General features: G+C 33.8%; 3 protein-coding genes and 1 non-coding gene across 4 annotated transcripts; 3 read left to right on the top strand and 1 right to left on the bottom strand.

Moving 5' to 3' along the window:
* Positions 1–24,176: 24,176 nt before the first annotated feature.
* LOC107958671 (sucrose nonfermenting 4-like protein) lies at positions 24,177–30,736 on the top strand. Its single transcript, XM_016894502.2, has 13 exons — positions 24,177–25,193; positions 25,317–25,404; positions 26,240–26,419; positions 26,540–26,647; positions 26,746–26,805; positions 27,157–27,246; positions 27,899–28,033; positions 28,661–28,805; positions 28,898–29,071; positions 29,561–29,624; positions 29,740–29,809; positions 29,938–30,043; positions 30,168–30,736. The coding sequence occupies exons 1-13, from the start codon at positions 25,069–25,071 to the stop codon at positions 30,260–30,262; spliced, it is 1,440 nt and encodes a 479-aa protein (XP_016749991.2). The 5' UTR covers positions 24,177–25,068; the 3' UTR covers positions 30,263–30,736.
* A 1,173-nt stretch (positions 30,737–31,909) lies between these two features.
* LOC107958670 (40S ribosomal protein S27-2) lies at positions 31,910–32,902 on the top strand. The gene is made up of 4 exons (XM_016894501.2): positions 31,910–32,120; positions 32,234–32,335; positions 32,434–32,462; positions 32,566–32,902. Exons 1-4 carry the CDS (start codon positions 32,118–32,120, stop codon positions 32,690–32,692), a joined length of 261 nt encoding a protein of 86 aa, XP_016749990.1. The 5' UTR covers positions 31,910–32,117; the 3' UTR covers positions 32,693–32,902.
* Positions 32,903–35,547: 2,645 nt separating this feature from the next.
* Positions 35,548–35,620, top strand: TRNAA-AGC (transfer RNA alanine (anticodon AGC)). The gene has a single exon. It is a non-coding gene; the product is annotated as a tRNA-Ala (tRNA).
* A 13,875-nt stretch (positions 35,621–49,495) lies between these two features.
* LOC107958669 (uncharacterized) lies at positions 49,496–53,605 on the bottom strand. The gene is made up of 5 exons (XM_016894500.2): positions 52,603–53,605; positions 51,862–51,979; positions 51,302–51,654; positions 51,075–51,173; positions 49,496–50,870 (listed from the first exon to the last, which is right to left on the bottom strand). Exons 1-5 carry the CDS (start codon positions 53,421–53,423, stop codon positions 49,619–49,621), a joined length of 2,643 nt encoding a protein of 880 aa, XP_016749989.1. The 5' UTR covers positions 53,424–53,605; the 3' UTR covers positions 49,496–49,618.
* Positions 53,606–55,166: the final 1,561 nt, after the last annotated feature.

The raw sequence follows: 55,166 nt of genomic DNA, 5'->3' as shown, positions 1-55,166 counted from the left end.
TCTTGCATTCTCGACTCTCTTTCAGGCCGTCATACCTGGGGGGGGTCTACTCGAGCTTTTACCGAGTAATCGACGTTTTCTCAGATATCACCCTTTTGCCCTTGGTATAAACTTTGTTACTTGTCCTTAGTTGAAGATCTTGCACTTATGCAATTCCTTATCGCGGGGTAAGTGCCTTGACATTTCTTTTGGTTTAGGAGTATTGTCGATTTCACTATTTTCATTAAGATAAACACATAATCGGAAATGCCATGAAAATGGTCAGGTAGGGAACAAAAAGATGATATCATCATATTCTTTTATAGTTCAAATGTGGGCCAAACAAAAGAAAGTATAACCAATCGAGAGGTAAAATATCAAAAAAAGAAAAGGTGTATTACGGATACAAATACTCTAGATATTCAACATGAACTTTCCACGTTCCTCAATCATAATTTTTCGAGCATGGCTTCTTGGTAGAAATTTGAGCTTTCAGAAGTGTTCAAATATTGTAGTCTCACTCTTGACTATCGTTCGACCGCCAGGTTTGTTCATTAGGCGCCTCTGGGTTTTCATCCTAATTTTTTTGTACTAATCAGACCCCTTTTCGGGTTTGTGATCCCTTTTTTTTAGGATGTCCTTTTCGGTTTTCATCTTAAGCATAATATTTCTTCACCGCATCTGAATTCACCGGATTCGGTAATCCTTCCCATCATCTCGGTAGGATTAAAGCTCCTCCTTGAGATGCCTTTTTTACAACGTATGGTCTTCCCAATTTGGTGCCCATTTTCCTCGCAGGTTTTTTGTATTGGGAGAATCTTGCTCAGAACGAGTTCTCCTTCATGGCTCTCTGTGTACTTTTGTCTGGTGCGATCATTCTTTTTGGATTGCCTGACAAATTGTAATTTTCTTCAATGGTTCAACTGATCATATCGAGCTCGAACCATTTGTTTTCTAACTTGATTCCATCAATACTCGCAGAGAGGGATCTCACCTCGATAGTAGCACAGCTTCCATTCCATAGACTAGAGAGAAAGGAGTTGCTCCCATAGATGTTCGCACAGATGTGCGATATGCAAACAAAGCAAATGGAGTTTCTCGTGCCATCTTTATATGTCTCAGTCATTTTCCCAATGATCCTCTTAATGTTCTTGTTAGCTGCTTCAACAGCCCCGTTCATCTTTGGGCGATAGGGCGAGGAATTATGATGCTTTATTTGGAACTGCTCGCACACTTCTTTCATCATCTTATTGTTCAGATTCGTGGCATTATCTGAGATGATTCTTTCAGGCAAACCATATCGGCAAATGATTTCATTTTTCAAAAACTTGCACACTGCAGTCTTCGTCACATTGGCAAACGAAGCGGTTCAATCCATTTGTGAAGTAATCGATAACCAAAAATGAATCGATGTCCATTTGAAGCTTTTGGAGAAATTGGCCCTATGACATCCATGCCCCACATAGAAAAAGGCCACGGAGAAGTCATGACATGAAAGGGTGAAGGGGCTACATGAATTTTATCGCCGTAGATTTGACATTTGTGGCATTTTCTGGCAAAATTGATGCAGTCACTTTCCATTGTCAGCCAATAATAACCGGTCTCATGATCTTTCTGGCCATATTGAAACCATTGGCATGCATTCCGCAAATTCCCTCATGGACCTCTTCAAGTATTTTTTGGCTTTAACATCATCCACACATCTCAAAAGCATCTGATCCTTTCCTCTTTTATACAGGATATCCCCATCAAGAACAAATCCCGCTGCCATTCTTCTAATTGTTCTTTTATCGTTCTCATTCGCTTGTTCGGGATACCTTGATTCTTGATATATTCTAAGATATCATGGAACCAAGGCCGTCCGTCTACTTCTTTCTCAATGCTACAACAGTGTGCAGGGACTCGTATATGCTCATTTTGAGGGGCATTATTTCTGCTTCTCTACTTGCTTTGAACATTGAAGCCAAAGTGGCTAGGGCATCAGCCAGTTGGTTCTCTTCTCGTGGGAAGTAATGAAAGTTATTTCTTTGAATTCCTTGATCAATCCAGCTACTAAATCGCTGTACTTAATCAATTTTGAGTCCCTCACTTCCCATTCTCCAGGGATTTGGTAAATCACTAGGGCTGAGTCCCCGTACACCTCCAAGATCTCGATGTTTCGTTCGATAGCTGCACGAAGCCCCATGATATAGGCCTCATATTCTGCGATATTATTGGTACAGAAGAAGTTCAGTCTTGCAGTGAACGGATAATGATTCCGTCTGGTGATACCAGGATTGCTCCAATTCCATGCCCTAAAGCATTTGACGCACCATCAAAGAATCTTCCTGACTTCTCTTTTGATGATCGGATTCTATTTTGTGATGCACATTAGTCTTCGTCTGGAAATCGAATCTTAAAGGCTCATATTCCTCTGTCGTCGAGTTGCTAAGAAGTACTATTGCGCTCCTTTTATTGATTTGACTTACATAGGAATATATATTGAAGGAGAGCTCTGTGCATTTTCTGATTGCGATTCCATCATGTTTTTATTGGTCCAGCTTGAATTAGCCATGTCTGTGATACAACATATATTGTCTGAATCTCGAGCTACCAACCAGAGCGACAATATTCTCATAGACGAATATTTTGCCTCATATTCAGTGAACTTTTTGCTGAGGTAGTAGATCGCTTTTTTTCTTTCCTGACTCGTCATGTTGTCCAGTACCAACCCATTGAATTTTCGAACACTGTCAGATACAAAATTCATGGTCTTCCCGAAGTTGGCAGTACTAGCACTGGAGGACTGGACAAATATTGTTTTATCTTATCAAAGGTCACTTGGCATTCCTCGTTCCATTCTCCCAGGTTATGTTTTCGAAGAAGCCGAAAGATTGGGTCGCATTGGTTGGTAAGTTGAGTGATAAATCGAGCGATGTAGTTTAATCTCCCTAAAAATCCTCTAACTTCCTTTTGCGTGCGCGGAGGTGGTAATTCTTGGATGGCTTTTATTTTATCTGGATCAACTTCGATACCTCTTTCACTGACAATGAAGCCTAGCAACTTTCCCGAGGTACCCCCGAATGTACATTTGGCTGGATTAAGCTTTAGTTGAAACTTTCTCAGCCTTTCGAACAACTTCTTGAGGTTCATTACATACTCTTCTTCTCCTCGAGATTTAGCAATCATATCATCGACGTAGACCTCTATTTCCTTATGCATCATGTCATGGAATAATGTCACCATAGCCCTCTGATATGTTGCCCTAGCATTCTTTAACCCGAATGGCATCACCTTGTAGTAGAACGTTCCCCACATTGTTATGAAGGTAGTTTTCTCCATATCCTCAGGGCCATCTTGATCTGATTATACCCCGAGAATCCATCCATGAAAGAAAACAATGAATGTTTTGCTGTCTTGTCCACCAACGTGTCAATATGTGGCAAGGGAAAATTATCTTTTGGGCTTGCTCGATTCAGGTCACGGTAATCCACGCACATTCGTACTTTTCCATCTTTCTTTGGTACCGGGACTATGTTAGCCACCCATTCTGGATATTTGGAGGCTTGTAGGAAGCCAGCGTCAAATTGCTTCTTGACTTCCTCTTTTATTTTCAACAGCATTTCGGGCCTCATCCGTCTTAATTTTTGCTGGATGGGCTTGCATTCTGGCTTTAATGGGAGCTTATGGACCACTAAATCTTCATCTAGCCCTGGCATGTCCTGGTATGACCACGCGAAAACATCTTTGTATTCGCGGAGTAAAGTGATCAAACTATGCCTGGTACTTTCTGAAATAGAAGTCCCAATCTTCACTTCTTGTTTCCTCTCTTCAGTGCCCAAATTTATTGTTTCCACAGATTCTTCATGAGGCAGAACCTGTTTATCCTCTTGTTATGTCATGGCAATGAGGCAAATGTAAGGATAGGCTATGAAATGAGAAAATGATTACGAAATTAGTGATAATGCGAAAAATCGTGACAAAATGCATCTTCATTGATATTCACGTAAATGATAAAGAGCGAATGCAAGCTCCTACAAAATAATTCCATTATATCTAAGGACACAATAGAAGGTTGATGTTTAGCATTACTCTGAAGGCTTATAAACTACAAGAAGCTCCTCAGCAATCCAATTGTTCAATATGAAACCAGGAGGGCAAAGGCGTATCCTCGAGACATCTTTACTTGCACCAGCTTCTTTGTCAATGACATTTATACTGACATTCTGAAAATCCCTTTCAATTAATCCCAACATGTTTCGTGGATCATCTTGTCCAGGGTACATCATTCCCGCAGATGTAAATGTTTTTGACAAAGGAGGGTACTCTATTGGTTCCCATTCTGGTTATCGGCCCAAAGTTCTTACAATTCTTCTCTCTTGATCCTTCTTCCACTGTCTTCTTCTTTGGCGCATGTCAGGCTGGAACCCCAAACCGTATCAGGCCTTGTGGTGCACTGGCTTTAAAGCCCTCACTATTTCTTGCAGATGTCTCCCTAAACCTCTTCTCGCACGAGCTCCCCTTCCTACGATCAACTTGACACCTATTCTGGTATTACTCGACAGTTTTGGCATCGGAATTCTATTTCCCTCAGCGACGAAAGTGGCATTGATGAATTCAAGGGATCGAAAGGAACATTCCACTGCGTCCTTGCTTACTTCCAGGTATGGCGCATCAGCAGAGATAGATGCGACGATGTCTTCTTCGCCCTCGACTGTGACCAAACAGCCATCCATGATGAATTTCACCTTTTGATGGAGGGATGATGGGACTGCTCCAGCAGAATGAATCCAAGGTCTTCCCAAAAGGCAGTTATAAGAGGGTGTAATGTCCATGACTTTGAATTCGACCTCATAGATGTAGGGGCCCACTTCCAAAGGGATTTCGATCTTTCCCATGACTTCGCGCTTCGTCCCGTCGAATGCCCTTACCATGGAATGACAGAGCTTTAAGTAGGACAAATCCATCGGTATTCTGGAAAGCGTAGCCAATGGCATAACATTTAACGCTGACCCATTATCGATGAGTACGTTCGGTATTATGTAGCCCTTGCAGCGGGCCGTGATATGCAGCGCTTTCACCGAACCTCTACCATTTAGCGGTATCTCATCATCACTAAAAGAGATGAAGTTGTCCGCATTCAGATTGTTTACCCACCTATCAAGCTTTTCGACAGATATGTTGTTGGCCACGTAAGCTTGATTTAACACCTTCAATAAAGCGTTCCGGTGTGGCTCTGAATTTAACAGTAGAGATAGAACTGAGATTCGTGCTGGCTGCTTACTCAATTGTTCCACCACACTATATTCGCTGTGCTTAATAAATTTCAAGAATTCTTGAGCTTCTTCTTCATTCACAGGCTTTTTAGTTTCTTGCACGGGTGGAATTTCTTGCTCGACTTCGACCTCGTGCATCACTGCTTTCCCTTTTTGCTTCGAGTCGCTACTTTTCTTTACCGGTTCAACTTCTTTAGAATAGCATCGTCCACTTCGAGTAAAATGACCTACCTCCCCAACATCTTCAATTATGGCTTTGGACTTTTCAACTTCCGGTGTAACGATATTAACATCATATCTCCACGGTACTGTTTTGTTGTCCTTATACGGGAAAGGAGATGGTACTTCAATTACCATCTGTGGTTTCAATGGCTCTCTCATCGCGTCGTAATAAATTTCCAACGGTCGATCAGCACTATAAGGGGGCCCTGATGATTGGTTATCAGAGACGCATACTTCTCTTTCGTTGGCATCTTCACTCTTGTTAAGGACCTTGATCTCCTTATTATCCATCCGGTCTTGAAGTAACCTTTTAAAGTCCTCACATGACTGAATGTCATGTCCAACAATCCCATGAAAATTGCAAAAACTTTGACCTTCTTCTCCAAAAATTCTATCAGAGTGACAGAGCAATCCTTTCTTAACCAATACCTCCCAGATTTTCTGCAGAGGCGTCCTTATTTCTGATACACATCTTCTGACCTTCCATTCATCCTCTTTCCCCACTGTGCTCACATTCCCTTCGGTATGGTTAGGGAACGGGTTCCCCGTGGCGTTACTAGCACTATCGAATTGTAGGATACCCGCGTCAATGAGTCCTTGAACTCTCCTTTTGAAAGTGAAACAGTTCTCAGTAGAGTGCCCTTGGTTCCCTGCGTGGTATGCACAACTAGCATTTGGATCGTACCACTTTGGGTATGGAGGTTTAAGGGGTGCCATGTAATGGGGAGAAATTAGCTGTTTTTCTAAAAGTTTTGGGTATAATTCCCCATACGACACAGGAATGGGGGTAAATTGCGGTCTCTCGGGATTATGCCTTGCTGGTCTTGGTTCGTTTCTGGGTTGGCTTTGGGCGGGTACCGTGTTTTGTGGGAAAGTGGTGACGAGTCTTTGGTTGTTCGTGGCGTATACGGGGCAGGACGGATGTGGTGCTTGGCAGTAAGGGGTTTGAGGGGGATAATAGAAATTCGAAGGTGGATAATTTTGAGGTCGGGGTTGGTTAGGATACGAATTGAGAATGTAACGACTCCCAGTTCCCATCATGTGGGCTTCTGGCTCTTTCTTCCTTAAGGGTGCTGCTTTTCTTGAGCCTTCTGATCCTTCCATTCTACCGCTCTTGACGGCATTCTCTATGAGTTCACCAGATATTACAATATCTGCAAACTCTTTCGTGGCACTTCCCACTAATTTGTCATAAAACGGCGCCTTTAAAGTATTGATAAAGAGAACGGTTATCTCCGTTTTTGTTAATGGGGGTTCCACTTGAGCTGAGACGTCTCTCCATCTCTGCGCATACTGTCTAAAAGTCTCTGATGGCTTTTTCTCCATCATTTGCAAGGTCATACGGTCTGGCACCATATCCGATACATGCTTGTACTGATCGCAAAATGCTGACGCCAAGTCCTTCCAGGATCGAATCTTTTCTCTACTAAGTTGATTGTACCACGGAAGAGCTGACCCTGTTAGACTATCTTGAAAGCAATGTATGAGTAGTTTATCCTCGTTCACATAACCGGTCATTTTTCGACAGAACATAATGAGATGTACTTTTGGGCACCTTGTCCCATCATACTTCTCAAAATCAGGCACTTTGAACTTCGGAGGCAAAATTAGATCAAGTACCAAACTGAGTTCCTTGGCACCTAGTGCGGAGAAGACTTCAGTGCCTTCTATTGCGTTGAGTCTTTCCTCTAGACTCCTATATTTTGCGTCATGGTTATACAATTTCAACTTGGCTACCTCTGTTGGGTCATCCAGATCTGGAACTAGTGGATCAGCAGGACTAGCCCCTGGGTTCGACGCTAATATTCCTTGCCCCAAATTAGTGGGTGGAGCAGGTGGCATAGGTCGATGTTCCAAGCCAGTGGGTTCCTCTTGAGTATACCCTCTTTGTGTTGTATATGCGGGCGGTGGAGTGAATCCCGGGGGATAGAGTGGATCCTGATCGTGGTGAATTCTTGATTGAGGTTCCATAACATCGGGGTTCTGCATTTCTCCTTTGACCAAAGTTGTCATCATCTCCATCATTTTAGCCATCTGATCTCTTTGCTCGAGTGATTCCTCTCGAGATCTCACCATTAGGTCTCTCGTCTCTTATTGCGATTTGGCCAGTTGCTCTTGTAATTCCTTTTGAGCCCTTTCCATCCTTTCAATTCTCTCATTGAACTCATTCTCCATTACTCTAGCTTGTTGGCGCGTTTTATACGGATGACGTGGTTCTAGTCTTGAAGTCTTGCAACTGCGAATTGTACGTTTTAACCTCAGCGAACGAGTATGGGATATGCAATGAATGAATTGATGTATGAATGAATGCATGAATGTCAAATGAATGTCAATTATGAATGAAATGAAAGAAATTGGTGTTGATTTCAAGATAGCCCCATATTTAGGCATTTCATTTATCAACATAGTCTATTACACAAAGTTCTCATTTTTCCAACAGTTACACAAATTTCCTAGCCACATTGCCTTGTTTCTTCACTTGTTCTAAAAACTCTGATATGCTCGATCTTTGGCTCGGAGGGAATTGGCAACTGAGAACTTCGGCTTCATCTGATAATTGAACAACTTGCAATGCCGCTTTACGAATTTCATTGATCAAGAAGTCAAGTTGCATTTCTTTTTCTTTGAGAGTTCCTTCATACACGTGAATGTCCCTATCGTACTGCTCACTCTTTTCTTCTAGAGCCTTCAAGAGGTTATCTAATTGTTGTTGACGAGATTGCAGCATATTTTCTAGATCTCGTGCTTTCCTTTTTAATTCTTGATGTTCAGACTGACTATTCGCCAATTCTGCAGTCACTATTTCATACTCGGCGTTCTTCCTTCTTAACTCTATCACAGCGCGCGCAGCCTTTTCCTCCTCTTTCTTTGCTTTTCCCTTCCAAAACTCCATTCCTCCCTTGATATTGCTAATTTCTTCCTTCCATTCTGCTGTCGACTTGCCCAACCCGCTATTCTTTATAGTGTTTCTTAATTTCTTGTTTTCCAAATGAAGGTCCCTTAAGTCGTTTCTCACAATCTCGGCTTCTCTTTGTACTTTTTCAGTCCTGGACCTTTCAACCTGAACTTCAATCTTCAGTTGATAGTTTTCTTCTTGAAGGGCACAAGGTCCCGAGACATCTTGGCCTTTTCTCGTTCGAATTCTTGTCTTGCCATTTCTAGCTCAGACGGCGTTTCCTCCGAGAAAGGATTCTGGATGGTGTAGTTTGTTGATGAGATTTGCTGACTATTTACCCGTTGCTTCCTCCATATGTCGTAATCTTGGGTAAGGGTATTAACATACAAAGCTAATTCCATGAAATGAATTTCCTTCCAATACTTTGCAGTGTCTCGGACTCTCTTCATATATCCTTCACCCGCGAAAGCGAACTCGAACTGTGCTAATCCTCCAGTTGCGGGGAGGAATTGTCGCTAAGAAAATTGCCTTTGGACTAATAGCGGAGCATATCCAACTCCTCCCCATAACCCGAGTAAAGGTACCCAATCTTGGCTTCCACATTTGTATAGCAGAACTGAAGGACGGATCCAGGGTGCTCTCCATGTTATATTCTCGGCGCGAAGATTCTGAAAAACTGATACCCAATGTTGCTCGGTGACTTCCTTCAGCCATTCTTTATTGAGGTAAGCTTCTAGCGGGGAGAATGTTTTAGAAAACATATGGAACAGAGTGCGCTCTACTTTCCAGAAGTGACTCAAAATCCAAACATTGAGCAACTGCGCGCATCCGATAAATCGTCCCTCCCCTTTTCTTCGACAACTACTCAGGGACCTGAAGGTCTCGGCTAGGATGGTCGGGACAGGGTTGATTCCTTGTTTTAACCTTTCGAAGAAATCAACTACTGCAACTTCGAGATGTCCGAGAACTTTTGGGAAAATGACCAAACCGTAAATGGCCAAAGCGAATAGATTTACCCTTTTCAGCATGTTGGGATGGTCTAGAGCCAAATCTCGTAGGGAGGACCATGGAATGCAAATGGTTTCATTCTTCTTCTTTATCTGTTTTTCGGCCCATACATCAGTCATGTTTGTCAGTCTCACTAACTTTTTCTTGAAGGTCATCGGCTTAGGCTCCTTCACATATATTTTGCCGAATTGTACATTGTCGATGCGGAGTAAAGTAGCATACTCTTCTATGGTTGGAGTCATGTCTTCTTGATTGAAGGTGAAACACTGATAAGCTGGGTCCCAGAACCGAACCATGGCTTGAATCAACTGTTCGTCTACACGGATGGTGATCAGGTGAGCTATATCTCCATACCTCTCAGTGAAAATGTCTCTAGTGTCTGAATCCCACTGATTCCAAATTCGAACCAAATCCTCAAAGTTATTTTGGCGAACATTTACAGTTATATGGTCGGGCAAATTGGCGACACACCCTTCCACTAGACTATCCCCCTTTTCTCTCTGAATTTTAAGAGACCAGTCCCGAATCACGACATTCTTCTCGGTTATTTGTGTAATTGACTCCTCCATCAGAAACCCGTTTTTTTGGCAACCAACTTTTAATCAACACCTTCCTAATATGATGCCTATGATGCATGATGAAAATAAAAGTAAAAACAAACAAACTTGGTTAGTAAACACAACAAATATAATTTGAAAAACAAATTAAACTACCCAATCCAATTATTTTGCATAAATAGTGTAAATGAAAGGCAAAAGGCATTTTCCCCGTGTACTTATTTTGATGACTATAAGCGGACAGAGGTTCGGCATGGCTCTAATTGGATAACTCGTATGGTTCGTTATATGCAGTCTCGGTTCTAGACAGGTACTCGAATTGCTCGTACTATCATCCGCTAAGATCAGCACGAAGCCTCGGTCATAACCTATCACAGGCTCACGAGTTCAATTCGAGGGATTACATTTACTTATGCCTATGCGAAGGGACAAGTTAACTCACGAAAGCATAAGTCATATGTAACCCGAAAGTATTCACTAGCCTGTGCGGAGGGACGAGTTAACTCACGAAGGCGTAGCGTTTACTTTCACTTAAACGGACGGAGCCCGGGTAGAGAGCTCATGTTATGCGAAAATGCAAGTACACGGTGTGTGGGGAACAACTCATAAACCTTTACGTTTCACTTAAAGAAACTAAACCAAAATTAAAACCATAAAAATTGAAACACTGAAAAACAACCAAATAAGCAAGTTAGAAGAAATATTTACAGCACGATACAAATGCATGAATTTTGAAAACGAGATTTTTGGATCATGACCAAATATTTACTTTGAACAAGGAAATTTGAAAATTTTGACAAAATGTGTTTAATTCCAAACACGGCTCTCAACAAGGCTATCCCCAGTGGAGTCGCCAGCTGTAGCGACGTAAAAATTTTGTGGATTCGGGTCGCTAAATTGTGGCGATTTATTAGGAAATTGGAAATTGAAATTTGGTTTTAAAATAAACCGGGAGTCGCCACCGATCCTTTTTCTAGGTGTGATCGGACACCTATTATATTTTTCTTTAAAAACGAGGAAAAGGCCGAGTTAAGGTCTACGTTAAAAGTCAGAGAAAAATTAGGGTTCGGGAGTCGGTTACGCGCGAGGAAGGTATTAGCACCCTCGCGACGCCCAAAAATTGGTATCTCCTAAACACGTGTTGTCTTGACTTTTAAAAATACGAGTTCAATATTAAAATTTAGTCGTGATCCAATTAAAAGAGGACGAGAGATTTTAGTTTATTCTGGTTTTTTGAGAAGGATATACCGTTTTAACACGAGTCAATTGACGTTCACCCAACATAGCGATAAACTCGATGACTTAATGTTAAATCGGTACATTTCCTTGTTTATTGAAATTAATTAGCAAAACAAGTATATGATTTTCGAAATAATGCAAAGTAAATTGATATGAAATAAAAATAAATAAATGATAGGGCTAGGCATATATTGAAACAAATAACCAATGTGACAATAATATTAAAATGATAAAGATCTATACGACATTTAGCGCAATACTAGAATTAAACACGAAATAGAAACAATGAATATATACATAAGATGGTATAAAATATGTACATGGAAATGTATAAGAACTATATATAACTAGTAATATTAAAAATATATATAACATATATAGAACATATACAATACGTACATACCTTAGAAATGATAATAATAATAAGAAAACTATTTCGTACACTACACACATACTTATACATATATATAAATAATAGTATTAGAAATCATATAGTATAAAGATATATAACTGATAATATTAAAATATATACATGATATTACATATAAACTATCCATATAATATATATTTAGAAAAAAATTGACTATTAATACGTACTAAAAAATATATACGGGGGTAAGAGGCATACACTAATAAATATAATAATAATAACCATGTAATACAATACAAAAAAGTAAATATAATAAAATGATATTAAAATAAAGTCATTAAAAACAGTAATATATGTATATATACATCTAATAAGAATATATAGTAATGTTAATGATAATAATAAAAATAATAATAATATTGAAATACAAAAGCTATTATAATAAAAAATATTAAAATAAAGTAATAAAAACATTACTACATATATATATACATACATGAAGATATACACTAATGTACAATAATAATAATAATAATATTGAAATACAAAAAATGTAATATTTAATAAAGAAACAAAAACAAATAAAAAAGGACTAAAATTGAACTAATAACAAAGTTTTGGGGCAAATGTGAAAGGAAATAAAGAGAAAAGGGCTTATTTGAGCGCGCACAAAACATAGGGGGACCGAAACAACAATTATTCCTTTCCATTAAAACGCAGCACATTAGCGGGGACTAAATCGAAAAGCGCGAGAAATTATGGGGCCAAATTGGAAACAAGAAAAATGACTTAATTGCAAAACCCTGAAAAAGCGGAAGGACCGCGTACATAAATAACCCATTCAAACAAAACACGCGGATCCTCCTGGCGGGTCGGGTCGGATGGGTCGGGCATGGTCAAAACGACGTCGTTTTAGGGCTTAAGTGTAGCCCCCAAAACGACGTCGTTTTGGAGGGCTATATAAGGCCTAAAATAACCAAAAAAAATCATTTGGGGAGAGGGAAAGAAAAAAAAGAAGAGAGAGGGAAGAGAGAAGGGAGAGAGAAGGGAGGGGGGAAGGGGAATCCGGCCAGGGGGTCGGTCACCGGACGGCCACCGGAGGCTCGCCGGTGCCGGCCACCGCACGCGGTGGCCGGAAAAGGTAAAAATTTATATTTTTATATTTTTTATTTTTTTGTATTTTCTTTTATGTTTTAATATATGTATAGGTTAAAAAAAACTTAAAACCGAATTTAAAATAGAAAGAAAAAAAAGAAATCACCTTAGGGTTTTTTAAGCTTTTAATCCTTTGATCTTGGTGTTTTGATAATATTCAATACTGATCTATTGTTGCTCCTGAAAACTAATCTGTATTCTCTGCTTCTTTGTTTTTAAACTGCCGAAAATAAGAAAAAGAAAAAAAACAGAAAAAAAGACCCCCCCTTTTTACAACCTTTCATTCGGGTTTTATAACCCTTTACATTTTATTTTTATATGATTTCTGTCTTGTCTGATTGCAGGAGATGGGCAAACGGTGGAGGTGACTTCAGACGGCATGGGCAATGGCCAAGTTGTCAGAGGCGTGCGTAGCAGAGTATGGGGCTAGGGTTTTTTTATTTTTTTGTTTCTTTTGATGTTGGGTTACTTTAGTTATTGGGCTTGTGGTATTTTGGGTTTGACGGGCTTTAGTGTGAATGGGTCATGTTGGGTTTGTGGGTTGTTTGGTTTAGGGCCCAAAATTGGCCTGTACAGCATGTATAGGACTACCCTTTTTGTAGTGGGTCATGGACCCTTTGGATTTGTATAATTTTGGATAGCCATGCGAAAATGGCTTATATATGTTTGAGCATAATGTTATAATCATTTGGTATGGATATGGTTATTGAGAGGTGTGGATATGCTTAACAAGGATTGGCCATGGGAATGGTTAATCACTATCATAATTTGTGCTATTTATGCTAAAAGGGCTAGTTGAATCATGGAAACTATGAAATAGGTGAAGTCTACCTTAAAGGCAGATGCTGACAGCAGCAGTAATGTAGATTTGGAAAATCACTAAAAATAGTAGGAATAGAATTAAATAGTGAATAAATTATTTAAATGAACCTTGATGAATCCACTTTCATATGGAAGAAACGAAACGATCATATGAGTGGTATGTTAAGAGATAATTAGGTTTTCGTGAGATAGGGCCAGAACGGTTTCTGGATTCCCTGTTCCGACTTTGGAAATTCATTATAAATTAACAAGAGATAATTAGGAGTCATGCCATATATGTATAGATTCCTCTATAAGTCTAGTTTCTATAGAAACAAACGGCATCAGTATTGAAGCCCTGTACAGGGAGATATCCAAATTGTAATGCATGAAGGTCAGTGTAGTCGCACCCTGTAACAGGGGAGACTTTAACTAATAAACTGTACTAATTGGCCCGACCAAAAATTCTAGAAAAAAATATGTAGATGGACATAGGAGTCTAGTTTCAGGTAAAAATCACGAAACTGATTTTCGAGTTGTGAAACTCAAGATATGATTTTTAAGGTGACAGCGACACAGTTAGCCAGCTGTCTGGAAAAATTTAAAATGGACTGCGATAGTAAGCGAATTTAGTCTGTGAACCCCTCGTGTCTGACTCCGGCAACGGTCTCGGGTACGGGGTGTTACATGTGCAAGCATTGCTCGCAATTCAATCGCTGCTTTTCTACTCAACGCAATAGCTACAACATTAGCTTTACCAGGGTGGTAATCAATTACACAATCAAAATCTTTCAGAAGTTCTACCAAATGATGTTGTATCAAGTACAACTTCTTTTGAGATAGAAGATATTTGAAACTCTTATGATCAGTATAAATATAACACTTTTAGCTGTACAGATAGTGTCTCCATATTTTTAGAGCAAAAACCACAGCAGTTAACTCTAAATCGTGTGTTGGATAATTGCATTCATGCGCTTTCAACTGACGAGACGCATAAGCAATCACTTTTTCATCTTGCATCAAAACACAACCAAGACTGCTCAAAGAAGCATCATTATACATAACAAAATCCTTTCCCGATTCTGGTAAAGTCAAAACCGGCGCTTCAGTCAACATCTGCTTCAATTTCTCAAAACTTTCTTGACACTGATCATCCCAGACGAACTGAGCATTCTTATGCAATAGCTTTGTCATCGGCAAGGCTATCTTCGAAAATCTATTTACAAATCTTCAGGAATAACCTGCTAGTCCAAGAAAACTACGAACCTCTGACACATTCCTCGATGCTTTTCACTGAACAATTGCCTTGATCTTTTTTCAGATCAACTCTAATTCTATCTGCTGAGATAACATGACCCAAAAATACAACCTCTGATAACCAAAATTCACGCTTACTAAGTTTCTCGTATAACTGCTTCTCTTGTAACACTTGCAAAACAATTTTGAGGTGTTGTTCATGCTCGGATTCAGATTTTGAATAGACCAAAATATCATCAGTACAAACTACCACAAATTGATCCAAATACAGTTGGAAAATACAGTTCATGAGATCCATAAATATTGCCGAAGCATTTGTCAATCCAAAAGGCATCACTAAAAATTCATAATGACCATACCTTGTTCGAAATGTTATCTTCAGTATATCACTTTCTTTCACTTTCAACTGATAGTAACCCGATATCAAATCAATCTTTAAAAAGATAGAAGCTCCTTTTAGCTGATTAAATAAGTTATCAATACGGGGTAGAGGATATTGATTCTTAATTGTCAACTTATTCAATTATCGATAATCAATACAAAGCCAAATCGAACCATCTTTCTTTTTAACAAAAAGCATTAAAGCTCCCCAATGCGATACACCAGGGCATATAAAACCACAATCCAATAAGTCTTGCAATTGTACTTTTAATTCTTTCAACTCCGTAGGTGACATACGATAGGGGGCATTGACACCGGAGCTGTACCAGGAAACATTTCAATTGCAAACTCAATCTCTCGATCCGGTGGCAATCTCAGTAATTCCTCGGGAAACACATCAGGAAATTCACAAACAGTTTGAATTTTACTGTTGAGTCCGCACAACATAAGCTCGAGCTGGCATTCTAGTCTCTAACTGGTGAGTAACAGTATCATTTCCCTTTCTAGCACCACCTCTAAAAAATGAACCACTTCGACTCGACCCGCGACCTCTAGAAGTAGGCATAGATCTCTGAGAAGTAACATGTGTAGCATTTTCATTTTTCGGACAATCTATAACAAAATGTTATGTAGATCCACAATGAAAACAGCCTCGAGTTAACTCCCAACATTCACCACGATGCTTTTTCCCGTAATGTTCATAATTCAGAATATCAGTATCTCGGGATGGACCTCGCACACTACCCGTAGACACAGTTGGTTGTTTATCATGATTTCTATCAGTTCTATCAGACTTAAAATTTGATCTCCAGCTACCACGAAATTCTTTTGATCTTTTCAGTTGTGGATTTGAACTAGCAGCTCTAGGACACTTTCCAACAGTACGAGTATTCTTAGTCTTTTTATCAAAACCCAGAACTTGTTCTACCATTATTGCTCATTCAACTAAATCTGTAAACTCAGTAATTTTGTGTTATACCAATTGTACTCGCAACTCATCGCGTAAACCATGCAGAAATCACTTACAACTGTCAATTTAAGTCGGCATAAATTCAACAGCATACCTACTAAGTCGCGAAAATTCTTGTCCATAATCAACCACAGAAATTTCACATTGTTTCAACATCAAAAACTCTTGTTTTCTGTCTTCAATATACAATTCACCCACATATTTCTTTTGAAATTCCTTTTGGAAAAATTCTCAATTTACCTAGTCTGCGGGTACATGACGTGTCACTGACTACCACCAGGTATATGCTTCTCCTTGTAGTAGAGAAACAGCACATATTAAACTTTCACGCGGATTATATTCAAGTTGTTGCAAAATTCTTTTAATGGATTCAATCCAAATTTCAGCTGCAGAAGGATCAACTCCTTTCAATCCTAAGAATTCTGTTGCACCATATTTACGCAATTCTTTTATCAGAGCTCGACAAACAGTAGGGGTAGTCGTCATAGCGGATGTGATTCCTACCACACGCTAAAGAGCATCAATGATAGCTCTAAGTAACTTGAATCATCTTTTTCCCCAATATTACCTTATTCAACATTAGGTTGTTGAGTACTAACTGGATTAACACTTGGTGTTGCCGATTCGGTTTCATTTAACTCATTTGAGACATCATCTCTGGTATACATTTCTTGATCAACATCATCATTATAATCATCCGACATTTTCAACTATAAAACAAAAACAAATAAATATATCAGCATCTAAATCCCGACTCAATTTGACTCAATTATGGCATGTGCCTCTAGACTCAATTCTGAGTTTGATTTAGTCCGAGAATTGGCTAAACTTGTAAAGCTCTGATACCACTAAATTGTAACACCCCTAACCCATATTCGTTGCCAAAATAGGGTTTCAGAGCATTATCGAAACCTAATTAACCACACAACTAGCTTCGTAAATATTTTTAATAAATATTTACGGGTTTGATTTATGGTAACGAAGTCTCGAAAATGTATTTTTCGATACCCGCGACTATCGGCTCATTACATTAACAATAATAATTTAGTTTACCCTAAAATTTAAAAGCTCATGGTATTGATGAAACAATATGTTGATATAAGATATTTTATTAAAAAATTTTAAATTAACATCCATTTAAAATATGATTAAAAGTCTCTATATTTTTCACAAAATAATTTTAATAGCGTTAATAATTGAACTTGAATTTTAAAATCTAAAAAATAAATGGACTAAATTTCAAATTTACAAAAAGTACGTAATATACAAATAGTAATAGTAAAACTGTCAATATATATAAGATCTATACTGACGAATAAATTTGATCTGTCATTATAGATACTCCTATACCGACAATAATAGAATGTGTTGGTATAGGTTCATGATATATTGATGGATGAGTAATCCGTTGATATAGAGCTACTTATACTTATGGAATTGGATCGTTAGCAAAAGTAAGTGTTGGTATATGACAAATTATTTATAGTGTATGTATCAAATTACACATTGAATAAAAATTTATGTGTATTTTTAACATTTATTCAAAATAAAAATAAAATTATGATTGAATCATATAACTGTGATTTTTTAACTTATATTTTAAAAACTATTCAAATATCTCGGGTCAATTTTTTTTTAGTTTTTCGATTTTTCTTGTTTATCCCTACATGAAAGAGAGTTTTAATTATTATTATGAATCAGACAAAATCAACAGTATATACAATACACTGTCATTTATGATTGATTAAATGATATAAATTCAAAAATTATAATATCTAAAATAGAAGGATTTAGATAAAATTATAAAATTTTTGTGTTTATAAGTTATAAGTTGAATTATTAAATTTTTTAAGAAATAAATAACTAAATATTTTCATTGAGATTAATAAAATAAAATAAAATATTATTTTTAAAAAATTGTAATTTTTCCATTTACCACTAAAACCGCAATACCTCTAAAAAATAAACAGCGTTAGAAACCAAGTATCGGCTATTATCAGATCTGTCAATGTACAAATGACTGAATTCTGAAGAGACAAAAATGGGGGCCAACTGTCATGAATTTTGACCAAAAGAAAAAGACAATGCCATTACATGCATATTTCATACTTCATAGCCCCACTCTTTGAATTTGAAAAAAAAAAAAAAGTCTTTTTCATGATTTTCCCATTGCCAAATCAAGTTTGTCAACTAAGACACTCTTTATATTTTCAAAGTACAAAATAGTAAAAAAAAAATGAGATCTTGATTTAACTAATTAATAAGGTTCGGTTCTTATAATTAATAGTTAGCAATCAATCAAATCGAGTAAAAAAATTTCAATTTAAACAAATTGATAAGTCCTATTTTATCATTTTAATTCGATTTAAAAAATTTCAAATCGAATTGAATTGAGTAAAATTATTCGAGTTAAATTAAAAAAATTAAACGTGTCAAATTAAAATTTTGTTATAATATAACCAATTCCATATTAGAATACATGAATTTAAAACTATATATATTTGAAACTCTTTCAAAGCAAAATAAGAGGAAAAAAATATTGAAATTTACTTATTAAGGTCCTCAAAATTATTATTTTATTTATTTATTTTTTGGTGAATTACAATAACAGAGTAAAACCTGAACAACCAACGCAAATAGTACGACTCGAATTCAGGCCACACCTAAGGCGGTGAACACTCTTGGACATCAGACTATCACATGAAATTCTTTATTTTATAAGTTTATTTATATACTCTTTAGAATTTTTTTAGAGTGCCTAATTTTTATTTTCTTATTAAAAATATTGGAATTTTTATAAATATTTTTAAAATTAAAAATTATTTTAATTTTTTCATAAAAGTTGTGAGAGAGACCAATTTGTTCATTTTCAAAATTAACAAGGACCAAAGGGGTATTTATACTTATATGTTATCTGAGTTATTTGAACTATTCAAGTTATTCGAATTGTAAAATTCAATTTGACTCGAACTCGAAACTCGAATTACTTATTTGAATTGACTCGAAATACAAAATAACTCAATTCGATTAACTCAAAATTCAAAAAAATTTCGATTTTTTCTAGTCGAATCAAGTTTTGCTCATCCCTACTCATAGTACATAAATATGTTGATTATTTATTTTAGTTAGTTAGTTAGATTTAAGTTAATTATTCACTTTAGTATTTGTAATAATTAATAATATTCAAATTGTTGTTGTAACTTTTTAAAATAAAAAATATTTGACATCTTAAATTTTAAAATCCCAAATTCTGAGTCACATCATTTTTTTTCAAATATATGCGGACTTTATTTAGATATATTCTCGATGTTATTCTAAAATGATTAAGTTTTTTTATAATTATTTAAATGTATTATTTATAATTACCCAACAACTTCTTCAAAAATAAATAAAGATTCTAAGCTTTTAGCAAAACCTTTTTTTTCTCATTTACATGAATATTTTGTATAAATTGTTTGAACTTTGAATAAAAATATTTTATTTAAAAAATCTCAATCATTTGACTAAGTTTGATCTTAATTAAAAATTTGTAGTCTTAACAATTTAAAATATGATTGCTGATGCAGATTGTTTTGTATTAAACTAATAAAGTTTAGTGTTGTTTGAAGGCTATAAGAAAACAAAAATATATGAAATTGAAGAAAGAAAGCATAAGTTTGATCTTACTCCCTCCAAATTTGGGATTAATCCATTATACTTTACTTTTTGGATAAATTCCACACATGGTCATCTAATTATTAGAGTAGTTCTATTTTAGTCTTCCAATTATATTAATAATTTTAGTGAAATATTAATATGTCATTTTTTATTAGCATAAAAATAAATTTAGCTCTCAATATTTACATATTCTATCAAGTTCAATCATAATCTTAAAAATTAAAAAAGTTTAGCTCTCAATATTTGCACATTTTGAAAAATTCAAACCGCTTTTTCATTAATTTTAATTAATTTATATATATTTTTAACTTCCTTCTAATATAAAAATAAATATTTATATATAAATAAGCAAAAAAAACTTTGAAAAGCATTTTTTTAATATTTTTTAAAAACAGATTAACTAACCCAATCCAAATTGATGAAATTCAATTTAGTTAGTTACTTTTGATATTCAATTTAATTTTTTTTAAAACCATAATACTCCAAGGCAACTACAGTTCTTTTTTTTTTCTTTTTTACAATATTACTTTGAAAGTAAAGGTAAGTAAGACCTTAGTCCTCTAAAATGGAAAATTAGATTTTAATCTCCTTTAAAATTTATAAAATTATAAATAATATACAATAAAATTAATAATATTATGAAAATAAAAAAATTAATAATATAAAATTAAATAAATCAAAATTATGATTTCACCAAAATGTAAAAAAGAAAAGTGAGATTTTCAGTTTTATTTAGCTGTGGCCCCCACCTATTATTGGCACAATGATCTCATGTGGGTCCTACATTTCTAACCTGAATGTCACTTCATCACCGCTCAATCAAATCATCTCACAATACCATACTATTCACTAATTAAATTTGTTGAATAACTTTAGTTTTAATAAAATATGTTTTATTTGACTCTTATATGATGTGATGGCATAACAATTAAGGGTATTCATTTTTTCAAATGTGATTTAGGTTAAAATAATGCTAATCACATTTATTATTCGAATTTTATTTTATTATTATAATTCGCAAAAGTAATGTTTTATTTAACCTAAGATGTTTGGTTCAATTTGAAGATATATAAAAGTAAATCAACTGAGTTGAAATCACATTTGATTTATATCACTAAATTTAGAGTATTTTTGTATTTATAAATCATTTTAAGTTTATTTTTGTATTTTTAATCAATCAAAATTGTTTAAATTTTAATTTTTATAATTTTTTTTGGGAAAACAACAAATTTTTGACATTTATTCACATTAATAAAAGCATTCAAGTGACTACCAAATTTATGCACACAAAACAATAATATTTTTTTTATAAAAATAAAGGCAAATTAAAAAAAAATTGAAAGATAAATTTAAAAAATTAGATGTTAAAAATTAATATAACAACCCGATAGTCACGGGTATTGAAAAGTGTATTTTCGGGTCTCCGTTTTCGTAAAACAGATTCGTAAATATTTATTAGGTTAATTAAGAGATTAGTTGCGTAAAAATATTTACGAAATTAGTTGTGTGGTTAATTAGGTTTTGATTAGGTGAATTTGTTTAAATTAAGAGTAATTAGGTATAATGACTAGATTGCATATAAGGAGAAAGTTGAATTATAGATTAGAAGAAAGGTGAAGGGACTAAATAAGCAATTAAGCCATAAATTGACAAGTGGGTGGTGTTGGTAAATACATGTGTAATAATAATAAATATATGTATTTAATAATAAAATATGTATTACTTATTAATTAAGTGTATAATTATAATTAAAACAAAACAAATAAAAGAAAAGAAAAATGAATTGAAAAAGAAACAGAGAATAGAATGAAGAAAGAAAAAGAGGAAAGAAAAAGAGGAAGAAAGAAGGAGAAAAGTTAGGGTTTCAAGGGTTCAAAGTTCAATTGGTTAGTTAATTTAGTCCCTTTTCTTATAATTTTTATGTTTTTGAAACCCTAGTATTCAATACTACTTAACCTATGCTGAAATTTTAGAAATTATTGGATTTTTAGATATTGTCTATGTTGAATAATTTGAGTATTAGGGATTAAATTGATAGATTTTTAAGATAGAATTGAGAAAGGGATTAAATTATGGAATAAATTATAAGTTTTGAGTAATAGGGACTAAATTATAAAAAATTTAAAATTTAGGGATTTATGTGAAAATAGAGAGTTGAATTTAGTCTAAAATGGAATTTGCATGAAAATAAAGAACTAAATGTGAAGAATAAAAGTTAGTCTTAGTTTAGGGACTAAATTGAAATTTAGGCAATATTTGAGTAAAAATTGAAATATTAAATATGAAATTGAATTGTATTATATTGATGAATTTTAATTGTTTTAATTCTGTAGCTAATGTCGTACCGAAATCATCGACTAAAAAGGGAAAAGAAACAGGCGATGTCGAATAGCTCAGAATTTCCGGTTTGTATTTCTATAATCCGAAACTAGTTATTAATTGTTGAATTTTTAATTTAATGTATATGGTAAGTGTTGAGGTGAGAATTATTGTGTTTTGCAATTGAAATGGATTGATTTAATATGTGATGAATTTATTGAATTTATATTGATTGAATTGGTATATATATATTAAATATATTGATTATTTGAATTGAAATGAATATTGGTTGTATTTGAAAAGTGAATTGGAACCCTATTAACTGTATCGGGTTGAGTCGAATATAGATGGCATGCCATAGGATTGAAAGAGTTTAGGGATTTCTTTGACTTTGAGTCGATGAGACATTGGGTGTCAATTTATTACTTCGGATTAACTCGATGAGGCATTGGGTGTCAATTTACTTCGGTTTAGACGATGAGACACTAAGTGTCAAATTATTACTTCGAATTATCCGATGAGGCACTGGGTGCCAAACTGGTGTGTTTTAGTTGGGTCTGTGTATCCGTCCGAGCCCGAGTCGTGTTAATAGGGGTAAACATATAATAAAGTTTTATAATTGATATTTAAATGGCATGGTATGATAAATGAAATTGATATAGTGAATTGAAAATAGAATGTGAAATATGTTATAAATACATGGAATACATGAGTTAAATACTAATGAATTGAATATGAAATGGATAGTGCCATTGTTTAAATGATATGTGAACAAATTATGGAAAGCTATTATATAGCAAGTGATGAAATTGAGTATAGTATATAATGATGTATTCATGAATTGAGCATTGCATGACTAATGCCATTGTACGAAAAAATATAGTTTGATATGTGAATAACCATTTATATAGCAATTGTGCGAATAGGATATTGTTTAATAAAAAAATCGATAGTCATGATACTAGACATTAATATGTCCTTATAATTTAATTGTGCTTATTATATTATCATGTCTTTAAATATTCAGATTATAGAAATACCACTGAGTTTTATTTAGCGTACGATTTTGTTTTCTATGCGCATATTAGGTACAGTGATTTTGAGGAGTTGTAATTGAGGTTGTGAGCATCTATCTCATCATATCTCCAAGTGTCAAGAGGATATGTTTCAAAATTTTGAATAGAAAGACATGTACTTGGGAAGATCAAGTGTATTACAAAGTAGTAGAGACAAAAATATAATTTATGAAAAATTAATTTTTTTAAAAATGCTTAAATATATTAGTAATTAGCCAAAATCACTTTGGCACCAAATGTAATATTCCTATATCAAGTTCCTTGGATCGAACTGGGTATAAGGGTGTTACAGTTAATCATTATTTTTTTATAAAATTTTATAAATAATGTATCTATATTATAAACTTGTTAGATATATTAGTAAAATTAACTACCCAATATAATTACCTTATTGATAATAATAAATATTGGTTTTTCAAATTTTATTTTATAAATTTAATATTATTAATATAATATGTTATATTATGTGAGATAATTTTCAATAAAAGTTAAATATTTTAATTTTAACAAAAATAAATATAATTTATTTAGAAGTAAACCTCAATTTGACATGTTCAACTTTACACACTTGTCTTGATGAGCATATTTTTTAAAATTTTATAATAATTTTTTCAAATTCAGTTATTAAATATATTTAAAAAATTAAATGTTGATTCAATTAAAATATAAAATGCTATAAAATATTATGAATATTAAAAAGCAAACTTAATTTTGTAAATTTAATGTTTATTTAATTTTACAAAAATCAACTACTAAAAGTTATTAATGAGTCATTTATCTAAGTTTAATTAAGTTGACATTCAATTATTAATTTCTTATTTTGGTATTTTAGGCTAAAATGATTTTTATTAAATTAAAAAAAACAATTGAGAACCATATTTTTAAAGAAATTATAATATTTTATTAAACAATAAAATTTAAATGCTTAAATTCATGGGGATCAAATCTTAATTCAATGGGATAGACATTAATATTATTAATTCGAGTAAGTTGAAATTATCTTATTTATAAGTTGAGAAAGAAATAGATTTGGAGGTATAAAATAAGTCTAAAATATTTCGTTATCATAAAGTTTCTTACTGCAATTATTATAAATTTATTTACTATTTGTATTGTTCGTTTCCTTCTTCTTATAAACTTTTTATTTATTAATTTACATAAAAAAATATTTTAAAATTCATAGTCAGATTCTTCACTGAGAGGTCACAAATTCTCTTGAAGATCCAACCAATGCCAACTCTCTGATATTTCTCTATCAAAGCTAGGTTTTCTTCCTTTCAAGCTCCCTTTTTAATCCTCGAAAATTTCCGCTTTCTATAGTCGTTTACTCAAAAAACCCACTCTGTCAGCTTCCTCTAGTTCTACAATTTAGGGTTTCGGATTTGATTCAGTGTCGAATTCTTGCTTTTAATGTCAGATCAGAGTTCTAATTTTGGGTGCTTGATGGTCCTTTAATTTTTTTCCAGCTGAGAGTTTGATGGGTTTGTTCATAACAGTTTTGATTTGTGGACTTTTGGGATTGAACTTGTTGATTTTCGGGAGGTTTTGATTGGGGTTTGGGTGGTGCTGCATGTAAAAGGATTATCGAATCCAGGGTTGAATTTTAGAGGTTCTGATTTGGAGATTTTAGGGTTTCATTTTGAGGTATTAATTAGAAAAGGAAAAAGAGGTAATCTTTTTTGAGTATGGGTTTGAATCGTAGCTTTAATGTGTAACCATTACGGGGTCCTCTGCCCCCTATTGTAGAGGATCCCTATTGAAAAACCCGAAAATTTTATGATATTTACCAATCTTGATAAGCTCGGTGAAGCTTGCTTGGATATTAGTGTTATCCTGGATAAAAAAGACGAAAAATCAAGTGGGAAGTCTGTTGAATTTTAGTTTTGGTGGATTCATAATTTTGTATTTGTGTAAATTGTGGAGGAAATGTTTGCTTCTGGTCCAGAAACTGGCCATGAAAACAGGGGAGTTTCGAGGCCACTTTTGGTTCCAATGCGCTTCATCTGGCCTTATGGGGGAAGTAGAGTGTTTCTAACTGGTTCTTTTACTAGGTGAGAGCTGAAGAAGATCAAATTTGATTTTTCCTAGACTTATTTGTTAAGTTTATTATACCTTAAGGACTTCTCGCGAATTTAGGTTGGAAATAGCAATTGATTGTATTGGCATGTGCGCAGGTGGTCAGAGCATATACCTATGTCTCCAATGGAGGGTTGCCCCACTGTATTTCAAGTAATTTGTAGCTTGAGTCCTGGATATCATCAGGTTAATCAGCTTCTATGATCACTATCTGTAGTTCAGATGGAAAAAGCCATATTTAGAACTGACTTCTAATTTGCAATGTAATGTAGTGTTCTTGATTTTGCTAAATGGTTTTGTAGATTTTCATATTAAAATCATGGTCAATTCTGATTTTTTTTATCTGATCCTTAAATTTTGTTGAATCTGTTAATAATGAAAACACACTGGTCATATATCTTCCATTGCTGCTTTTGAAGGAGGGGAAGAGATAGTAAACAAATATGTCACCAAATTAGTTGCTTGCCAAGTCACTAAAGTGCAAGAAGTATGGCACTCAGCACACCCTCAACAGTTTTATGATACCTGTTCTAGATTAGAAGAGTTGGACCTATATAAGCAACATATTTAATCCTATTCTTCTGTAAGGTGCATACGATACTGAATTTTTAGTCCTTCCTCTCCAATCGAGATAATTGTGGAAATGATACTGATAAATCATTGGAAGTAAATGGTGCAACCTTTATCTTCTATTAATAAGATCCTAGTTGAGTTCTTAAGTTCTGCATCCTGGAGATCATCCTGTTAATGGTAAACTAAGCTCATTAAGCTATAACTCCAAAATAACTTGTGTTGCTTCACGATTCATGTTGAGATTTTGTCATCATATAGATTGACCACTTTGCAACTGTTTTTCGCTTTTAATCCATGTTGTGTACTAACCTTGAGTAGGGGAATGCATGAATCAAAGCACCTATCTTTAATCATTTGTATGTGGTATGCATTGTAGTCCTAACTCTGAAATGCACATCTATTCTCAACTTGAAACTGATATTCAGGTTTCATTTCTGTTTCCTGGCAGTTTAAGTTTTTTGTTGATGGTGAATGGCGGCATGATGATCGGCAACCCTTTGTAAATGGTAATTATGGTGTGGTTAACACTGTCTTTATAGCTAGGGAACTGGATGCGGTTTCTCCAAGTGTTAGTCCTGAGGCCCCAAGTAGATCCCACATGGATGTTGATGATGTTTTTATTTGTTCGGTATGCTTTTTAAAAACTTAATCTTATTTTGTGTTTACATTAGTCGTTTATTAAGTTATCATGATATGTTAGATTTTAGATGTATAAGCACTTATGTCAGTTTTTGGGGGTAACTTGTAGGAACCAGTTCCAACTATATCAGATGCAGATTTAGAAGTCTCTCGGCAGCGCGCAGCCACTTTCTTGTCAAGACATACCGCGTATGAGTTGCTTCCGGACTCGAGCAAGGTTTGAATGAATTACCTTTCTCTGGGAGCTCTTTATGTGGTAACTTATTAGGGTAGTGGCTTCAGGCCTGGTCTACCTGAATGATTTCATTGTTGCAGGTTATTGCCTTGGATGTCAATATAGCTGTGAAGCAAGCATTCCATATTCTGCATGAACAGGTGAATCTCTTTTATGAACTCAAAAAACATGCTGCAGTGAAAAGACTTGCACAGGCACTACCCCTAAAGGTTCCACTAATGTTTCCTGGTTTTCATCTAGAGAGAAGATAACCTCATGGTGCATGTGATTGTTCTTTCTATTGCTAGTTTCCTTTTCTCTCTCCCTTTTTGTTTCACTTTCCACTTCTTCGTTGAAGAAATTTTTCCTTCACTAGTTTCTTTGTTATAAATCATCTGCATTTTGTTTAGGTTTTTACCCTTTACTACTGTGTGCAATTTGTATGGGCTTTACTTTTAACCCTGCTGATTGTAAGCTCGGTTATTATCTTTGTTGATTTATGCTATGTTCAGGGAATCCCCATGGCTCCTCTCTGGGATTCTTTCAAGGGCCAGTTTGTTGGAGTTCTTAGTGCACTGGACTTTATTCTTATCCTAAGAGAGGTGAGTTTGGGAGCAAAAGTTCAGTTTTTCATTCACATGTCAAATCCAAACTGTGATAAAATTTCAGAAAACTTTATTTGCAATTGGAATACAAGTTAGCAACTTTATTAAGAGAAATGTACATGAAATAGATGAGTTGCTGTTACTTTTAATGGGATTCTAGCATGAAATTAACCATGCTTCTTTCTTATTATGCTGAACTTAGCGGGTGACCAAGATTGGCAAGAGATAGGAACAGAAAACTGGAGAGCCACCTAACTGCAACATGCAAATCACCATACGAGCCTCCTTACATAATACACCTAACAATGATGGACTAAATGTTACCCAAATCTGATAGATAATGGTTTGAGAATCAATTAAAGTTTTTCATTCTAAAAATATTGGTGAGATTTTAAATGTCTAAAGTTTTTTAACCTTGAATACATGTTTCTATCGGACTATCAGTATTTTTAAAAATTTTTTTTCTGTGTCTAACTGTATGTTTCAAATAACTGTAATTCAATAGTTAAGGTAACATATATTTTAGGAGCATTCATGAGTTTTTAAGCTTTCTGATACATACTAGTTGAAATGTGGAAATACATGGTATTTTTCCCTAACTTGTAATAAGCTTGAGTACATTTAACATTTATAACTCTTTGAGGGACAGTTGGGGAATCATGGTTCGAATTTGACAGAGGAAGAATTAGAGACACACACAATATCAGCTTGGAAAGAGGGAAAGGTGCATCTCAGCAGACAAATTGATGGCAATGCAAGTTCATACCCTAGATGTCTTGTTCATGTAAGTGCTTCATTTCCAGTATTATCTAGCATCTCTAAATCATTTGGGTTTGCTTTTGATTTATTTTACATTTTACATTTTTTTTTTTGGACATGAAGGTGGAAAAGTTGCCTCATTAATACTTAATTCGCTGCTCATATGTTAAATGAAACACCTGCTTTTGGTTAGAAAGATGAGTTGTTAACTGTTGAAATTATTAGGATGAGCTGTTTTTGACTGTGCAATCTTTACCTATTGCTTTTCTATATTAGACTATTCTGGCATCTATCGTGAAAAAGAGAGTGATTTCTTAGGGTGCAATTCCAGATTTTGAATGATATTATTTGGATTCATGATACTGAGGTCACTAAATCTTGATGTTTCTCCCAGAATTTATTATAGAATGAATTACCTATTTTTAAGCTCTTGGGTCCTTTATAGCCCACGTTTCCAAAGAATCTTCATTGTACTTTTATTTATCATATATCAACTCGTACCTGTTTGTTTAAGGTAATATTTGTTGTAGCTAGAATGCTTCTTTTGCTAATATTTGCCAGAACAATGGTCTTCACTGAAGTTAGAGCCAGCTTTTAGAAGGTTAGGTTACTTTTGTATCGCTATGATAACATTTTGTACCATCGTATGCAGGCTGGGCCTTATGATTCGTTGAAGGATGTTGTGCTGAAGATTTTAAGAAGTAAGGTGGCAATGGTTCCCATCATTCATTCTGCTTCACAGGATGGTTCATTTCCACAACTGCTAAATCTTGCCACCTTGTCGGAAGTACTAAAATGTGTGTTTTTTGTTGTTGGCTGATGGTACTTGATCTTTTACTTTGTTTGTTTAGGGGGAATGAATTCTTTCTAACTGGAGCCTAATTTTCAGGTATATTGAGACATTTTAAACATTCATCTAGTTCCTTGCCCATTCTTCAACAACCAATTTGTTCAATTCCCTTGGGTACTTGGGTACCGGAAATTGGGGAATTAAATGGTCAGTCGTTGGCAATGCTGCGACCAAATGCCTCTCTTGGTGCTGCCTTATCACTGTTAGTTCAAGGTAACCTGAAGCCTTTATGCTTAAGGCTTCAAGCCGCTGCTGCTGTCTCTACAATAAGATAGAAATTATAACATCGTGGACAAATGGAAAAGAATAGAATTTTTAAGCATGCTATCTTATAATGTTGAATAAGTAATGTTACTTTTTGCACCTACATCTTTTCATTGCATGCCAAGCTTGTTATTTAGCTTCTTGGTTAACGCTTATATGTTACATTTGACTACTGATATAAGTTCATTGGAAGTATCAAGGACTGGTATTGTTGAAAAGTTATTGCATCATTACTAGTCCTTTTTGTTTTAGAAGCATTCTTCCCTGCTTTTCTCTTTATATTCTTTAGCAAGGGAATGACTTAATGCTGTTAGAGTTATTAGTGACCGTTGAGTGCTTGTGGGCTTTGTCTCTTTGGCGCCGGTATTTCTATCTTCTCTTTACCATTTCTCATATGTTGTTGGTAATCATCTTACAAGATCACATCTTCTTTTGCAGCCGATGTAAGTTCCATACCAATAGTGGATGAAAATGACTCATTGCTTGACGTATATTCACGGAGGTATTCTGTTTCTTTTTCAAGTGGGAAATGAGAACTATAAAAGAAGAAACTGTTGGAGCCAAATTAATAAATTATGTTCCTTACAAAAGTTTTTCTCTGGTTGTTTGCTTGACAGTGATATAACTGCTTTGGCAAAGGATAAAGCTTACGCACAAATTCGTCTTGACGAAATGAGTATTCATCAGGTAATTGGAAAACGTTGTTTATGCATGTAGACTGCCAGTATGGTTAAATCCAAGTAGAGAAAGATCTTTTCTTACTGGTGATAATGTCCGATACCTTGAAAGAAATTTGTGATACTTGGACCTCGCAGGCATTGCAACTGTGTCAAGATGCAAATTCTATCAATGGACAAAGATGTCAGATGTGTCTACGGTCAGATACTCTGCACAAAGTGATGGAGCGGTTGGCAAGTCCTGGTATCCATTTTATCTGTTCTCTCTTTTTTTTCTCTTATAATTACTTTGAAGAAGGAAGCTTCCTTTTCATCTTTTTTTCCAATACAATCTACTCTATACTGCATTGTTGCTTGTATTCTCACAGGGGTTAGGAGACTTGTGATTGTGGAAGCTGGCAGCAAGCGAGTAGAAGGAATCATTTCATTGAGTGATGTGTTTAGGCTCTTGCTGGGTGTTTAGCTTGAAAAGGTCTAGCTGTAATTCTCTCAAGAGGGCTTTACTATTTCTGTGAATTCTGTTTTCTGCTCCTCCGTCCGGTGCTCCCTTGCTGAGTGGTCTTAGTTGTTACTCTTTGTCGTTTGATTGGTGGGGGGCTTCATCACTCTAAAGCCCCACCATTTTTAGGATAGAAATTTCAAAGAGCAAGGATAGATCTGTAAATTGTGAGTCTTTCAATTCCCCCCCTTATTTCCATGACCCTAATTGTTGTCGACTCAACAATTGCTGCTGGAGCAGCTCCCATTCGTGAATCTCTGCTAACAGGGGAAAAAATGGGACAAAGAAAAAAAAGAAAAAAAAAAGGAGGGGCTAAAGTGTATGGGGGTATGTTGTTGGGATGTATTTATAAAATGGGTGGTTATTTTCATTCGTCATAGACATTATAGTCTTTTTTCCTGAGGAAAAAAAAGATTAAAAGAATTTGTTGATGCTGCATTTATTTGTATGTTTTTATATTTGGCTAAGCAATATTTCTATAAATATTTTTATATATTCTGGTACCAACTACATTCTGCAGATATTGAAAAAATGAAGTCTTACATTTTTAATTGAGAAAGTTCAAAGTTGATTGCTAGCCTTTAAGTTTGTTTTAATCCTTGTTAGTGAAACCAAAAGCTTTTATATCCATACAAGATACTTGTATTTAAGGAAGCAATACAAGTAATTTTTAAAATATTATCCAATGAATTAAATTAATAAAAACTTTCCTATTTATTTGCTTTGTACTTTTATAAATATTTGATTTATATATTATATGTATCTGATATCTGTTTACTCTAGACCATGTCAATGATTCAGCAAATTTTTTGTAAGTTAATTGATACGGGGTTGAGGATTTAATCTTGTATTTGTAAATCTATTATCTCTTTGTATATGTCATATATTATCTACACATATATGTTAACGTTTTTTATCGAATTTGTCTTACGGGTCAATCAAGTATTAATTTACTTGTAAAATTATTAAAATATTATCATATATAAAAATTATATTATATATTTTATGTGTGTATTTTTTATATATATTAAATCAATAAAGTTTTTATCATTTGAATTCAAAATAATACATAATAAACATTTACTTTTACTATCGTAACCAAAATATCAATTAGTTTTTATATGATTTTTTTGAACATTTATTATATAAATTTTTCCTATATTGTGGATGTGCCATAACTCTAGTTTATATTATATGTTAAACATTTGACTAGGTTGATATTACAAGTCAACTAAACACTAAATTAGATAACAAAAAGTCGATTGGCTTTTAGTTTGATCGGTATAGCTATAGTTGCTAATATAGGAAGATGTGGGTTTGAGTGCACTGAAACGCATTATCCTCCTATTGAGTTGAGTAGGAACTATGAACAGTTCTAAACATTGTATAAAAAAAGCAGATACAATTAAAACGTATAATGAGATTGTTAAAAAATATAGATAACAATAAAAATCCTTAATTTAAAAAATATATTGTATTATTTTGAAAATTACTTTATCATTATAGGAAAAAATAACAAATTTAAAAAATATCCTTAATGTAAATATCAATTTGTTAAACAGCATAAAAACACACCATATATATATAAAATCATATTAAAAGTTCCAATAAACCAAATATGATACTGATTATAAGCCTAAACCGACTTAGGGCCTGGCCGAAAAAAAAAAGAAAGAACCCGACGTAGGGCAATCTCTCTTCTCCTCCAGATATAAAAGATTACATTCTCAGTGCTTTCTCCCATCTTCACCTCTGCCGCCTTTCAAGATTTCGAGGGTTTATAAGTTGCTGTTGAAATACCCAAGCCGCCAAACCGAAAATGGTGCGTTGAAGTTGCTCTTTGTTCTGTTCTGTTATTGTTTTCTTTTTATGTCGGTTTTTTTCCTTACTGAACCTGATAGATTTGAGTTTTGCTTATAACTTGGAAATTATTAGGGTCTCCAAAACGACATCGATTTGCTCAATCCTCCAGCAGAACTTGAGAAGAAGAAGCACAAACTCAAGCGTCTAGTCCAGACTCCCAATTCCTTCTTCATGGTAATTTTCAAAAAAGCCATTTCTCTGTACATATATAGATATATGTATGTGTTGGGATTAACTTTTTTTCTTTGGGCGTTGGCTTTTGTTTGGTGAAGGATGTGAAATGTCAAGGCTGCTTCAACATGTAAGTTGTCTTTGGGTCTATAAATTTACGTTTTATCTATTGAGCTATGTATTTTATCCATTTGATGATTCCTGACATACTTGTGTTTGTGGTTTGGGGGCAGAACAACTGTGTTTAGCCACTCTCAAACTGTGGTGGTGTGTGGCAATTGCCAGACTGTTCTTTGCCAGCCTACAGGAGGTAAAGCTAGACTCACCGAGGGATGCTCTTTCAGGAAAAAAGGTGATTGATATGGTTTTTGTCAAAGAGAGTTTCACAATGGGTCAATTTGGCTCATCCTTTTGTTTTGATCATCATATATAGAGATAGATAGATAGATAGATAGATACAAGTGAGTTTTGTTGGTATGTTTTAAGGATTTGATTCGGATGTTGTTGCTTGATGGTTTTAAATCATCAAGTATGGATTTTTATTGCTGCAAGTAATGGTTTTGAGTTGCATTTGTTCTTTTCTAATTTGTGATGCTTTTGATATATCTCTGAATGTTTCTATGCACAAGTAGTCCAGTCTGCGAGGGTTGGTTTTATCATGCAACATATGAATTGGTTTAGACAACTTAAGCACTGGTTGCTGCACAATAGTTAATTTAGGCTTATCTTTTGGTTTATAGACAAACTATAAAAAAGCATAGCTGAAGCTAAGCTCTGCATTACCTTCTCCCTGTTCATCTCTGACTGAGCTTCAATTGTTATGAGGTTCAACCAAAAGCTGCAGGAATGTTATATTAATTAGCTTTCTTAGAAACCAGTAATTTGAAGAACAAATAGGAAATCACCCAGATTTGTATGATTATTGATTCCTGATGACAAGAACAACTGAGAGAGCAAGAAATAAGAAAGCTTTACTAAAAAAGCGTGCTCCAAACATATTCGCAAGGTGGTACAATGGAAAAAAGGGTATCATATTTTGAATGGTCAAATTCTGTTGTTTGACCTGTACTTATAGATTTAGTTATTGGTTTTTAATTTTACCAATTTTAGTCTTTTCATTTTACAAATTTTTGAAATTTTAATCCCCAACTGTGTGGTTAAGTTTTGCTATTACTTTTATATTATATGTGAAGTTGTAGATTTAGTTTATATTCTTTAAATGAATCATTTTTAGTCATTATATTTTCAAAATTTCGGTCTTACTTTAAACAACAATCATTGAATCTATTAACAAGTTTTTTAGTGACGTGAAAATAACAGCCTATAATTATATGTTTGTTGCACCATATTTTGAAAAGATCATATCTAAAGTTATACATGAATTTTGATTTTGTATATACTTTAAAAGTTAATTTTTTTCATTCTCATAAATTACTAACACAAACATAACCATTTTACTAACTCAAATTAATATATTAAATTATACGTTAAATCAAAATTAAAATTAATGTAGAGTGAGATATTTACCTTTATTTTGAAAATAGAAATTAAATTTAAATCATACCAAAAAACGATCAATTAAAGCACGGTAGAACCAGCTTACCTAGCCTTATAGCATCTGACTACTAACCATTGATTTACTACTAGACAGGAGATGACTTGTATGTATAATGTTGTGCACTTGAGGAGAGTAGGTTGCAATCCACTACCTTGCTCCTTCGCACCACAACTCCCTTGTCTTCCTCTTACAACTATGCTTTTTTTTTCTTTTCTAATAAACAAGAAAACAAAATTAATCAAATTAAATTGGGCAAAAATATCATTAGCCTTATCTTGTTGAAAAAACTCTAAAACTTCATTTGGGACGTCATTCAAAATTTGAAGACTTGTCTTTTTTGTTAGACTCAGCTTAACCAAATAGTCAACAACTTGATTGAGTTCTCTAAGGACATATTTAATGCATCACTGTCCTTCCTCCTTTGGACCCTCTTAAGCAGTGTAATACCAGAGCATGCCAACAAATTTTCTTGTAAAGCATTTACAACCCTCCGAATTATTTGTCTGAATCATGGCCCTTTTAAATGTTTTACTAACCAGTACGAGTAAACCATCTAAAATTCCCCATAACTTAGCCTTAAAAATTGAGCATCGCTCCAAAAAGTGGTTAAACCCTAATATCCAATTCCCATGCTGGTCCTGCAACACACCCCTAGCAGAAGCACTCCCATTACCACTAGCTATTGCACCGTCAATGAACAACTGTACCTATGTATTTGCCATGGTTGCCCAAGAAGCATTAGATTGGGGGATGTGTTGGTAACCTTTGTGACTTAATTCAAACTGTAGAGCCCAACTAAAGGAAACATTAATAGTCTTAAGAGCTGTCCAAGTAATGCCTTGAAAGATAAGTAGGTTCCTATTCTTCTAGATACGCCAAGGAATTAGTTCAAAAAAATAAAACCAAATTACCCCTCGTCCAAACAACCTCGCATGACATCCAAGATTAGAAGTCAACCAATCTTGAAGAGACTCGTAGAAAAATCGGCATTGCCTATCAATTGGTATAACATGCCTCCAAACTTCCTTTGCTATCGAACAATCTCAAAACACATGGAAAGTATCCTCTATTTCTCAATTGCAAACAGGACAATAGCTATTGTGACCGATTTCCTACCTAGTACGCTCTAGATTGGTCAGAAGCCGTTGTTTAGATGCTAACACCATAGGAAAAAATTAACTTTCTACGGTCCAGATATATCCAACTGTTCTTCCAAAAGGTATCCCTAGAATTTCAAAAATTCTCCTTAAGAGACCAAAAGGCATTACAAACCAAAAAGGACCCTGAAGCTATGTGTGTCCAAATAATCTTGCTCGAACCTGAGGAACGATGAGGGGAGGAATACATACAATCTTCTAACCATTCTAACCAGGGTAAGCTTACCATTATAACCATTTTCTAATCCTTGTATCAACAATCATTTTATAATTATTGATATATTTTTTATTTAAATTGCTCATAATTTAATAAATTATTTGAAAAATATTTCATTTATATATAACACTTTGGGTTTTGTGTTGGAAAAAGTAGGCCTACAAAGTTTAAACCATACGCGGGGAAAGTAAGTGATTTTTATATACTTGAAAAAGTGTTGCATAATCGCATCTTTAATTCATATGTCACGACATATAGATTAACAGAACAATAAAATTGTAAAGGGGATGTAGCTCAGATGGTAAAGCGCTCGCTTAGCATGCGAGAGGTACGGGGATCAATACCCCGCATCTCCATATTTTACAGGACCATGTCCCTACTCTTTTGTTTGGTTAGTTTTATTTTTCCATTTTTGGGTCTTTTGAGCTCTGATTCTACTTCATTTTCGCCCTGAAAACCTTGTTTTATTATATTAAAAGGAAGGATCGGAGGGATGCTAATGGATATATATAATAGGTGGATATAGTTCCAAAATCACCTTATCTTTATTATTTTTTCTCAATAGAAAATAATATGTTGAGTTTTAAAACAAAACAAAGATAAAAAACAACTAAAATTTGTGTTGAAAGATGAAAAATAGAAGCAAAAATCAGATGCTGAAGGAGAAAAAGAAGTTGACTTCTCTCTATTGTTTCATTAAGCAAAATAACATGTACATATATGGTTCTATTACATTGGAAGAAGATAAAGATTGCTTGTGCAAATAACCAAGCTGTAAAATCAACTTAATGATAACCTAAACCTACTAAAACTGCTAAGTACATGGTTGAACCTTAGCTAATTAAAAAGTTACAATCAAATCAAACATATGTCACATGTTACAAAAGTTTAATGACCGAAATACACCATGGACATTTGCATGCTGCATGCATGCTGCTGTATTATTGCTTGGACACTTTCATGCTGCTGAATTGTTGCCAACTTTCAACACTCCTCATTGGCTACAAAGCAGCAAACTCCAATTTCCTTTTCAAATGCTTAAATCTTGTAGCAGTTAATGGCTTGGTCAGAATGTTTGCAAGCTGAGCCTTTGAGCAACAATGAATTAAGTTGACTTCCTTAGACAATTCTGTCTCCCTTACAAAATGATATTTAATCTTGAAATGCTTGGTCTTGCCATGAAAAATATGATTCTTGGCAATGGCAACAGCTGACTGATTGTCAACTTTGATCTCTATTGCTTCCACTTGATCAGCATTCAAGTCTCTCAAAAACCTCCTAAGCCAAATGGCTTGATTAACAGCAGTGGCAGCTACAATATACTCTGCCTTAGCAGTGGATTGAGCTACTGTCTGTTGCTTCTTAGAAATCCAACTAAAAACTCTTGAACCTAGAGTGAAAAAATACTTTGATGTACTCTTTATGTCATCAATTGAACCAGCCCAGTCACTATTTGAATAGCCAACCAGTTTCATCTCCTTAGCTTGTACAAGCTTCACTCCATAGCCTAAGGTTCCTTTGACATACCTTAAGACTCTTTTAGCAGCCTTGAAATGAGCAACATTACAGCAATGCATGAATTTCGATAGAAGGCTGACTGCATATATGGTGTCTGGCCTTGTTGCTGTCAAATAGACCAAGCAACCAACTAAACTTCTGTAGCTCTTCTCATCAACTCATGCATGGTCACTCTTGCTGGAGAGTTTTTCTCCCTGTGCCACAAGAGTACTAGCAAGTTTGCAATTTGTCATGCAAAACTTGCTTAGAACTTTCAATGCAAATACTCGTTGGCTTATGAAAATACCCTGCTCATTTTGATTCACTTCCATACCAAGAAAGTAAGTCATCAAGCCCAAATCAGTCATCTCGAAAACATCCTGCATTTGTTTCTTGAACTCCTCAATCAACTCACTCCTACAACCAGTAACCAACAAGTCATCCACATATAGAGACACAATCAGTAAGGTTTTTTTTTTTAGTTTTCTTCACATGGAGTGTAGGCTCACTAATGCTCTTCTTGAACCCCAGCCTTGACAAGTATGCACCAATCCTGTCATACCAGGCCCTTGGAGCCTATTTTAGGCTATACAAAGTCTTATTGAGCTTATAGACCTTATGCTCTTCACCAAGGACTTTGAATCCATCAGGTTGCTTAACAAAGGTCTCTTCCTTAAGAAATCCATTCAGAAAAGCTAATTTAACATCCAGTTGATACACTTTCCACTACTTCTGAGCAGCTAAGGTAAACAACAACCTTATGGTGTCCAACCTTGCAACTGGTGCAAAGGTTTCAAAGAAATCTAGCTTTGTGCTTGTTCAGTGACCCATCTGCATTATTTTTGGTGCTGAACACCCATTTCACACCAATAACATTTCTGTTTGCTGGTCTATCAACCAGCTCCCATGTGTCATTTTTGTGGATCATTCTCAATTTAGCCTCCATTACTTCTTTCTATCAACCCTCCTTTTTAACCTCATCAAAGCAGAAAGGCTCGACAATGGTCATACCACATCTTTCATAGAAGTCCATTAAGGTTCTAGTGCCTCTGACAGGTGCATCATTATAATCATCTTCAACATCAGCTTCAATCTCAGCATGCTGCAAATTGAGATCATGCTGGTCTTGCTCAAACAAGCTTGCATCTGTTCTATCCCATTTCCAACAGCTCCCTTCATTAAATTTCACATCCCTGCTCACAACAATCTTCTTAGTAGATGGATTAAAGACCCTGTACCCTTTATTCACACTATTTTAGCCAACAAAAACTCCAGGCATGGACCTCTTTTCTAGCTTAGTTCTCTTCTCAGCTGGCACTAGTGTATAGCATAAACAGCCAAACACTTTCAAGTGTGAGACAGTTGACTTGTGTCCAAACCAAGCTTCAAAGGGTGTTTTGCCTTCAACTGCATTAGTTGGCAGCCTATTTAGTAAATACACAAAGGTATTTACTGCCTCAGCCTAAAAAATGTTAGGCATTTTGCCTTCAAACAACAGGCACCTAGCCATATTGAGAACAATTCTGTTCTTTCTCTCACAAACACCATTCTGCTGTGGTGTGTAGATGGTGGTTAACTGGTACTAAATTTCAGTTTCATCACAAATCTTCTGGAACCTTTGAGACACATACTCAGTCCCATTGTCTGACCTCAAAATCTTTAGCTTGCAATTGGCTTGATTCTTAGTCAATACCTTAAACTTGCAAAAAAAATCAGCAACATCTGACTTTTGTTTCAAGAAGCTCACCCAATAAAATCTGGTGCAATCATCAATGAACAATGCAAAATATCTGTTATCATTCAAAGATGAGGTCTTCATAGGTCCATAAATGTCTATAAGGACCAGTTGGAGCCTCTCTTGAGCTCTCCAAGCTTTGTTAACAGGAAAAGGCAGTCTGGTCAGCTTGCCAAACTGACAAACTTCACATGCATCTTTTCTAGGCTCGATCTTGGATATGTCTTCAACTAGGCTTATTTTGTGCAGTAAACTTAATGACTTATAGTTCACATGCCTCAGCCTCTTGTGCCACAAACATGATTCATCAGCTAAAGCTATATGTGCCTTTGCTTCTAATCGATTCCCATCTAAAATGAAGGATCTATCATGCATGGCTGCTGTCACTAGCACTTGATCAGATGGATCTTTGATTACACAAGTCTTATATTCAAAGATAAGAGAATACCCATTCTCCAACAATTGACCAACACTGAGTAAACTCTGGTCAATGTCAGGTATAAAAAGAACTTCTGAAATGGTTTTGTTACCTGACTGAGTGCAGATCATAGCTTTGCCTTTGCCTTTGGCCTCGATGAACTCACCATTCGCAATTTTGACTTTGGACACAAAGCTGGTGTCTAGCTCCTATCTAAAGCCATGTGATGAGTGCAGCCACAGTAAATCAGCCAATTTTTCCTGACTTTGCTCGAACTTGCAAAGCAAGAGGTAGTAAAAACATGCTCCTCCTGAAATTGCACATTAGCAGCTTGAGCTTGATTCTGCTGTTGTGGTTGTGTTTTTGCCTTGTTCTTGCAAACATTTTCAATGTGGCCTAGTTGCTTGCAACTTCTACACTAAATGTCAGGCCTGTACCAGTAATATTTTTCTAAGTGAGTGGTCTTTTTGCAATGAGTGCTTGGTGGAAACTTCCTTTTAGCAGCATCTTTCTTTTCTTTTTCTTTCTTTTCTGTCCAAGGCTTCTTGCCCTTGTAGCTTGAGCTCGAGCTTGAGCTTTCTCTGCTCCTGGCCTGAAAAGCTCCTTCTGTAATGACCCAAAATTTACGAGCATCAGAAAAGTATATTATCGGGCCTCCGTCTTAATGAAATGAGTTTGTAAATAATTATTAGAAATATTTATAAGTCTAGTAGTGTGTCTAATTAGATTTTACTTGCGTGAATTTAGCTTAATTAAGGGCAATTAGGAAAAAGGATTAAATTGAAAGAAGGGTAAAAATTTAATTATAGATTAAAAGAAAATAATAGGGACCAAATGGGCAATTAAGCCACAATTGGAGGTTGAGGCGGCATAAGATTATAAAAATCTTAAATTTTTATATGATTTAATTATATATATAAATTAATTATAAAGTATATTATTAAATTAATTATATTATAAATATTATATTAAGAAATAAATTAAATAAAGACAAATATATGGTGATTATTTAATACAAGTGTATTAATAGAATACATACATTTGTAATACTTATATTTAATTATTAAATAGATATTTATTGAATTATTATATTAAATTATTGTTGTAATTATTATTAATATTATCAAATAAATTGAATTATGACAAATGTAGGGTGATGATAAAACACATGTGTAATAATATGTATGTGTACAATTGTAATACATGTATTTGATATTAAATAGATATTTATTTTAATTAATTATTATTATATTAAATTAATTAATTTAATAGACAAATAAAAGAAAACGAAATGAAATAAAAGAGAAACAAATTAAGGAAAGAACAGAACCATTTCGAAACAGAGTAGAGGAAAGGAGAAAAAGAAAAAGAAAAAGAAAAACGAGAATTTGAAGGTTTAAAGCTTTAATAGGTAAGTCAATTAAGTCCATTTCTCTTAATTTTGATGTTTTAGAAGCTTTAGAATAAGGTTTTGTTGAATTTAAGTCGAAGTTTTAAAAGTTCTTAGGTTTTTGAATATAAATCATGTTGGACAAAATGATGAATTAGGGGTTTAATTGATAGAATTTCTAGTTAGAATTGATTAAGGGATTAAATTGTAAAAGAAGCTATAAGTTTTGTGTTAGAGGGATTAAATTCAAAAAAAAATTGAAATTAGGGTTTTAATATGAACATTGAATAGTTAAGTTGAATTTGGTAGGAATTAAGTAAAAATAAGGTATGACTTGAGATAGAAAAGTGAATTTAGTTAGGACTAAATTGAAATTAAGATAGAAATTGAATAAAAATTTAATTATTTAATATAAATTGGTGCTGTATTAATAATGAAAAAATTATTATTATTTTCGTAGCTAACAAATAACCCGAGGCATCGGTACACAAAGGAAATGAGAAGGCTATGGAGGACTAAAACGATAAATTCACGGTTTGTATGACTATAAATCAAACTACTATTTATTAAATGTTATATTTAAATTTATGTGTATGTTAAGTAAAATTTTAAGGTAAGTATCAATATTGAAATGAATGAAATTGAGATGAAGTGTGATTATGTATGAATATTTAATAGTATATTGTTGGAAAGTGGAAAATTGTATCGAATTAAATTGTACATTGAAAGTGAAATTGAAATTGAGAAAGTGATTTGAATACCCTATTAACTAATCGGGCTTAGACGGATATAATTGGCATGCCATAGGATTGGAAGAGTGCGGGAATTTATCGACTTTCCCGATCAGGCACTATGTGTCGTATTAGGCACCACGTGTGTCGTTTCAGGCACTTTATGTGTTGTATACTGCTTCTGATATATTGATCAGGTACTGAGTACCGTTTTAGGCACAAAGTGCCATATTGGTGTGTTTGGTTGGAAACCGTGTATTCGCCAAGGTCCGAGTTTGTTAATAGGGTGAATAATCGAAATGTGAGAATTGAATAAATTTGATTGATCGTACGACTGAAAGGATAAGAAAGAAATTGTTAGTCGAATTGTGAGATTTGAAAGCATGAACCTAAGGTTCATGAATTGATCAAATTCAAGTTATTAATATATGATATTGTTGATGAATTATTATATGAATTATGAAGCTGAATGTAAATTAGTTCTTATGAGTTATAAATTTTACATGTTTAATGTTATATGATTAATATTTATAATTCATTAAAGTTATATAGTTTGAACTATGGTAATACCACTGAGTATAAAATACTCTGCGTACGGTTGTTTCTGTGCGCATGTCAGTAGAAATCAAAGGTCCCGGTTCAGCATCCAGATCAATCCCAATTTCAGAGACAATTTGGTGACGTAATCTTTCTTTTGGTAAAAGTGGCATGCACTTAGGTATTATATATAAATTATGTACTTAAATCTTGTAACTTTTGATACGGGGGTTGCGCGCGGACCAAGATCGAGTTGCCAAGTCACGAGAAACTCTTACGAAAACCCTAAACAATCAGATCTGAAATGAAATAGAAAATTAAAAGATTAGAACTTTGAATTTCCAGATCTGAAATAAAATCCCCAAATCAGCAAAGAATCAAATTGAGAATAGAAATAAGTGTTAATAAGGGTTCTTGAAACCCTAAAGGAGATTGCGATTCTGCCCAATTGAACACAAAGATAGTTTTTCCCAAATTTCGACAATCTAATTTCACCCAAAAAGAGTATGGAAGAACCCTAAAAATTGGAGATTTTTGGGCTGATTCCTTAAGATAGAAAAAGGCTGAAAACACAATAAGAACAGAAAATAAAATTAGATAAAGATTCAACACAAGCAGAAATAAAGAAAGAATTGACATCAAGAAATTAAAAGATAAGTCCTAAGAAGCCTTGAAATCCCGAAAGATCTCACAACTCCCTTCAAACGGCTCTAATCTCCCCTCCAAAGAATATCAATGGCAAGAAGAAGGCTGAAGATGGCTCCCACAATCAAAAGATTGTTAAAACAATTTCTAAAGAAAACTCAAGAGAGAATTCTTGGAGAAAAACTCAAAGAGAATTCTGCACTTAAAAAAATCTGATATTTTTGATATAATTGAGAAGTATCTAACACGGTGGCTGGCCAAGCCTTTATATAGGCTTTTCAAATATTTTCCTAATCTAATTAGAAAACTAAAACTAAACAAACTCCTAATTATTTTAGTTTTAAATGGAAATTCGGCCAAGGGCTTTTAATTGGGCATCTTGGACTGAATATTTACATAAAAATTTAAACTAAGTATTTAAAAAAAATAAAACTTTACAAATTGGGTCACTTTGACAATTTGGCCTGATTTTCAAGTAAGCATGGTTTGTCTTCTTGTTTGGGCTTGGGTTGGGCCTTTGAGACTTGTATCAACTTTGGTTTTAAAATAATGTCTAATATGGATTATAAGAATTGGTGTAGTTCAGACTCCAATTACCCTGTTAGAGCTACCACTAGAATCTATTGATTCTCTTCCAATTGGTTGGACCGTAGGTGCGATGATTTACTTCACGGGTGAGATCTTTGGTTCAAGTCTAGGATGGCCTAGCTGTTCCAAGGAAAAGATTAGAAGAAGCATCTGGTTCAAGTCTAGGATGGCCCAGCTGCGCCAAGGAAAAGAATAGAAGAAGCATTTGGCTCCTTCATGAATTCTCCACTTGACTCGGAGGATATAGCTCAGTTGGTAGAGTTCCGCTCTTGCAATTGGGTCGGACAAAATAAAAGAAGAAGAGGAAAGAACTGAAAAAAACTGCAAGAGCAAAGACAAAAACAGCTGCAACAGGATGAACAAAGGTGGAGAATCGATAAGCAAATCCGAATGAGATAACACTGATTAAAAACCAGATGACAGATTTCAAGAAACGTTTCCTTAGTGAAGTGTCCATGGGAGGTGAATCTTGGAGTTGTTTAATGCAATAGATGAGACAGAAAGGACCAATGTAAACGAATACTGTGAAAGGCACCATGGAGAAGTCACCATGAGTGTAGGCTTGGTAGATTGTGAAGAGGCTGTAGAATGAGAGACAGATAGCTGAAAGAAATATGAGGATTTCATGATTGGTTGCCTGCATTGTTTTTGAATCGAAACAGTTTAAGTTGGTGAAAAAGCTGAGATTCTCGAGGGATTAGTGTGGTTTTAGAGTTTAGAGCATACATAAATATATATTAATTATACGTGATGGTGAAGTAATTGGTTTGTGGTGGGAATGCAAAGAAACTAAAGAGAAAATATTTGGAAGTTCACTGACTAAAAAATTGCTTTAATGAAGGTCCATTAACAAAGATAACTTTATTTGAAGTTTCTTCGAAGTGGATAACTGCTTTTCTTTGCCATTTTTTATGGTCTAATAGAACTTTCATGGTAAGTTTTTGAGCAATGAAGAAAAGTCGTGGAAAATTAGCGATGATGATTTCATTGATACAGACTTTGTTGGCAGAAGTCACCGGTGGACTCTTGTGAGTTTTTTCTTGTAATCATGTTTGGTAAAAGATATTCCACTAAAAAAAATTGAATTTTGAATTATTCTAATTGAATTAATCGGGTCAACTTGAATTTTTTTTTTTAAATTCAAGTTCAAGTTAAGTTAAGTTTTCAAATTCGAAAAATTAAAATATAAACTGAATATCAAACTACCCCTTTATTTTCCCCCTTTACCCCCAAAAATCAAAATTCTCCCATTCTTCTCCATCCGTTGCTTTTATTTGTTAATTTATTTATTCTAATTTTTTTGTACGATCATATTTAAAAACTTTAAAGAAAAATATTTTCAAAAAGGATTACATAAAAATAAAAAACATCAAAATCATTTTTTAATATGACTCGAACAAATATATTTGATTCAATTCAATTCGAATTTCATCTTATTCGACTCGATTTGAGAAAATTTTAAATCAAGTTAAGATGATAAAATAGGATTTGTCAACTCGATTAACTCGAAATTTTTTCATTCGATTCGATCCAATTGAACACACCCCTAAGAAGAAGAGCGTAATGTGATCCCCTTGGAATAATTGTCCTATTGAATTAATCTATCCCTAAAACGCAAGGGAAATCTTGAGTGTGGCAAGAGATGATATGATGTGATGGATAGTAGACTGAGTGAGTATTCGATCGAATCGAGTGAAAAAAATTCGAATTAATCGCGTTGATAAGTCCTATTTTATTATTCTAATTCGATTTGAAATTTTTTCAAATTAAGTGAAATTGTTAGAGTTAAATTAAAAAATTAAACAAGTCAAATTAAAATCTTGTTCCAGTCTAACTAATTTCATGTTAGAACACATAAATTTGAAACCATATATATTTGAATAATTTTTCAAAATAAAATAATAAAAAGAAAAGATACTTTATAAATTTTATAAGATTTTAAATTTCTTTATATATTTTTTAGATTTTTATAATTTTTTTAAAATGTAAATTTTGAAATTTTTATAAATATTTTGAAATTTTGAAAATTATTTTGTAATTTTTGTTGAAAGAGAGACCAATTTGCTCATTTTCAAATTTGACAGGGACCAAAAGGGTATTTACACCAATTTCTTATTCGAATTGTAAAATTCAACTCGACTTGAACTAGAAATTCGAATTACTTATTCAAGTTAACTTGAATAACTTGATTCGATTAACTTAAAAATTAATTTTTTTTTCAAAATTTTTGAATCAAATGGAGTTTTGCTCATTCTTAACAAATGATGTACTCTAAATAAAAGCTTATATGATTGATAATATGAAAAAATATATTTATATTTAGAAAACCTAGTTCGATACTCTCACGATCTTAAAAGAGTGAATGTTTCATATTATGCCAAAGATGTTGGAGAAATCAGTGTGAGAAAAAAGATTCCAACAAATGGAGGTCGCCGATCGAATGAAAAAGAAGCAATATTGTTGCCGATGACGAGAAAAAATATGAAGCAACAATTACGGGCAAATGAAAAAAAGAAGTGAAAATATTTTTAAGTTTGTTTATTAAACGCATTGTTTCATTTAAGTTACAACTAAATTTAAAAAATAAAAAATAAAACTTTAGCTAAATTCAAAAAAAATTTGAAGAGGAAGTAAAAAATTATTGAATTATAAGAAAAAAATAAAAAAATTATTAAATATATATAAATTCAACAAATTACTGACTTCGATCGGCTTTGACTAGCATTTACTAATGTTGACCAATTTTCAAAATTCATTTTCGATCACTGATCAATTTAAACAAATTGTTTGTACAATTTTTTTTATAAGTTTCAATATTTTTTACTTCTTATTTTTCAAATTTTTTTTCTAAATTTACATTTTCTATTTTAAAAAAAAATTCAAATTTATATATTTTAAATAATATTTTATATATTGTTTTTGAAATTTAAAAAAAATTTAAATAGCCTTTTCAATATTTATAAAAAAAACTAGTTTTTATAAAATCGATTTGAAAAAAAATATAATTATTAAGAAAAGAAAAGAAGAGAAAAAGGTAAACACGTGAGAGAAATATAATAAATATAGAGCACTTTTATTAGTCCATGATTTTTTGGTTTTTTTTTTCGAAAATAACATAAGAACATTATAACAAATTAAAAGGAATAAAAACACCTGATGCATTATTTTGTTCAAAAATGTGGATTAACTCCTTAGGCACGTCTTCCTTCCCAACAGAAGACATATTGACCATGAATTTCAGCTGTCAATGAATGCAGCAACATTGCAAAGCTGATAGGGAAATTCCAAGGCAAACGCCTCCCTTGGGGAAACCTTGGGTTTTACAGGCTAGCTTGCAGTCCGGAATTTTTGAACAAGGTGCCAAGGAAGTTAGCAAGTTTGTACCATCCACTGCTATTGCCCTTACAACTAATCATACATACAATATTGTATCAATCAAGACAAAGGAAAATAATCACATATATATAATACTTCAAGATTCAATCGAGATATATAAGCAATTACCTAAATTCGATATTAAAATCAAAGGCAAAATTTGTTGAACCATAAGATATGTAGCTTTTCCTTTTGTCATTCTCTCTCTTAATGCTTTCAATTATGTATTCTAACTTGTTAAAAAAAATGCATTCTATATATAAGAGGTTTTCACTGAAGATCAACCAAAAATAAAATGTTGTAAGTTTTATTCGTAGACTTTTTTTAAGGTTAAATTTCTCTTCATTATTTTTTATTTTAATTTATTATTATTTGGATCCCGAATCATTAATGTATAAAAAATTAATAGAGCAAATCTCAAACTACTATAATTACATTAATACTCCAAATCTTTGCTTTTATTTTTATTTTTTTTATAAATTCTTCCTTTTTCTGAGATATAGACAGCTGTATTACCTATTTAGTATTTATTAAATTTGTAATTATAATATAAAGGTTAAAATATCTCATAAATTTTTATATTTTTCGTAAATGCTTCAAGATTATATATATTTAATATATTAATAGTTATTATTATATGATAATAATAAATTTAATATTAATTAAATATGATTTAACCTGATAATATATCAATGCTAGTTTACGCAATGCACGGAATAGTTGTACATATTAATTTATATGTTAAGTAATTTTTAATAATTTTATAAAAAAATAAATAATTAACTATAAACATATTATATCATAATTTCTTTTTAAAAGTAATAAATTAAATTATTGGGTAAAGTTAAATATATAATTCAAACGCTTTTTATTCGTTAAATAAAAAGAATAGAAGCATATTACATAGATTAGTGATTCTGAATAATTTCTTAAATAGCTTTAAATATTATACTTAATAGTCAGTAATCTTTTTTAGATAGAAATCAATGTTGACAATAATTTTAAAAATTAATTATTGAAAAAATTATGCTTTTAATTAGAGGGAAATGTATGATGAAAATTAAATCAAACTGCTTTAGATGATATTTACTTTTTTCTAAATACTAAAATTAACCTTATAAATAATATTCAATTCGTTTACTTTTTTTTTTATTTCTCAAGATATGTATCGGAGCGAGTCGTAATTAATACTCTGTGTTTTATAGGCCCATTAAGGGGTAGATACTAGGCCTACTCATGGGTTGAGTCCCCCGGCCCGACCCAAAGGCCCGTCTGAAATGTAGGAGGGTTTGGACAAAAATATAAGCTCAAAAAATTGGCTTAAACAAAAAAAGGCCCGTTTTCCGTTTAAAAACGGGCCAGGCCTCAAATAAGGCATTTTTGGCCTGTCCCGGCCCAAATTCACTAAAAGACAAAAAAATTTGTTTTTTTTTTATATTTTTTTATTGTTGTTTTCTCCCTATTTTGCGACAATTTTACTATTATATTGCTACTATTTTATTGTTATTGTTTGGATATTATATAAAACTTATTTTATTGTTAATTTTGTTATTATTTTTACATTTATTAATTTTGTTATTATTTTAGAGGCATTTACTTGTTAAGTTGCATCTATTTTAGTGTTATTTAAGTATAGATATTTTTTAAAATTTATATTTAATTTATTGAGAAATATTTATTTTGATGTTTTTAGTATTTTTGATGTATTATATATATTTTAAAATTATATAAAAAATAATATAAAAATTAATATGGGAGGACCGGGTCGAGCCCAGGTTTTAGTATTTTTATATGGGTCGGGCTTGGGTAAAATTTTAAGCTCATTTTTAGGCCAGACCCGAGCCTAGCAAATGGGTCTGAATTTTTAGTTGAGTTCGATCCGGCCCATGCACACCTCTAGTAGATATAGAGGATCAAACCCTCCACAGTTTATTAAGGTAAGAGAAACTTTTGCCATCTCATCTAACTAATAAAATTATAATTATTTATTTGTCAATGTGCATTTTAAAAACATTAAAAGAATCAAAATCATAAAATAAAATATTTTTGTAGATTATAGAAGTTGATTAATTAATAATGGTACATAAAATTAGTGACAATTCAAAATTTTTATCAACCTTTTATCAAATAATTTTTTAAATATTTTGTGATGAAAAAGAGAATAATTCTTCTTTTGTTCGTGCTACCAAGTACTAAGCGTCTTATTAATAAAGGCTTTTAGATGGTGCATGGGAGATGGTGAATCTATACTAGGGGATGATAATTTCTATGTTGATTCTACTCCTTGGTCGGAGATCGAGTGAAGAAGGATCTACTTTGGTTGAGGGCATCTTAACCCTTCACGATTCTAGTCGAGTTTATAAAGTACCAATTAGTTTACAGACACGACCTGATCAATCAATGTGCCATTGGCCTTCTAATGGCATTTATTCGGTGAAATCGAGGTACAGATTTGCACACTAATATAGCTCAGTTAGAGGAGGAAGGTCCTTGGCTGCGGATTGGAATAGACAGCTACCGCCAAAAATTAAATATCTCATTTGGTGATGTCTGAAAAACTCTGTCCCGACAAATGGCAGGCTTGCTGATAAAGGGGTTAATGTTGCTACTACTTGTCCTCGGTGTGGAGAGTTTGAATCTCTGGATCATGTTTTAGTGTCGTGTACGATTGCTCAAGCAGTTTGGCAGCAAATGGGCCATCTGCAGTCCCCTTCGAGCTTGCATCAACTCATTGTTTCTTTGCTCCAGACCACTGATTTCACTGCAGCTCTTTGGAGCCTTTGGTTTCATCGTAATTTACTTGTATGGAATGCAGAAGATTTCCTTCGCTCATTATTAATGTTGCTTGTACTTTTTTGCAGCATTGGGACGAGGCGCAATCTGTTTTTGGACGAACACAGTCTAACTCAGGTTATGCAATTTCATCGGCGGTTGGTTAGAGTCGGCCTTGCGCTGGTAAGCTTAAATGTATCGTTGACGCTGCTGCTTCTTTTTAGGACGAGGGATGCACGAGTTTTGCTGCTGCGTTACGGGACATAATGGTAGGTGTACGAAAGGTTAGTCGGGCCATGTAAATAATGTGTGGGATCATCGTTTAGCAGAAATTTATACCATCAAGGAAGCTTTATTATAGCTTCGAAGGCAGAGCTTGGATTCTTTAATTGTTGAATAGTTTTTTTTAACATTAATCTCATTGTAAGTTCTTATTATATTTGTTCTTTTTGAAGAATAACTAGAATTATCTATAACCCTTTCCTAACCTTTAAATAAGAGAATAATACGATTCAATGCACTCAAATCCACATACTCCTGCACTGACAACAATGCCAATACCAATCGAGCTAAGACTTAATCAGCAAATTTGAATGTACTTGAATACAATTTTTTCTATAGAATTGCCATAAAAAGGGAAAAAAAAAAACTTAGGAAAAAATGCCATTATCTTTCAATAACACGCCTGCTATTTCTAAATTCACTAGCATCATCATCCATCTCCCTACTATATTCACGAGACTTACCACGGTACCCATTTCCAAATGCTCCATCCTTCTTGCCTCCCTTCAATTTCTCCATATTATTCGTTCTCTGCTTCCCATAGTCACCATCTCCAAACCTCCTATTATCACCTCGGGACCCTCGATATGATCTATTGAAATTATCTGAGCTGTTTCTTTCACCATCCATCTTGGTGTTCAGTCTAGCTCGTGAATTGTTTCTGAAGTTATAATCACCATAGCCACCAATATTGTTTCCTCGTCTGCTAGATCCTACTTTACTCTGTCTCAACTCGTTTTTCCTGGAATGTGGGCCATCTTTTTCATGGTCTGAACCAGAGAAGGAACCACCTTGGAAACCAGAACTTCTGTTACGAAAATTGCCTCTACCATAACTCCCTTTGTTCTCTTTTCTCCGTTTGGACCTGGAACTGTCAAAATCATCATCATCATTGGAATCCAAATCAAGGTCCTCAGAGTCAAAACTTAAGTCCTTTAACACATCTCTACCCCTGAGCTTAGTGTCGGTTACATGCCTCGGTTTCCAGTTCAGAAGGTCTTCGTCTGAATCAAAATCTAATTCATCCTCAGAGTCGAATAACGCTACTTTTTTATGCGCGTGCTTAGATGGCTTATCATAAGATGGAAACCTAGTTCTTCGACCAGCAGCAGAACTATCATCGGAACCATCACTACCTTTTAATTCAGAAAACACCTCACTATCGGAGTAAACACTCGAAGAAGCTTTCTGCCTTGGGTTATTTCGTGGAGTATCTATCTCATAACTGTCAATATCATCTTCTTCATCAAAATCATCAAACCCGATGCCAGGTTTGCGGCTATCAATGTCCGAATACATTCTTTCATGGATGCTTGAGGCCCGGTCAGCTGTATTGGAATCATCTTCAGGCCCGCTAAACTTCCCTCGATGGGTCTGAGTGCCCAAGGGAGAAGCTTCACCCTTTACTGAAGAATCTGCAAACTCAAAAACAGCAACATCTGCCCCATCTGATTCATCATCGTCAAAATCAAAATTCCAACCATTAGAAACCTCCAACCGCCGAGCAACCTTTTCCAACCTTGTTCTTGGACCAGGTTGAATTTCTTGTAGTTTACTCTCCATGTATGCATCAGGGGGACGCTTGCAATCACAGTGAAAACATGCCATATTTCTCCTGTAATTTAAGAAATTGCACCTGCCATAGCACAATAACAACAAGAAGCAACGCAGACAATTAAACATATTAAACTGCAATAGAGGATCAGAAGGAAAAAAATTGTAAAAAAATTGAATCTGTCTTTTAAAGGGAAGAAATCATACACAATAAATGAACTTTTGCAAATGTGATTTACGTTAAAATCTATAATGGATTTTGCAAGGGAAAGAAAAGTAAACTTACTCGGGGCATTCCCATTCTCCAGGAAGCAGCTCTCTCTTTGGACGCTTAGCATCACACTGTAGACAGATCGTATTCTTTGCAAAATTCATGAAGTCGCACCTGAGACCAAAATGTTCAATGATGTAAAAGATTAAAGCGTGTTTAAATTTCTAAAAGGATGAATCTGAAGCATTAAACTAGGTTCCATATGGTTCTTGAAACTCAGAACTCTTATGGAACCAACATACTTGGGACAAAGCCAATCGCCCTTTTTCATCTCAACATCATCCCGTCCTACTCGCTTATTGGGAGGAGGAGGAGGTTGCTTCACTTTTGGTGGAGGTTTCTTTATTACAGGAGGGGGAAGATTCGGGTCTATAGGAACAGCACTCAACTTAACAATCTCATAAACCAACTTACGGACAACAGTCTTCCCAGACTTCTGTTTCAAAACAGATTCATTTACTGCAGAACCGTCCATGTAATGGAAAGCATAGGTCAATAGGACACGCATAACATCAACAGTTCGCGCTTCATCCTCTTTGTTCGTTAGAAGATATGCTTTCTCGCAAGAATTCCTCAAACTGCAAGAACTACAAACCTGATACACAAATTCCTCGAATTGTTCACTATACACGTACACGAAAAAGAGAAAAAAGAACAGATAATATTCTGTGCAGAAAAGTGATACGTGATGAAGAACATCAACACCTGAATAATTAAACAGCCAAAAGTAAAAGAAGCAACAACAGTAGATGCTTGTTCAATATGAGCAAACAAAAAAGCAGAAATAGAGATTAATACTTACATCTCCTTCATCAAGGTGGACATGTTTCCTCAAGAGTTTTGCAGAGAAAACCACCTTCTTGTCTGCACTTGGACATCCAAAACCAACCAAATTTTGGATATCCTGTCTCGACAATGACCTGAAATAATTTTCTGTTTCAGCAAAGTAGCATTAATCAAACAATGTTCCAAATAACTCCTATAAGCCTTTTTTTTTGGGGGGGGGGTAATTGAATTCATTAAGTCATCCAAAGAAGCAGAAGACAGCGACAGAAGAAACAAACTGCCTGAGGAAGGGCAGAGATCGAAGTCATTAAACAACATAAGAAACCAACAACTGAAACAGCTAAAGCATGAAGCCAAGCCAATCAGAAACATTAAACACTTAGGATTTTCTCAGGCATTGCCCATCTTTGGCATAAGGAACAATCACTATAGTCTCGGCAAAGCTTGAAGAGTGATTCCCTTACTATCCATGTTAGCAAGAATAATCCTTACAAAAACCCACTGTGAGTTCAAGCACCATTATATCAATTACAGAAGAAACAAAGGATAAAGATTAAATAACATTTCTATTAGGAGCATCAAAATATGAAATCATCCAATTTGTTGCAATTCAGTAGCAACATAGGAGCATTCCAGCATTCATACAAAGCTCTATCACTTCTTTATATCGATTTGTATGTAACAATATACATATATGTAACTAAATCAATCCATCTTGTTTGAAAAAAAAAAACAATGGCAATCATTATTTACAAACCTCAATATATCAAACCGGTCCTTCCCGAAATTAAGACAAGCAGTTTGCACAGTCTTGAAGTCCTTGAAATCAATTCCAGCATCATCCTTAACTTCCTCAACAACATTACTCATATCAAATCCTAACTCTTCCACCATCTTTCCCTCGTCTCTCCTTTTATGGTCAAAGTAATTTTGCTGCACTAATCTCTCCATCAACTCTATCCACTCCGGCCATGGATGCACCACCTCCACGTCCTTTCCCTTCTGCCTTCCCAGCTCTAGCTCAGTCACTGAATCAATAGTGAAAACACTAGCATTAGACTCATTTTCAGCAACTTCACCTTCTATGCACTCTTTATTCTCCCCAAACTTGGATTCCCTCCAACCACGAATTCGCCGGAGGGCATCCCCGTTTTGTGGCTCGATTAACTCGGGCGAGTAAGGCAATCTAAACTCAGTGGCATTAACATTATTTTCAGCAATTCCAGAATCAGGGTCTTTGGGTTGAAATTGCTGTTGGATTGCATGAGATTCATTCCTTGATTGACGCCAAGCTCGGATACGTTGGAGGGTGGCGTCGTTTTCGGGCGATTGTTGTTGTTGTCGTTTCTCAATTTGATCAATTTGGTCAAACACAAAGTTCAAACGAGCCGAGAGAGAGGTTGGTTTAAGTGGCTCGTGACTGGCGGTGCCCTTAGGTCGTGGGGAAACAGAAGAGAAGAGCTTTGGCTTAATGAAAGTGAAAATTGGAAGGGGAGAAGTGTTATGGGATTTAAGTGGGGTTTTAGAAGAGAGAGTAAGGCGTTTTAGGAGAAGCAGAGTGAACGGTGATTGCGCCATTTTATTTGTGCATAAGGAGAGAGAGTTAGGGAAGAGTTAAACTAAAGCCTTCCTCCATGAACGAACAAACAAGGTTACAAATTCGCAGAGGAAGAAGAGAGGAAATGTTAAACAAGGGCAGCCGAAGAAACGAAAGGAAGGCCATAATCGGCCCAACAAAAGAAAAAAAAGGTCAAGGCTGATGTCTGAAAATACCTTCCGGGGAATATAAACATATATTTAAGACTTAATTGTTAATTTCGTATATTAAGTTAAAAGTGGTAAATATTTATTTTGAATATTAGTTAGATGAATAAGTTGAAAAATGATTTAATTTAATAAAAATTGAAGTAAGGATTAAATTATAAAATTTATAAATTTTCGAATTCCATGGGTTTGAGTAGTGAAATATGGAACATTGATGTAGTAACTAAATTATATGATTATGAAATATGAAAATTTAGAAAGTTGAGCATAAAATAGTAAAGTTTGAAACTATAGGGTTAAATTGTAAATATTTCAAAACTTGAGTTTTAAAACTAATTTACATTATTTGAGAGTTTACAATTCTGAAAAAAAAATAGAATATGAAAGTTTAACTATTCAAAAATCAATGACTAATTTTTGGAAATTTTGACAGTTTAGTTGTAAAGACTAAATTAAAAAATCTGGAGATTTTAAAAATTGGACTATTTTGCAAAACTGTACAAAACGAGGTTTAGGACTGAACTGTAGAATAAGATTCTAAGAAAATTTGTTTTTGAGGAATTAAATTGTAGAATAGTAAAAATTAGGATTTCAAGGACTAAATCATAAGGGACTATTTTCTTCGACAGTGAAGAGAGTTTCTCCTTTTTGTTTCTTCGACAATGAAGATAGTGAACAGAGCCTTATCAGTTTGAAAAATGTCTTACGAAAAAAAAAATTTGGTAAAGACATTTTCTTTAAAAAAAATTCTTGATTTTACCCTATTTTCTTTTTGGAGAATGATTTCCTTTGGTAATTCATCTTCCATCAAACAAACACCGTAAAACAATGAAAATATTTTATGGAAAACATTTTACGTGCAAACAAACGAACCCTAAGTTCTATTAATAACAAAATTACATAAATTTGATTGTATAATAACAAATTTAGCTCCTATAATTTACAAATTCTAATTTGGTCATGATTTAACAAATTTAACCTGTATTATTTATGCGAATGTTGAGGTTAAATTTATTGATTTTTTTCAGAATAAAGATTAGATTAACAAAATATGTAAACATATAGGACTAAAATTGTTATTATACAAACCAAAATTATGTACAATTAATGAAAAGCATTAACACCGTGATTAATTGTCTTGAATTGCTTACTTTCAAAATTGACAGGATTAAATTACTTTGATTTCTTTAGAGGGACCAATTTACTTAAATTTGAAATTATTAGGGACCAGAAATGTCCTTTTACTAATGTATTATATGTTTTTTAAATATTTTATTTTCGTTTTACAACTTATATTTAAGGTTAGTAGTTCACTGGTTGTCTCTCTCAATAGTATTGTCTTCAAGATTTGAACTTTTATTATTTTCTTAGGGTGCAATGCGATTTACCATTAAATCCAACACTTGTTTACCTATTATAATTAATTCTCATGTATTACATGTTTTTGATGAATTTAGTTTTTCTAATATAATATAATATTTTTAGTCTTCTTTTTATTTTTAAAATGTGTATCTTTAGTTCGAGATGAATATATTTTTATTAATTCCGTCAAATCAT

The sequence above is a fragment of the Gossypium hirsutum genome, chromosome D11, assembly GCF_007990345.1.
Source record: "Gossypium hirsutum isolate 1008001.06 chromosome D11, Gossypium_hirsutum_v2.1, whole genome shotgun sequence".
Classification (NCBI taxonomy): domain Eukaryota; kingdom Viridiplantae; phylum Streptophyta; class Magnoliopsida; order Malvales; family Malvaceae; genus Gossypium; species Gossypium hirsutum.
Note: the sequence above shows the minus strand (reverse complement) of the source record. Positions and strands in the feature narration are given on the sequence as shown.

What these genes read in the sequence shown, in the direction of transcription:
- LOC107958671 (XM_016894502.2), top strand. Translation starts at nt 25,069, where the DNA reads ATGTTTGCTTCTGGTCCAGAAACTGGCCATGAAAACAGGGGAGTTTCG. An exon ending in ATGATGTTTTTATTTGTTCG is followed by an intron (nt 26,420 to 26,539) that starts GTATGCTTTTTA and finishes GGTAACTTGTAG; the next exon opens with GAACCAGTTCCAACTATATC. An exon ending in CTTGTCGGAAGTACTAAAAT is followed by an intron (nt 28,806 to 28,897) that starts GTGTGTTTTTTG and finishes CCTAATTTTCAG; the next exon opens with GTATATTGAGACATTTTAAA.
- LOC107958670 (XM_016894501.2), top strand. An exon ending in CTCCCAATTCCTTCTTCATG is followed by an intron (nt 32,336 to 32,433) that starts GTAATTTTCAAA and finishes TGTTTGGTGAAG; the next exon opens with GATGTGAAATGTCAAGGCTG. An exon ending in TGTCAAGGCTGCTTCAACAT is followed by an intron (nt 32,463 to 32,565) that starts GTAAGTTGTCTT and finishes GTTTGGGGGCAG; the next exon opens with AACAACTGTGTTTAGCCACT.
- LOC107958669 (XM_016894500.2), bottom strand. Translation starts at nt 53,423, where the DNA reads ATGGCGCAATCACCGTTCACTCTGCTTCTCCTAAAACGCCTTACTCTC. An exon ending in GACCGGTTTGATATATTGAG is followed by an intron (nt 51,980 to 52,602) that starts GTTTGTAAATAA and finishes AAATTATTTCAG; the next exon opens with GTCATTGTCGAGACAGGATA. An exon ending in GGAGAATGGGAATGCCCCGA is followed by an intron (nt 50,871 to 51,074) that starts GTAAGTTTACTT and finishes GTGCTATGGCAG; the next exon opens with GTGCAATTTCTTAAATTACA.